General features: G+C 37.3%; 3 protein-coding genes, 1 long non-coding RNA gene and 1 pseudogene across 5 annotated transcripts; 2 read left to right on the forward strand and 3 right to left on the reverse strand.

Annotated features, from left to right (window-relative positions):
- Positions 1-2,914: 2,914 nt before the first annotated feature.
- Positions 2,915-17,892, forward strand: LOC147567181 (NAD(P)-binding Rossmann-fold superfamily protein). The gene is made up of 4 exons (XM_086653799.1): positions 2,915-3,319; positions 4,245-4,438; positions 4,515-4,687; positions 17,488-17,892. The coding sequence occupies exons 1-4, from the start codon at positions 3,022-3,024 to the stop codon at positions 17,555-17,557; spliced, it is 735 nt and encodes a 244-aa protein (XP_086509925.1). The 5' UTR covers positions 2,915-3,021; the 3' UTR covers positions 17,558-17,892.
- A 390-nt stretch (positions 17,893-18,282) lies between these two features.
- On the reverse strand, positions 18,283-22,824 carry LOC147567182 (pentatricopeptide repeat-containing protein At5g66520 pseudogene; annotated as a pseudogene). The gene is made up of 2 exons (XR_015230711.1): positions 20,704-22,824; positions 18,283-18,712 (listed from the first exon to the last, which is right to left on the reverse strand). The product of XR_015230711.1 is annotated as a pentatricopeptide repeat-containing protein At5g66520 pseudogene (transcript).
- A 1,006-nt stretch (positions 22,825-23,830) lies between these two features.
- On the reverse strand, positions 23,831-25,399 carry LOC147567183 (uncharacterized). The gene is made up of 3 exons (XR_015237575.1): positions 25,153-25,399; positions 24,875-24,988; positions 23,831-24,195 (listed from the first exon to the last, which is right to left on the reverse strand). It is a non-coding gene; the product is annotated as an uncharacterized LOC147567183 (long non-coding RNA).
- Positions 25,400-26,205: 806 nt separating this feature from the next.
- On the forward strand, positions 26,206-33,277 carry LOC147567184 (putative glutathione S-transferase parA). The gene is made up of 2 exons (XM_086653801.1): positions 26,206-26,579; positions 31,617-33,277. Exons 1-2 carry the CDS (start codon positions 26,271-26,273, stop codon positions 31,953-31,955), a joined length of 648 nt encoding a protein of 215 aa, XP_086509927.1. The 5' UTR covers positions 26,206-26,270; the 3' UTR covers positions 31,956-33,277.
- DELTA-OAT (ornithine-delta-aminotransferase) lies at positions 32,487-42,684 on the reverse strand. The gene is made up of 10 exons (XM_086653800.1): positions 42,071-42,684; positions 40,440-40,548; positions 40,116-40,346; positions 39,436-39,595; positions 38,275-38,330; positions 37,744-37,896; positions 37,252-37,349; positions 37,015-37,095; positions 33,625-33,858; positions 32,487-32,824 (listed from the first exon to the last, which is right to left on the reverse strand). The coding sequence occupies exons 1-10, from the start codon at positions 42,205-42,207 to the stop codon at positions 32,677-32,679; spliced, it is 1,407 nt and encodes a 468-aa protein (XP_086509926.1). The 5' UTR covers positions 42,208-42,684; the 3' UTR covers positions 32,487-32,676.
- Positions 42,685-72,089: the final 29,405 nt, after the last annotated feature.

The raw sequence follows: 72,089 nt of genomic DNA on the forward strand, positions 1-72,089 counted from the left end.
TGCTAAGTAACATTTTTTATTCCAACCGGAAAGCATTGCCAAGCCTGGATAGTCACTAATTGTGCAGACCACTACTGCACGCAGTCTGAACATTTCCTTTCTCGATGCGTCATACGTATCAACCCCATCTGCCACAACTCTTTTAATACATCGATGAGAGGTCTCATGAAAACATCAATATCATTTCTGGGACTCCTAGGACCAGGTATTAGCAAGGAAAAAAATCATATGAGGTTGCTTCTTAGACAACCATGGTGGTAGATTATAAGGCATTAATATTACCGGTCATGTTCTATGTACTGAACTCATATTTCCGAACGGATTGAAGTCGTCTGTTGTTCATGCTAGTCTAACGTTCCTGGGATCATCAGCGAAACTCGAATATGCTTGATCGAAGTGTTTCCATGCCTCCCCATCTGTGAGATGTCTTAGTACCCCATCTTTTGTGCGGCCTTCTTCATGCCATCTCATGTCTACTGCAACATCAGATGTCATATACAAGCGTTTCAGCATAGGTTTTCACGGAAAGTGGCGTCGAATCCTTGCAGGAGTTCTTTTTTTTTGTGTAATACTGTTTTCCTATATATATATATATCGAGAAGCATTACACTTGGTGCAATTTTTTAGCTCTGAATTTTCTTTCCAAAATAACATACAGTCATTTGGACATGCATCAATCTTCTTATAATCTAAAGCCATATCCGTAATAAATTTCTTTGCTTGACTAAAACTCTCTGGCAATGTATACCCTTCAGGAAATGCCTTTTTTAACAATATAAATATGTTCGTGGATATCTTATTGCTAATTCCTCCAAGACATTTGAGCTGCCATAACCTAAAAAGAAAGGACAACTTTGTGTAGTTTTTACATCCCGGATACAACTCAATTTTAGTTTCTTCTAGCAAGTTATAGAACTGACCAGCATCACTGTCAACATATATATTATTGGTTTCTTCGGCATCACCATCTATATCATTGCCCTCGTTGTGAACCCCAAATGCATCATGCAACATACCTTCCATGTCATCACCTCCCTCCCCATTGTTGTCATCAGTAGTAGTCAACACTTCGTCTTCTATAGTACATGTCTGATCGGAGTTCTCACCATGAAAATACCACACTTTATAATTGCACATTATTCCACGACAAATAAGATGCTCGTAGAGTAAATTTCTGTCGGCATACTCTACATTAGCACAATCTACGCAAGGACATTTCACAACTTTTCAATTATAAACTCTACCATGTGTAAATGCATGTTCAATGAATGCCTTTACACCATCAATATATTCCTTACTCGTCCTCTGTTTTTGCTTCCAACTTTTATCCATTTCAGAAAGTTGTGGTTGGGAACAACCAATGCTTTATCAAACAAAGAAGAAGAAGAAATCCCTATAAAGAAAAGAACTTATTATTCAATAATATATATTAGAAATGTATAAGAGAGTAGGAACATGGTAGGAACAACACATACTAATATTCGATACAATAATAAATCTATAAAACGTGTTTATGAAAACTTGATATCAAACTAGTGTTTCAAAACATTCATTATCCCATCTTGGGGAAGGTTCAAAATTACATGTATATGTATTGTACGTGGAAGTTGCCAGTGGAAAATGTTAGGAAAAATATCCTTACAAAGCTATGTAAATTTGTGAATCATGCAACTCTAAAATTGAAACTTTTTCAAAACCTATTCAAGTCTAAACAACTATTTTGGCCGATATAAAGTGATTGGAGTTAAACCCATTGATTTCTTTGTCTGAAAATTCTGAATTGAGGTTTAAACCTTTACTAATAAGAATAATTTAAGTATGATTAAACCGCAGAAACAAGAGATTATGAGAAAATTTGGTGCACCTCACAAAAAGGCAGCAACACCTTCCCTTTTTCTTAACTCTCCTACAATTTAGTCATGTACTTGCACTATTATTAGTTAACATTAAATTACCTAACATTAAACATCCTAACCAATTCACAAACAATTCGTAGTTTCATACACAATTCATATTTCATGGAAAAAGAATAAGTACAGACCAGTTCATAAGAATTAAGAAGGAGAAACAAATGACAAGAAAAAGAAAAACAAAAGACAAGAAGAATAAGAATAAGAAAAACATGAACAAGAACAACAAACAATTGATAGATTTGACATCGGTCTGACATATTATAACCATATTCTACTCATAAACGAAGATTATTTATGAAAAGATACAACTAGTATCCTTTCTCAATTGTCTATTCAATAACTTTACACATCAAACCCTAATTAAAACTAGTCCTTGACTATTTTTCTTACAAGTAATTAGAAGTCAAGTGAATAATTTATAGAAAAACTCAAATAAGTAACATATTTGATATATTTTGGAATCCAGAATACATTTCGTAGAAAAAACATATAAAAATAAAACTCACAGAAGCATATAAACAACATATAGAAACCTCGAATAATTTATAGAAAACGTCAAATCAAACTAACAGAAGCATATAAAATGAGGGGGTTTCATATCTAAGGTCTGAATAGGAAGAACACAAAAAAAGCTGCATAAAAATCATAGAAAACCTGAACTATAGTTACCTATTTCCATTAAAACCTTCTGCTTCCAATATTGTATCTTTCATGGACAACTGAAACACAAAACTTGTATTCGACAATTTCACACTTTCGGAATAGTTCTCAGTCCTCAATTCTAAACAATGAGTTTTGTTACAATTTTCGGTCGTAACTTTAGAAATGCTAAACTACTAGAAATTTAGAGTCGATCACAGGTCGAAAAGTGATGTGGCCAGACCCATTTGGTCAGGTCGTTTCTCTCTCTTCGTGGACTGAACAATCGGTGCCTGCCGCATCACCTTTCGGCACGTGGTCAACCCCTAAAGTGGGCCCTTTAGCATGTATGGGCCTTAAATGTTTCCTCCCATAAAACTCCACATACGGTTCACAAAACCCATTCCCTCCTCCCAACAAAAAAAACAAACAGTTTCGGCAGCCACCGACGATCACAATAGAAAAGAAAATGTTGCCACCGGCATCGGCCGCAGTAGTAGCAGCGGCGATGAACGTAGCTTCGTCTCAGACAGTACTTATAACAGGAGTAAGCAAAGGACTCGGAAAAGCTTTAGCTTTAGAAATGGCGAAGAGAGGTCACACCATTATTGGATGCTCACGTTCACAAGATAAACTCGATTCTCTTCGTACTCAACTTTCTTCTTCCTCTAAACATCTCTTGATCAAATCTGATATTCGTTTCGATTCTAATGTTGCTGAATTCGCCAAAACTGTTACAGATTCCAAACTTTTACCTGATATTATAGGTATATATCACATCAATTCTTTTGCCCTAATTCTCATGATTTGTTACATATTCCATGCATTATCGATTGTTTTACTTTTTTATGTTTGGGTTATAGCCACTGGCTTGTTTGTTACTATTCTTTGCATCTCACTGTTTAATGGGAAAAGTTAGATTAGAAAAGGTGATTGTGAAATTTATAGAGGAAATGTCAATGTGGATCTTGATGAGATTGTCTTTTTTAGAAAAATTTGGGTTTGTTGTTAATTTTCAATTGCACAGAATGAAACCCTAATAAGTAAAGGAGCTAACTTGTTACGTTCTAACTAAATAGAATTTCCTAAGTAACCAATAAAAAGAAGGGTTTTGAATAAAAATTCAATTAGGAAAAACTAAAACGAAATAAATGGAAACGCCTAAAATGATGTGGCTAATTACATGGCTGCGTACATAAGGTTCGTGTACTCCATGCATGTACGAACCTGTATTTTGTCTTCCTAAGATCGTCTTGTGCCATCTTTCGTCGTATTAGACATACACCTCTCCAATCTTTTAGTATTTTCTTCTGTAACCGTGTGACGTATAAGTTTAATGTTCTGAAGTTATTCATTTGTTGTTATTGGTAAGCACAGATGGTTTATTTATTTGTTGAAAAGAGAACAATGAGCATTAACCTTTAGGAAGCATTTGCATTAGAACTAGTGATGGTTTATTTATTTGTTGTTATTGGTAAGCACAGATGGTTTATTTATTTGTTGAAAAGAGAAGAATGACCATTAACCTTTAGGAAGCATTTGCGTTAGAACTAGTGATGGTTTATTTATTTGTTGTTATTGGTAAGCACAGATTCTGTAGATTGTATTCATCATCTCGCTCACATAATGAAATAAAGTCGATATGTCTACATCAAATGGGTTTCAAGAAAACTGAAACAGTGTATTATTCAGTAAACAACGCAGGCACCATTAATAAAAACAACAAGATTTGGGAAGTGCCAGCTGAAGAATTTGATGCAGTGATAGATATTAATATAAAAGGAGTAGCTAATGTATTACGTCACTTCATGCCTCATATGGTTGGAAGAAAGAAAGGAGTTATTGTCAACATGTCATCTGGATGGGGAAGATCTGGAGCTGCACAGGTATTGTTCGTAATCCAGGTTCACGATAGCTGCTTGAAGATGTATAAATGACTTAAGCATAACAATGTTTTGACAGGTCGCACCCTACTGTGCTTCAAAGTGGGCAATCGAGGGTATGACTAGATCAGTAGCAAAGGAAATTCCTGATGGGATGGCAATTGTTGCACTTAGTCCAGGAGTTGTAAACACTGACATGCTTGCGTCTTGCTTTGGCCAGTCAGCTTCATCATATCAGACACCTGAAGCTTGGTATGTGTCTTTCTTCTTTGCTTCAATCTGCATTTTCACTTACATCTTATGTGCTTGGTTTAAGAATTAGGTCCATAAATATTTGCAAGTAGGCACATGAACCTCTGTCAACATGCTTTGTGTCTTATTACATCATCTGGTTTTGTAGAAATTTTGAACTATTTCGACTTCTTAGGAAGTATTCTTCACACTCCTACAGTCCTTAAATACGGCAGAAAAGATTGAGTCAGGATGGAGTTCAATGTACTTTATACATTAATTTGAGATACAATATATAAGATTTGAGGATGGAGTAATGTATGATAGATAGTGATTTTTTAGATTGCGGACAATTTCTCGACACCTTAGGTCTTGCTTAGTTACAGCATTGTGGTTCCATTAGATTGGATTTCCATGCATGATTTCGTTTGAATCATTCTTATTTGGATGATATGACTTGATAAAAAAACAAAACGGGTTAGAGAAATATAGAGTAGAGGACGACTTCTGATCTGGAGACGTTTGTGCAGAAAAATACTTATTTGTGTGATTACTTGGATTCGTTGTGGGGTGGGATGTTTCTCCAATTGATATTTAGGTTCACCACAAATGGAGTTTGTTAACTACAAATTTTGAGCAAGGTTACCTGGAACTCGGTACGTTCCGGTACGCGGTACGGGTACGGGTACGCAGTACGTTGGGGTATACTTTTTTGGTACGCTATTTCGGTACGCAATTCGCTAGGGTACGCTATTTTGGTACCCTATGTCGGTACGCTCATTAATCTAAATATATATGTATGTATATATATATATATATATATATATATATATATTCAAATTTATAATGAAATTAAACTTCACCAATCTAATTAATTTATAAATATTTTAAAGTAAACTATTTTAAGAAATTAGTAATTAGTAATTTAATTTATGTTTGAAGATAAAATAAAAAATTGACTAAAACGGAAATATATAGCATAAAAAACTCAAACAATTAGTACTAAATCATATATCATTTGCCTTTTGAACTACTTCCCCTTGCAAAGTTTGATATGGAACTTGAACTGCTCTGAGCATTGGATGGTATCTCTTTATCTTCATTATCATCATCAACATGCACATCTTCAAGAGATTCCCAACTCATCTCCTCAAACCTGACAACAGAATCATCTATATGTGTATGTTTAGGATTTACGTCCCACTTCTTATACGGACCATTCTTGTAACTTTCGGAAAATCTATACTGGAGACGAATGTTGGAGTGAATATATACCAATTTATCAGCTCTTTCAAAATTCAACATGTTTCTCTTCACATTATAAATGAATGAATATGTGTTCCAATTTCTTTCTGTTGATGAGCTAGTAATTGGTTGAGCTAATACTTATAAAATAAACGAACAAACAATTCAACTATGAACAATAGTAATATTAAAAATAATAACAATTTTACCTTCTTTGCCATTTCTGCTAGTTCTGGAGATTCTGAGCCATATGTTGACCACCAATCAATAGCGTCCATGGTCACAGCATTAGTTTGGGCAGCTGCCATGGCATACATGCCTTTCCTTGGGTGGAATATTGCATATTGTTCGCAAAACAATCTTGACTCTTTTTCATCTTCTGATATTTTTTCAAATGCTTCCATAACTCCCATCATCAATTCCTTGTCTTGATTTGCACTCTTCCTGGTAGTACCCCTGGTGCAGGTGTGGCAAGATATCGAGGATCATAAAATCGTGGTGTTAAAGCAAATCCAAGACAGTGCATTGAAATATTCATTTTTCTCATCTTTTAAGCACTATCTTTTTCACTCTGGGGATACTTGTCTGTGTGTTTTTCATCTCTCGTAATATCCTTTATTTCACCAAACATATTATCCATCATTTCGTAAATTTCACCCATTTTTTTACGTTCTCCGTCACAAAATTTGATTAGAAAATATACCAGTTTGGTGATGATTATTATATTTTCCATATCATCCCAAAATTCACCACTTTTAATAGTTTCTGTAACTAATGCTCCTAACTTTCTTGTGTGATCATCTCTTCTTTAGTTCTTTTTACTAAATCTTTCCATGTTCTAACAACAACAGTGGTTGCAAGTGCTTCTCTAGAATCAAGAAGTCGCTTTAACAATATATAGTGCGATGCAAGTCTAGTCTTTGCTACCTTAAGTAGCTCTAGTTTCGAATGAGCTCTAAATATAGCTAAAACATGTGTGTGGTTTATAAAGTATTTGACAATATTTTTTCCTCTTCTATAAGTACTTGTAAACCAGTCAAATTCTTTTGCCAAATCTTTGAAAAAAAGGTTTAAAGTATGAATTACACAAGGAGACCAAAAAATACGTTTGTATCAAGGTTACCGGATTCATTGATTCTACCGGCGTACCGCGATCTGGTTCGCGCGTACCCTTTTAGGGTGTGTTCGCGTACCAGTTCGTCAGTTGGGCGAACCTTATTCAAGATTAAAGATGGAAAAAATACAAAAACTAGTTTTTGAAAGGAAAAATAGATAAAAACATGATTCTCTTCATTGATCTTACATATTGTTTAGGGTTTTTAGAATCTTCATCTTTTAGAGTCTTCATCTTTTACAGTTTCATCAGTTCTTCTTTTAGAGTTTCACAGTTTGTTTAGGGTTTTTTTGTTTCAAAGATGAATAGAGAGAGAAAGTGGAGAGAAGAACAAGACGTGAGGCAGATGACAATAAGTTTTTAGCGTTTAGTTTTATAAATATAGGGTTTCCTTTCCCACCGTTGGATTAACTTGTTAGATTAGGATTACCGTCAGATCAAACGGACTATTAAATTAGTTCTTTTAAGACTTTCTCTTCAGACTGTCAGATCATCTGACTATTTTCCTATTGGGACTTGCGTAAATATTGGGAAGTTTACTTGTGAATTAGTTTTTTATTTAATTGGGAATCTTTATTGTATTTGATAAATAATGGGAAAATAACAACCTACTTTATTTTACTGGTTGTTTTCTAAATATCTAATAATATAATATTTATTATAGGTAGTTTTCTATGCAAATAGGATTTCTAAATAAGTCTCACCAATTTTATTGATCTATATATAAAGAGGCACTACAAAATAAATATTTGTGTTGTACAATCAAGTTATTGATATTAGTAAAAGAAATTGAATCCTCAATAGTGCTTCATAAAGATGGCATTCGGAAAAAAAAGAACAAGAGATGATAGTGAAATTGGATCATCACAGATGCATAATGTTGATGAAGATGGTACTGACAATATTCATAATTTAGATGAAGAAGAAATTCCTACGAATGATAATAATAGTTCAGGCTCGAAAGCTAAATTCACTGAACTATCACGTGTGTCAAAAGAAGATTTGATGTCCAAGTCGTTGCTTAACGAAATAGTTTTTGGTGGTGTTAATCAATCAAAAAATCCTGGAGGGTCAAAGACTTGGTCTTGCAAATATTGCAGAGGTAATTTCACTAGTTCATATACACGTATCCATTACCACTTTTTTGGTGCTCCAATTGGAAAGAAAGCTGGAACTGAGCGTTGTGATGCATTGATGAAGAATAGAGATCAATACGAGAAAGTGAGAAAAAAGTATATGAAGCAGAAAAAGTTGGAGTTTCTTCCTCACTAAAAAACTCTACACACAAAACCAAAACAATCATTATCAGGTGGTCTTCTTGAAGAAGCATTTAGAATTATGGATAGGGATATAGTTGATATGAAAGTGATGAAGGGATTGTGTGCAAATGGAATTCCTTTTAATGTCTTGAGAAATCCTCAATATCATGAGACGATAACAGCAATTAATAGAGCACCTAAAGGTTACAAATCTCCATCTTATGAAAAAGCAAGAGCTACTTTGTTAGACGAGTGTAAAAGAAATATTGAGAAAGATATGACACCTGTCAAAGATACATGGTATTCTCATCATCTCATGGAGTTTCTATTGTTTCAGATGGTTGGACTAATATAAAACATCAACCTTTGATCTATATCATTGCAGTAAGTAGTCGAGGTGCAATGTTCTTGTATGCTCAAGATTTCGAAGGGATAGAAAAAACAGGTTTAGCAATTTCAAAATTTTCTACTTAAAGCAATTGAAGACGTAGGATTCATCTAACGTGTTACAAGTAGTGACGGACAATGCAGCGAATTGCAAACTTGCTAGTAAGGAAGTTGAAAAGGTATACAAATCTAGTCTTTCTAAGTAGTACGACTCGGACTCGGCTCGGCCAAGATCCGAGTCCGAGTCGGGGGGCGAGTCAGCCGAGTCACTCGGCCGAGTCAGCCAGAGTCGATCTCATTGCTTCCCATAAGTAGTTACTAATGTATGTACTCCATATAATATGATTAATACGGCAATTCAAAATGTAATCATGTTCAAACTTCAAAACTGAAAATTAACAACTAATCTGCAACTTTCTAAAACTATGTTTTGGTAGTTTAAATATTTTATTCAGAAAATCATTTGGTATATTTTGAATACTTACTACTAATAAATTTTTCTTTTAATGTCTAAAAAATCTTTTGGGATTCTAAAGATTTTAAATACTTACTACTAAATTGCAACTTTCTATAACTATGTTTTGGTATATTTCTAGAAAATCTTTTGCTATTCCAAAGGTTTAAATACTTACTACTAATAAACTTTGTAATTGCAACTTACTACTAATAATCTTTTGAAAGAAACGGAAAATTTTGGTATTTCTAGAATATTTTCAAAAACAGAATTAATATGTGACAAATAAAGGAAAAAAAATTGGCATATACTAGTAACGACCCGAGTCAGGACTCGGCTCGGTGTATGTCCGAGTCCGAGCCGAGTCCCGAGTCACTCGGCTGACTCGGCCGAGTCGTACTGCATAGTAGTCTTTGCAAGCAATGCAAATCTAGTCTTTGCTAACTTAAGTAGCTCTAGTTTCAAATGAGCTCTAAATATAGCGTGTGGTTTATAAAGTATTTGACAATATTTTTTCCTCTTCTATAAATACGTATAAACCAATAAAATTCTTTTGCCAAATCTTTGAAAATAAGGTTTGAAGTATGAACTACACAAGGAGACCAAAAAATATGTTTGTATACCTTTTCAACTTCCTTACCGACAAGTTTGCAATTCCCTAGATTGTCTGTCACTACTTGTAACACGTTAGATGATCCCACCTCTTCAATTGCTTTAAGTAGAAATTTTGAAATTGCTAAACCTGTTTTTTCTATCCCTTCGAAATCTTGAGCATACAAGAACATGGCACCTCGACTATTTACTGCAATGAATTGATTAAAGGCTGATGTTTAATATTAGTCCAACCATCTGAAACAATAGAAACTCCATGAGAATACCATGTATCTTTGACAGGTGTCATATCTTTCTCAATATTTCTTTTACACTCGTCTAACAAAGTAGGTCTTGCTTTTTCATAAGATGGAGCTTTGTAATCTTTAGGTCCTCTGTTAATTGATGTTATCATCTCATGAAATCGAGGATTTCTCAAGACATTAAAAGGAATTCCGTTTGCACACAATCCCTTCATCACTTTCATATCAACTATATCCATAATTCTGAATGCATCTTCAAGAGGACCACCTGATAATGCTTGTTTTGGTTTTGTGAGCGTAGAGTTTTTTAGTGAAACTTCTTCTGCTTCATATACTTGTTTTCTCACTTTCTCGTATTGATCTCTATTCTTCATCAATGCATCACAACGCTTAATTCCAGCTTTCTTTTCCAATTGGAGCACCAAAAAAGTGGTAACGGATACGTGTATATGAACTAGTGAAATTACCTCTGCAATATTTGCAAGACCAAGTCTTTGACCCTCTTGGATTTTTTGATTAATTAACACCACCAAGAACTACTTCGTTAAGCAACGACTTGGACTTCAAATCTTCTTTTGACAGCTTTCGAGCCTGAACTAGTATTATCATTCGTAGGATTCTTCATCATCGGATTCTTCATCTAAATTATGAATATTGTCAGTACCATCTTCATCAACATTATGCACCTATGATGATCCAATTTCACTATCATCTATTGTTCTTTATTTTTCGAATGCCATCTTTTGAAGCACTATTTAAGATTCAATTTCTTTTACTAATATGATTAGGGCTGTTCATCGGTTGGATAACCGAAATTTTGAAGCCATCCATAGACCGAACCGGAAGTAGCGGTTTCTGAAAAACAAAGGCCGAGCCAATCCGTCTGTGGTTCGGTTCGGTTATCCAACCGAACACTGTATGAGCGGTTTGGTTCGGTTGGATAACCGAACCACCAACTGCAATTTTAATACACCTTATTTTTCATTTTCAGACATAAACCTGCTGCAATTTTAATACACCTAATTTTCATTTTCCGACACAAACCTGCTACAATTTCTAATTTCGACATAAACCTGCTGCAACTACAAGTTCAAAACGTAAAGTTTTCAACATTAAATGACAATCATCAAGTCACATAGGTTCTCAACATTAACTCATTAAGTGATAAAGAAAATTATAAACATAAGTTCAAAACGTAGAGTCGTAGATTGCTAAATCCCTCCAGATCCTTTCCTCCCTCCGTTCCTCGTACTAAGAACGCTATCTCCATTCCACATTCATTAAGCTACATATAAACAAACACAAAAGACATTATATTGCAATTCAAATATGACTAAGAACCAAAAAGATTAAAACACAAATACAAAAATAAATAATGTAAATATGACTAAGAACCAAAATGATACAAATTCATAAAATAAATGAGAACTTGAGAAGATTGTGAAGTTGCCTGATTCAAGTTCTTCAATCTCATAGATCATCATCAAATTCAAGATCATCCACATTACCCAAGACACCTGCAACCCAAATAATATCAACGTTTTAGAGAATAATATAGCTAAAACTTAAAAGAAATAAAACTACAAATACAAAAGAATATCAAATATCACATTACCAGACTCAAGTTCTTCAATCTCATCCATGGAAGCACGAAGATCAATCCCTGAACCAACTCGTATCCAATTCTGTGTGCAAATCAATGCTTCTACTGTTCTTGGTGACAAACTATTTCGAAATGGATCGAGGATTCGTCCACCCGTGCTAAATGCTGATTCAGAAGCAACGGTAGAGACTGGAACAGCTAAAACATCTCTTGCAATACATGATAAAACTCTGAATTTTGTAGAATTAATCTTCCACCAAGCTAAGATATCGAACTGAGACTCCGATCGACTCTCACATCCTTCCATCAAATACTTATCAATTTCAGTTTTGTATTCTACACTATCACTTTCCTTAACACGCTTCTCAAATCCAGCTGCAAGTAGTGATTCAATATCAACTTCTTTATCATCATTTCTATTTTCAACTTGATGTACGGTTTCACTAACACCTTCATTGGCACCAAGGTAAAGTAACTTATATTCTTCGTATAATTCTTCTAAAGTTTTCATTACCTTTGATGTTAAAGCACATACCTGCTCATCACTACAGAGCAATTCCAAACGATATCGTAGGCCTGTTTCCTTTTGTCGTGGATCAAGTAATGTAGCAATAAAAAGAATCGGGTTAATCTTACCATAGTCCCAGTATTTGTTATACTTCTCTCTCATATTATTTGCTACTGACCTCAAAAATGGATCCTTATTTTCTGACCACAATCTTATTTGAGTATGAATCATGCATAATTGCCAAATAAACGAATCAGATGTAACTTGTAAAGATCCAGAAAATTTCAAAGTTGCATCATAAAAAACTTTCAAGAATTTAATAAAAGCACGAGCTACTTCCCAATCCTCATCTATAGGAACCCCTTTCTTCTCACCTTCACTACACTCACGGGCAAACGTTTTATCTTGTTGCTCTAATCGCTTAAAAGCTCTCTGAAATGGGTCTGCACTCTCTAACATTAGATAAGTAGAGTTCCATCTAGTAGTAACATCTAGACACAAGTTTTTCTTTGTAGTTATTTTCTCTCTTTCAACACATTTTTTGAACTTGTGCAATCTCGCAGGAGAAGCCCTAACATATCTCACCACATTTCGAATTTTGTCAATTGATGGCCCATACTCCTTGAGCCCAGCAGTAACAACAAGGTTTAATATATGGGCACAACATCTCATGTGCATAAAGAGACCCCCCATTATCGACCCCTTCCAATTGTTTACAGTTTTTGACAAATGTGCCACAGCCAAATCATTAGAGCTAGCATTATCAACGGTAACTGTGAACACTTTGTCAATTCCCCATCTAAGTAGACAAGATTCTACTGCTTTATCAATCATTTCTCCCTTGTGGCTCAAAACTTGACAAAAATTCAAGATTTTCTTATGATATTTCCATTCACTATCAATGAAATGAGCAGTAAGACATATAATTAAGATTTTGCACAGAAGTCCGTGTATCTGTAGTAAGACACACTCTTTGACCAGATGATATTAAGAATGTCTTTAAAACATTCATCTCCTCCAGATACATGGACAAGACATCACGTGCAACTGTGATACGAGATGGGACAATAAACCTACACTCAAGAGTGTGACTATAATCTCTAAAACCTTCACCTTCAACGTGACTAAATGGTAATTCGTCTTTCACAATCATTCTGGCTAATGCTCTACGACAAGCCGCTGCACTAAAAGTAGTGGTACTTAGTTTCCCTCCTTCACCCTTAACTTTTTCGAAAGACAAACTTTTTTGATTTGTCTCTCTACCGGGATACTTCTTACACTTGTATGCTATGTGACTTTTCAAATTAGATGTTCCATTTTTTTCGAGTCACATGCATATTGTGCGCCACAATAATTGCACTTAGCTTTATCTCCTCTTATTTTGGTAAAGTGAGTCCAAGCTTCAGAAGGAGGTCTAACAGGTTTTTTCTTACCAGAAGGGGTAGTTCCTTGACTTTGAGTCAAGGTTGCCGCAGATTGGGTTGTCCCTCCAATTTCATCGTTTTGCTCCATAGGTGTTGGAGGATCAGGAGTGAGATCTGTAGGCTCCGATGATGACGGAGCTGCATGTCCCATCTGAAAATGAAGAAGAAACCAAGTCTTAAAGAGATGAATTATTAAGGAATATAAACAAGTTTAACACCACATTATAAAGATAAAAGATAAGTGAGAAAGATAATTACCGTAACTGATGCAGACGAGGAAGCGGTAGCCATACTAACAATTCGAAGTGATAAATATTCAAAACCACATTAACCCTGAAAGAAATATAAAAGGAAAGCATTAAATAATTATAAAAGACTCTATCTTTGTATATACAATTATACAAATAGAAAATCACAAGTGTGACGTGCTTCAATCACAATTAGGTTTGGTAAGACTTAAATCTCCACCATATATGAGAAAGAATAAAAGAGAAAGGAAATAGATTCAAAACCATCTAAATTGTAGCCTAAGTAAGTGTTTTTTTATGAAAACCAAAGTTCTTATTGGTAAGAAATCTTACATCCACGAAGTGCTAACACTTGGGAGCTTTTACAAATCTGCATTTTGTAGAGTTTGTACTATGAATCAAAAGAAACTCTGCAGATTTGTCAAAGCTCCCAAGTCTTAGTACTATATTAGTAATTAACATAGATGATGTTTTCATTAATCAGAACTATATTAGTAATTAACATAGATTCTATGTACAATATGAAAATAGAATGTGTAACTAAGCACATGAACCATAGATTCTATGTACAATATAAAAGGTAAACAAATTAGTAATCAATTTAAGAACATGAACCCTAGATGGCTAGATTTAGTAATTAATAACCAATTTAAGAACATGAACCCTAGATGGCTAGATTTAATCAATCTGTAGCAGAAGTTCTTAAATTCAATTTAATCAATTTAAGAACATGAACCCTAGATGGCTAGATTTAGTAATCAATAATTCAGAACCTAAAAAGGAAAACAAATTATTTAGTAATCAACTTAAGCAAATTATTTCTTCAAATCATTTATAAAGAAACCATTAAATGAACCCTAGATTGCTAGATTTAGTACTCAATAATCCATAATCAAGAAATTTATAACATAAAGATACATAATCAAATCCTAGAAAGTATAAAGTATAAACTAAATAGAATTAACTCATCAAGAACACCAAAACCTAAACAAAAAAATAAACCAAAATCTAGAGAGAGAGAGAGTTGTCTACTTGTCTTACCTTAGCTTGAGAGTTGAGAGAGTTGAGAGAGTACTACTAAATAGAAATATAGAATTAACTCATCAAGACTTGAGTTTGTTTAATTTCGAATGGAAGAGAGAATGAGAGGAAGAGAGATGATCGAGATTGAGAGGGGCAGAGGGCGTCGGCTGTTCCTGGCTTCCTGTTCGTGTTTGGGAAAAAAAATTGGGATATTTGGTTACTTACTAGGGTTTGTTTGTTTATTATTTTATTATTTGTTTGATGTGAAACGGTTCGGTTCGGTTCGGTTCTAGCGGTTATCCATAACCCTCATCCACACACCGATCCGAACCCCCCGGTTTTGTGAGTTAAACAACCGAGCCAATCCAGAACCCTTTTGGATCGGTATCCGAACCGGCCAAAACCGTTTGGATTGGTTTGGATTGGCCGGTTCGGATACAGAATGTTCACCTCTAAATATGATAACTTGATTGTAGAACACTAATATTTATTTTGTGGTGTCTGTTTATATAGATCACTAAAATTGGTGAGACTTATTTAGAAATCCTATTTGCATAGAAAACTACCTATAATAAAATATGATATTTAGACAACAACCCGTAAAATAAAGTAGGTTCTTATTTTCCCATTATTAATCAAATTCAAAAAACTGATCAATTTTGATATTAAGTCTTAAATTCGGTTGGTCAAATCTAATTTAAACCCAATATTAATCAAGTCTAATTTAGATATTAACTTTTAAATTTGGTTGGGAAGTTACCAAATATTATTGTATTGGTAGGTTTACAATAAAGATCCCAATTAAATAGAAAACGAATTCATTGGGAGACATCCCAATATTTACACAAGTCCCAATAAGAAAATAATCAAATGATATGACGGCCGAAGAGAAAGTCCTAAAAGAATTCTAATTTCATAGTCCTTTTGATCTGACGATGATCCTAATCAAACAAGTTAATCCAGCGGTGGGAAAAGGAAACCCTATATTTATAGAAGTAACCCCTAAAAACTTATTGTCATCTGCCTCACGTCTTGTTCTTCTCCACTTTCTCTCTCTATTCATCTTTGAAACTAAAAACCTTAAACAAACTGTGGAACTCTAAAAGAAAAACTGATGAAACTGTAAAAGATGAAGATTCTAAAAACCCTAAACAATATTTTAGATCGGTGAAGAGAATCATGGTTCGACTCCGAAAGATGAATATTCCAAGAAACAATACATGTTTTTATCTATTTTTCCTTTCGAAAACTAGTTTTTGTGGTATTTTTTCCATCTTGAGTAAGGTTCGCCCCAATTGACGATCTGGTACGCGAATGCACCCTAAAAGGGTACGCGTGAACCAGATTGCGGTACGCCGGTAGAGTCAACGAATTCGGTAACCTTGATTTTGAGTGGGTTTTTTTTCAAAATTTTTTTTTGAGTGGGTTTGGTTTGACTATGGATTTAGAAAAGGATAATGGATGGGGACTAATATTGCTAATGCGATATTTAAGAAGAGATTGCCAGAAGCTTACATATTCTTTATGTGCAGTCGAGATTCAATTGAACAATTGACTTTAGACTGACTGCTTAGGACCTTACTAAACCTGGCCAGTGCTTGGTTCAGCAACATTTTGGTGCATGCTATCGACCCCTTTCTTTATGTCAACCAACTTTACAGTACGTATAATCTTGACCATGTGGACCTCCGATATGTAGTATTTCAACTGTTAAGTTTCACCAGTTCAATCTTTCATCCTATTCCCTCAACTATTTTTTACACGAAAAATTTATTGGTCAAACAGGGTTTACCATTTGATGAGTTTTATATATTTTTGTATTGGAAAGCTCATGGGGCTAATTGATGCTAGGCCTGTAAACGGTAGCTTATCGGATCAGATATAGGCATATCCGTATCCGAATCCGATAAGTTATCCGAATATCCGAATCCGATAATTATCCGACGGATATTAGAAATCAATATCCGAATCCGAATCCGATAATATTAACGAATATCCGAAACTCTAACAAAATTTTAAATTTTTTCTTTAAATTTTTAACCATTAGATCCAAATAATAAATCTCAACCATACATTTTATATATTATTATGAATAAATATGAATTTTTATTAATTTTTTATATTACTTATCGGATACGGATATTTATCGGATCGAATATGAGTGTATCCGAATCCGATATCCGATAAGAAGATATCCGATAAGGAATATCCGAATCCGAAATTTCGGATATTTTTTTTAAATTCGAATACGGATGCGGATCGGATGTCGAATATTCGGATATCCATTGACAGGCTTAATTGATGCATGCTGTAATGGACAGCTCATTACTCACTAGCAAGCATGAGAAGCAGAGAGCATGTGATCTTCTAGTTTTCAGCTGTTGGATCTGTTCTTTTTTCTCCTTTTTCTCCCTATTTGTATAGTCGAACTCAGGAGTTACTCGGACTGTAGGCAGTAGAGTAGGAGTCCTGCCTCAAGCTTCCCCATTTTTCCATATTGTGACGCAGTTTGTGCATAGGACTGAGGCTCTCCTCCAGTGACTCCCATGCCCCTGGGTTAGGCCTTGGGCTAGCAGCTGGGATTGTGTCACACACACATATATACACACACACATATATATAAATCAAAATTCTTGGCATGTTGTTCCATACTTCAACGTCTAATTATTTGTTTGCCTCCTATTATGCCTCAATATCTGCAGGGCCCCAAAAGCAGCTGAGATGATACTCAATCTCACAATGGCTGACAATGGCGCATCTCTCACTGTCTGACAACAGCAGCACTATTAAGATCGAGTAGTGATCAAATAAATGTATAGATCTTCGCCCGGCACCAGTCAACAAAAAGGGTTTAAATCCAACTGTTTTTTACATGTGTAGTCTGAAGCAGAACAAATTTGAGTAATTTGGAACTAGTAGCTGCAGAGGCAGACCTATGTGTAGACCTAAATAGAGATCAGACTGAAACTAAATGCAAGGAATGTTTAAGCTAAAAAATTTTGTCAGACGTTCTCTTAGACTGATTTTCTGTTGTATTTGGTGAAAATTAACCTAAGAAATTTTGAAACGAACTTCTAACACCTAATCAAAAGTTGTGGATTTTACTACAGTCTTATGGATCTGTTAGTGTATATACGCCGTGTTTGGTACTCAAGGTCAGCAAGCATGCTATGGGGCGCGGATGATGCCTGGTAAATGAGCCCCTGTAATTCTGTGTAATTGTTTACACGATAGCTTTTGAAAATCACATCATGCAGAGGTTCACTAAATTTTTGCCCATCGACCAACTTGTCTCAATTTTGTTTAGATAGAAAGAATGACATGCACAACTAGTAATCCCATCTACCCCGATTGTGCTAGTAGTGGAGCAAAAAATAGAATAAAGCCGTTTCCCCAAGCCTTATCAATCAAAACTTATATAATATGGTATTAGTCACACATTATTCGTTGTAAAAGTCTGTGCTATCTTATGGGTTGCAATAACTCACTGAACAAACTTTTTATCAAGATCTACATACATTACATATTAATAAGCATTTATATAACCACAGTAACAAAACCTTCTCCAATAGATTACTAACTTCCAAGATGTAATTTACAACCAATCTCTCAGCTTAGTAAGAAACAACAAAGCCAACAAAAAAATAAGGTGAATATTTTTACCTTTTTGTAATCGAGAACAAGAAATAGAGATCAGACTGAAACTAAATGTAAGGACTAAGAGTCTCTCGTGGGAGGAGATATGTTCATAATTAGGGAGGTTGTTGTGGTATTAAGAATCGAATCGTCTTGCTCCACCTTCATCGAGTTCCTTCACTGATAGCCTTGCCATTGCAATAGCTCAGTCACATCCAATATCGGATGGGAGGGCAAAGGAACAAGAAATGAAGTCGCTCGACCACATAGAAAAAATCTCCAACAGAATACCTGGTCGCATAAACGAAAACAAAAATAAATAGGCATTATCAATATCATTTATGTATTTGTGCAATGGTAAAAGGTAAGAACTCTACAGAGTAGTACAAGGTCGCCCTCAAGACAACGGTACTTCTCTATGGAGCTCCTTCCAACTATTATTCGCAACATACATGGTTATATATCAGAGGAGAATAACAATCTTTAGCATATTTCTTCGAGACTCGTGCTTTAAGTTATACTTATGAACATGAAGGAAGCAAGACAGGTCCATAGAGAAAAAGTTGAACTCAGATATTTCAGAGAGTTGCAGAAGATAAAAGAAACAACAGTTCAAGGTACACCTCATGGGAAAGTTTCGGAGGTAATCTCAAAGTCAATGTCATAAGAAAGCTAATCAGTTCTATGTTTCTATCTTCAGTGCGAGACCACTATTTTCACCAAACTCAGAACTCTTCTGCCAAGCCTAAGATTCTGCAATCCACTCCTTGGTAGCATTATGTGATGGGAAATACAGGCTATGCTCAGTATCTGGTGAATGCTATGACACAGTTAATTAGCCCATATGAATACGAAAATACGTTACGAAATTTTGTATATTTTTAACATAGATATGAATATTCAGACAAGATTTTTCCATGCACACTGGAACGCTCGTTACCTCTGCATAGAGGGAAAACTTACTCTGGTGAAGGCAGTCCTAGCAGCACTTCCAATATACTTTTTCTCTTTCAATATCCCCACCAGAGTATGGAAATGCATGGAAAATAAAATGTGCGACTTTTCTTTTGGAACGATAACGAAGATAGGAAGAGGTTGTACTGGGTGGCTTGGATCATGGTATGCAAAGAAACTAAACAAGGTGGATTAGGGGTGAAGAACCTGAAAGTGACGAACAATGCACTATTATCTAAATGACTTTGGAGATTCACAACAGAGGAAGCACTTTGGAGGAGCATCATAGTGGAAAGTATGAGGATTCAGAAGAAACTTGGGTGAGAAACAGGAAGAAACAAACTTATGGATGCGGCGTGTGGAGAGGCATCCAAAACAGAGTAGATGAGTTCATCATGCTCACCAAATGGAAACTGGGCAATGGACAGAAAATAAGGTTCTGGGATGATGCTACACTATCAGCCTGAAAAACAGTTTCCGGCCATATACGCCATCACCGATACAAAAGAGGCCACAGTTAACCAAGTATTTAATACAGCACAGGACGGCTGGGACTTGTCCGTCGGAAGAAACTTGAATGACTGGGAGATACCCATTCTCACGAACCTAATGGAAATTCTGGAAAGAAACAAACCTTCAGAGAGAGATGATTGGAGAACATGTGAGAATGAAGCATTATCAGTGAAAAACTTGTACGAGAGGTCAATAACCATATCCCCACCAGAGTGAGTATTACAATCCGGGCTGCTTGTCTGCACAAAATCCCCACAATGGACCATCTAAAACATAGGGGATTTCAACTCACAAACAGATGCATAATGTGCATCTGTTTGTGAAAAAGAATCAGCGGACCACCTCTTTCTACATTGCAAAGTTGCATCAGCCATCTGGAACTACTTCCTTAATTCAGCAAGACAAGCTGGTGCCAACCATTACACATTCAGGCAGCACTTGAACAGTGGGACATGACCACGAAGAGGAAAAAAGGAAAGAAATTATGGAACATGATACCAGCAGCCATAATTGGGTGCATATGGAAGTACAGAAATAACAAAAAATTTAGAGAGAGAGCACCGGTGTCATTCTATGTTTGTGTTTAACTGGGAGAACAACGTACTATAACATGAAAATTTATTAGAATATGTATAACCAGTGTGGCCTTCCACACAAGCTTTTTCAATTTATTAATTCAAATTGTTCAAAATTTTTTTCCATGCATGCTAATAATTACACCCATGTGTGCAACTAAATGTTCCAAACCAGTAAATGTATCAAATGGACAACAGACAATGAAAAAATTTTATATGCATATGTGCTGAAAGAATTACCTCTTAACCATCATGAGGAATGTGCATTAGAAAGTCCGAAAACTGATCCGGGTAGAGATCTTAGATTGCCGTTGTGGGTGTCAAAAACAAGACAACCAAGATTTATCTGTGATGAAGCTCTTGGACTACTTACTTTTATGTTCTTGACTTTACCAATAGTCAAGACAAGAACAAGTTCCATCTTTGAAATGATGAAACCTGCTTCCGTCCCTCACTATAATCACCCTCTGAAACACCTTGGATATCATCTTGCAGACTTGGTGGCAATCCCCACAAACCCTTAAATTTTTCACAATTCGAATACAATCACCAACGTCTGTAACTAACAAACCATAAGCAATAGCTAGTCTCTCACTATGCACCTTAATTGCATTCTCCTTGTCCTCCTCTCCAATATCATGCAAAACTGGTGAAACATCTGGCGAGTATCCGGATTCATTCAATCGTGTTTCAATCACATCCAACATCTTATAAATCTCCGAAGAACGCTCATGGTCCCTATCCCCTGCAGTGAACCGATGAACTTTCCCATTTGCTTCAATCAAGCTCCATCCTGCAACTTTATTAGCCCCTCTATCAACCATTAATCTTCTAACTTTAACAACATCTTCCCATTTTCTAGATTTTGCATAAATGTTTGCCAATAAAACATAATTACCATCATGAGTAGGATCTAATTCAATTAGTTTTCTACCAAGAGTTTCACCCAGTTCGACTAACCCGTGAATCTTACACGCACCTAATAAGGTTCCCCATAATACGGGATCAGGCTGAATTGTCATCTTCTCGATCAATTCAAGGGCTTCAGCCACACATCCAGCACGGCCCAAGAGGTCAACCACGCAACCGTAATGCTCCATCTCTGGCTCAATACCATAAACTTCTGTCATTAGATTGAAATATCGTAGCCCTTCATCAACAAACCCTGCACGACTACACGCGTTCAAGACACCGACGAAGGTCACATTAACTGGCTCTAGCCCTTCTTTTCTGAATCTTTCGAATAGTGCAAGAGCTTCCTTTCCTAGACCATGTGTGGCTAACCCACAGATCATAACATTCCATGACCAAACATCTCTTCGAGGTATTTCCTCGAAAACTTGTCTAGCCATCTCAATACAACCACATTTCGCATACATATCAATAAGGGATGTGCCGAGAGGCACACTCATTCGGAAATTTAATGATTTTATAGTGGAATGAACTAATTTACCATGTTCAAGCAAACCCAATTGAGCCGATGCTGAAAGAACAGTAACCAATATCGCTTCATTAGGAACTAGTCCTCTCTCTCTCATCTCTCTAAAACACTCTAAACCCTTCTCTAGTTGTCCTCCCTGAACGTAGCCCATTATCAATGTACTCCAAGAAATCACATCTTTTTCAGGCATTTTACAGAACAACTCTTCCACAACATCTAACCGCTCTTCTCTAGCATAACACGCTAAAATCGCATTCCAAGTAACAATATCTCTTCTTTGAGGACTTTCATCAAACACCTTCTGTGAATTCTCTGTTTTTCGACACGCACTATAAAAATGAATCAAAGAGTTTCTAATATAAACATCTTCAGCAAACCCAAGTTTAATAATATGAGAATGAACTTGGGTTCCTTCATGAAAACCCAAAAATTTACTACAAGCTTGAAGAACAAATGGGTAAGTATAATTGTTAGACTGCTGCAAGTATGAATTATAACGCAGGGATTTATAAAAGATGAGTGAATTTTGAGGAGTTTCAGACTTTGCGATGCATCGAATGGTATTATTAGAAGCAAAAATGTTTGGGTTTTTGATATTTTGAAAGATTGAAAGTGGGTAATCTGATGTTAGTGAAGATGGGGAGAGAGCTAATGAAGCTAGGAGGTGACCCATAATGGAACCATTGGTCGAGAGACCGATGGCAGTGATGAGGGCGTGAGCTTGCTTGATTTGGTGGATAGAGGGACATGGTGGGAGGAGAGATTGGAGGGTAGCCGTTGAAAAGTGGGAGAAAGTTGCAATTTTGAGTTGTAGAGAAGTGACAGAGGAGAGAGAAAGAAAGATGATTTTCACTTTGAATTCACTGTATCATTTACCCTGTCAAGGCAATGTTCTAAGAGTCCTAGCTGACTCTTTAGCCAAACAAAAATGATGCTATGCCCGGCCCCAATCCCGGTTGAAACCCGGCGTGCTGACTTGGCACGCCAACCGGGCATAGCATCTAACGTGGAAAGCCAAGTTGGGAGGATTTTAAGAAGTTAGAGATCTGGTCCTTTAAAGTTTAATTAATTACAATAAAGGACTTCTCACTATCCATATGAAGAAATCAGAAAAGAGATTCCCATGGGAAAGGGGAATAAGCAGGTCTGGTTTGAGGCCTTTGAAACACTAAAGTAGCGTTCTTCTTCATCCAATATTGAAATCCATTGGTATTGGTCTTTTAATGGATCAGATTTCTCTCTCTATATATAAATCGATCTAGGGTTTACTCTATTAAATTGAAATCCAATGGTATTGGTCTTTTAATCGATCAGATTTCTCTCTCTATATATAAATCGATCCAAGGTTTACTCTATTAAATTGAAATCAGGTTTTTACCATTCCCTCTCTTTACAAATCTTGATGATAGATCAGTATTTTGTCCAAACTCCGACAGCTTTGCACCAAGACTCAACTCTTTTCTTCCTATATTCTTCATCTAACTTGGTGAAGACTGAAGAAGATGGAGACAGAGAGAAAGATCGAGTGTTGTTTTTCGTTTTCTAATTTGAGATGAATATGATACAAAGGTATCCTAGTTTTAACATGTTTGTAAGATGTTTGATTTATTTACCCACAGAAATTTCAAGTTTGCCGTTTATTTATTGATTATGAGTTTAAAGATATAGGTTTGGATGTTTCAAACTCGAGAAAAATTGAAAATTGGTTGGTTAATACTTCAAAATTAGATCAATTACACCTAAAATCAAATGACAAATAGTTTCAAAATTAATAATAAGTGATTAATCGGTGTCCCAAACTCCGCTCAACTGAATAAAATCAACATAGTTCCATTATTCTTTTTGCTTCTGCAGAATATGGTGGCTGGACTTGTAATCAAGGAAGTTCCATCAACAAACTCTCTGAACTGAAAAAAGTCAATAAAGTTCCATCAACAAAATCTCTCAACAGAATTGCTTGCAGTTTACTTGAGTTTGTAAGCTCAAAACAAAGTCACTCGTAGTGTACAAACATTACTGAATTGCAAAAAAAAAAAAAGAATAACTCAATCTTTTATAGTATCACATTAAACAAATTCCTTCTCTGATTCAATGTCATTAGCCTTACGAGGATGTTGAGTGATGGGCCATATGTACCCTTGGGTGGTGGGTATCCAACTGTCACCAAATAACAGCTGCCTTGTGTAGGTCTGATCCTTTAGGTTCAAGAGTCTTTGCATGCTCCGAGGCTCTAAGTTTACTCTAGCCTGATCCTTTAGGTCCAAGAGTCCTTTGGGTCTCATCCCGCATTCCTGCGACAACAAAAGCATTTGGACATTATAACATGATCACAAAAGATGATATAACTTTCTTGTCAAATTCGAATGCACAATAACAAAAAGATAATTCATATTCTTTCATAACGACAGACTCCAATACACAGAACTGTTTCACTGAAACACATTTGAAATACTCATGAAATTAACTATTTGTTAAGCAATTGTATCTCAAAACAAGAAAACGTTACATATAAAGCCCATGATTCTTAAGTAGTTAAATGAAAAAAACAATACCAGTCTAACATAAAGTTTTCCAACATCAAAGTTGAACCAAATGCATAATTTTGTTCTCACATCTTCAAGCAAACTACATGACATTATAGTCCCATAAGATGACAACCAAAATAACAAATTTAAACCATTGACTATATCTAAACTAGATTTTCCGCAAGTTGTTATTTTCCTAAATTTATCAAAAGAGGTGCAAAAAACAACTTGATCTAACATAGCATTACAGTCATAATCATAAACATTCACATGAATCAATTTGGCAAGATTAGGGCAAAATCAATAAGAAAAATGAAAGATATTAGAAACTAAGGCAACTTCACCTTTGAGCCAATTTTGAACCTCTGTAGAACTACATCACGATTTTCATTCTCAGCCAACCAAAATTGATGAAAATCCAATTGGAAGTAGATAATGAACTTACCTGATGATGGAATCGAGCAAATCAAACTCGACAATGTGAATCGAGCAAACCCCAACTGAAGGAGCGAGGCGAACGGCTTATTCCCTGATGATGGAATCGAGCAAAACCCTAGTTCTGTCAAGATTCGAGCATAACCCTTTTAGAATCAAGCAAATGAAACTAAGAAAAAGAAGAACGAACTGGTCCTAAAACCTGAGAACTACTACCTAATAAAACCCTAGAATTTTACTAGGTTTTAGTTATGTTAATCGATTTTGAGTAAAGTTGGATGAACTTACCTGATGCCTGGGGTTGGAATCGAGTGAAGAAGAGGTATTTTTCGAGTGGGTTTGAACTAAAACCTAGCTGAAATCGTTTTTAGAGAATGAAAACTATTTTGCCCTAGCTGTTGGAGAAAGAGGGGATGGAGGGAATGAAATCCCGTGTTTTGCTTTTGAGTTGGAGAATGGACTCAACTGAAAAGGCTTCAAACTTGAGGGACCAATTTGTAAAATAAGCAAAACTGCCCTCTTCACTCTAAACACGTCAGGATGCTATGCCTGGTTGGACTGCCAACTCGGCTGGCCGGGATTCGGCCGGGAAAACCGCCGGGCATAGCATCATTTTTTGGATAAGATACTATAGTAATCTTTAACAAAAAAAAATATTGGCAGACATATCAAAAACTTATAAATCTATAAGCATCCAACCTCGTTTGTTTTTTTCTCTCTAACTTCTCATCCTTTACTCATTTCTCTGATTCTACTCTTGCTTATATTCTTTCTTCATGCATCAATTCAAGTTCTGAACACTATTTCAAGAAAAAAAAAGTTTAACTGACATTTATTTAGTGAAACCTAAATTCTAAAATCTCGACCATTGGACTGGACCTATCGGTACTTTCTTGTTAGCACACGGACCAACAAATTGATCTCTCTTGCCAGCACAAGCACAACACAGTATGTGAGTTAGCAATATTATTTCATTTTTTTTAGGTGCTTCTCAACCCTAAACTCTATTTTTGAACTTTGATGATGAAAATCCTAATATTTTTGTGGAATCCGCCCTTGTGATATGTGTCATATTCACATTGGTTTAACTTCCTAAGTTTTATTTGATTTAACTAATTAAATTTTTTTTTTTGTTGAGGAAACTAATTTATTATTTAGGATTCCAACCAAAAAAAAACTATTATTTTGGTTTACGGTATATGTGGCAATAACAGAACCTTTTGCGCCAGTCTGACACACTAAATGCCAAGATGATGCAAGCAATGACACCATCACTTTAGCTTGTGAGTGAAAGTCAATGAAATAAGTAATTTATAAGAAGATTCCTTTATTGACCTAGCCTGAAGTTGATTTCAATAAAAACCCTTTTAGTTTTTTAAGTTAATTCTTCATTCCCCGAATTCAGAATGGAAGATAATGAAGTAGTCCTGTTGGGTCACTGGGCTAGCCCTTTTGTAATGAGGGTTAGAATTGCTTTGGCAATCAAAGGTATCAAATATGAATTTAAGCAAGAAAATTTGATTCCTATGGTTTTGGAGTTGAACCCAGTTCACAAAAAGATCCCTATTTTGATACATAATGGAAAACCCATCTCAGAATCTCTTATAATACTTGAATATATTGAAGATGTTTGCAAAGATAAATCTCCTCTGTTGTCAAGTGATCCTGACCAGAGAGCCAAAGCTAGGTTTTGGGCAGAGTACATCAACAATAAGGTAATAAGATGCAGCACTAGTTTTATATTCTTCTTGTTCTTGAACTTTTGTTCTGTGTTTGTTTTTTTAATCTTCTTGTAGTTAAATTGCTAGTATACTAAGAAAGAACCAAATTTTGTTATTATTTTCGTGAATCCTCATTAGAGTAAGAAATGTATATGATTTTTTTTCCGCAAAATGGTAAGATTCGAATGCCAGTCTCTCCAATGGAAGGACATATGTATTATCACTCTACCAAAGTAGTCTTCGCACGACTTAGAGATTTTACAAGAAGGACATAGTATCATCCTTGTCCTCCAAAAGAATGTTCAAGTTTATAGAGGTGGCAAACTCATACTAAGTTCAAGTTACAGATATAATAGATTTTAAGTGAAACTACTACCCCGTGCCAAGAACATCGATCTTATAAGATACTGGTGAGAATAGTCTCACGTGGGAGAAATGTGATCTACTAACCAAAAATATAATGTCTAGATCTTCTTCCCTCATTATCAATTGGTTTTGAGTTGGATGACCATAAACTTAGCAGAAAACAACCCTTGAGTTATTTAGATGTAGATCGTGCTGGAAATGATTCAATAGTTACTTGTGAGGGGACACAGAGTGTGGTGAGCCACAATTTTAAATGGAGAGTGACCACTTGGTTGATGATGTAGAAACGCAGCGGAATTTAAAGGAGATGAATAAACTAAATAAGAATGATAAAATAAAGATTAAATAACTCTAAATACTCAACTTTATTAAAACTTCAAAGGGGGGTTTTTCTCTCAATCTGAGAATAATGGACAAACTAGATATCCTTTTATAGGATACTGGACTTTCCTAGATAGACTTGAATTAGACTTTCCTAAATAATTAAAATACTGCAACTGCCTAAATAACTAGACTCAAATCTGGACCTTTCCAATTATTGGAAATACTAAAATAACATAATTTCCTAAACCTAAATTCTCTAATAATCATACTAAAATTGGGACTTCCTAAAACTACTCTCCATGGCCGGTTGGCCCATGACCCGGTTTGGTCATGGAAATAGTCTCCACGCCGGGTGCCCCTGCATCAGCATCCCCTTCTTCCAAGAGGTTCGTCCCGAACCTTTTTTGAAGAGAATGTAGTTCCTCTGATCCATCTTCAATTGGTAATAACGTCACGATCTTCTTCTTCCATGGAAATTCATAAACATTCAAACGACCACGGTAAGTGACATCAACATCGGATTGCCATGGTCGTCCCAATATGATGTGGCATAAATCCATATCTGTGACATCACAATTAACTGTAGACAAATAAGAAGAACCAATAGAAAGATTAATAGTACACATGTGATCAACCCGTGTAATAGTACCCGACTGAATCCAAGCGGTTTTATACGGGTTTGACTTAATCATTGTAGTAATACCCAAGAAGTTGACAAGCTTTGTAGAAATTAAATTCTCTACACAACCATTGTCAATCACAATAGTACATACTTTATTCAGTATTGTTCCCCGTGTAACGAACAAATTCTTTCGTTGAGATAAATTCCTCTCGAAAGGTGTAAAAAGTACTCTCCGAGTGAGTAACATAACTCGATCACCGTTGTCTGGAATAGTGTTAATACGTTCCAATTGATCTTCATCTGAATCTGATTTCTTCTCTACAATATTTGCTTTACCGCAAGAGAGGCAAGCATTAGAATAGTGTCCTGTTTCAAAACAACGATAACACTTAACTGGTGGAGGTTTTTTATAAGGATTATCGGCTACAGATTTAGTACCCTCCTCCGATTGGTTTGATTGATCTAATTCATCCGGTAGAGTTCGAACTGCTTGACTTCTCGTACTGTGTCCCCGGAAGATGGAACGTGAATCTGATTCAAAAGACCGAGCTACACTGATACATTCAGAGACCGAATTAAAAGACCTTAGATTAACCAAATCTTTAATATCATTCCGAAGTCCGTCTTTGAATTTTTCTACTTTCATTGACTCTGAATCTGGGAGATTAAGTCTTGTAATTAGTCGTTGAAATTCCGAAGCATATTCCTCAACTGAACATCTTCCTTGACGGCAACGTAAATAATCAACGCACAATTGGTTCTCATAATCCGGAGGGAGGAATCGTGAGAACATTAATGATTTCAATTCTAACCAAGAAGAAATAGGAGGTAGGTGTAATAAACGACGATTTTCGGATTCCTGTTTCCACCAAGTAAGAGCAGTTTTAGATAAGTAACCAGTAACACAACGTACCTGTTCAGGACCTTCCACTTGCATAACATCAAAAAAAAATCTCGAGTCGTGAGACGTAATCCAAGAAATCTTCAATATTTATCGAACCATCATATGATGGTACTTCCATTCGAATACGGTACGATGAACTAGGGTTTGGACATTCGGTTTTGGTTGGTGGAATGTGGTGTTCACGTTCGGTTTGAGTGGGTTGGAAAACTAAGGGTGGTCGTTGGAGTAGGTTGATTGGACGGTTGATAGGTGTGGTAGGTTCTCGGGTTTGGGTATGGGTGAAGTTGGGTTCTCGGTTTCGGGTTAATGGATGGAGTTGTTCTCGGTGACGTGGGTGTGTGGTGTGGTCGGGTTGTTGAGGAAGGGTGATGGGCGTCTCGGGTTCATGTGGACGGCGGTGGTGTATAGGTGGTGTAACCGGATCATGAACTGTGGGGGTGTATCGTGGTTCGGTTTGGAGGTTGTGGTGGGTGTGATGAGGTTGATAGTGTGAGTGGGTTTCGGTTTGGTTAATAGGGTTTGGAGTGTATCGGGTGTACGGGTAAAGAAGACGGGGATCTTGGTAGGTTGTAATGGTTCCTAAAGGGGCGATTGGTTGGGGTTGGTTGGCACTGTTTCGGATGTTGGTTTGGGAGTTGGTGAGGAGATGGTGGTCGGCTGAGAAGTGGGTTTCGTGTGGTGGTCGATGTGGTGTTGTAGTTGGCTCGGGGAAGGAGAACGATGGTGGTGTAGACGTGTGGGTATAGGAGGGGTACGTAGGTGTTTGGAAAGGTGTGTTTTGTGAATAAGATGTGATGAAGGGTGGTGTAATAACCGGAGGGGGGTTGCTAATGGTGTGACCAAAGAGTGGTGTCGTGGGCTCGGGAGGAAAACCGAGAGGTGGAAATCGGGTGGTGTTGGTGGTAGTCGGTAGTTGTGAGGGTTGTTGAGTTGTGATAGTGGTGGGAGGTGGAGTTTGGTTTTTACACATACCTTCGAGTTGTTTGGAGATGATGTTGATGGAGTCGTTGAGTTGATCGAATCGTTGATCGATTTTATCGAATTTTTCTGTTGTTTCCTTTTTGTACTCATTGAAACCTTCTTCCAACTTTTTACCTGCAGATAGTCCTTCCTTAATGTTGTCCCATTCAGATGCAAAGGTTGGTGTTTTCTCCCTAACTGGTGTAGCGGTGATAGTAGTATTAACCATTGTGATAAAAGTGAAGAAGAGGGAAAAAAAATTATGGCTCTGAATACCACTTGATGTAGAAACGCAGCGGAATTTAAAGGAGATGAATAAACTAAATAAGAATGATAAAATAAAGATTAAATAACTCTAAATACTCAACTTTATTAAAACTTCAAAGGGGTTTTTCTCTCAATCTGAGAATAATGGACAAACTAGATATCCTTTTATAGGATACTGGACTTTCCTAGATAGACTTGAATTAGACTTTCCTAAATAATTAAAATACTGCAACTGCCTAAATAACTAGACTCAAATCTGGACCTTTCCAATTATTGGAAATACTAAAATAACATAATTTCCTAAACCTAAATTCTCTAATAATCATACTAAAATTGGGACTTCCTAAAACTACTCTCCATGACCGGTTGGCCCATGACCTGGTTTGGTCATGGAAATAGTCTCCACGCCGGGTGCCCCTGCATCAGTTGAAGAGGCCGATTGTGGGATATGTGGAGTCACTATAAACTCAGTCTATATAAACCCAGCCGCAACGTCTTATAATTTTGGTATAGATCTTTGTAGAGCTTTCTGGACAATATTACGTAAGTTTTGGAGAGTCATTTTGAGTCTTGTGGATCCAAAGTAATAATATGTTATGCTTGTTGGAGCGTATAGAGTTAAAGTATTGTCTTCTATAAAACATATATAAAACATCAACCGCTGGATCGTGCAAGACACAATCTAGGAAATGTAAGGTGTTGTCTTCTATACAACATCAATCGCTGGATCGTGGAAGACACAATCTAGGAAATGTAAGCAAAGATACGGAGATGTAATGTATGGCTTGAAGACATAGAGTCAAATTCTAAGCTCGGTTACCACTCTCATAAGTCAGATTTTCTTATATTCCTTTACTGGCGTTATTTGGGCGTGAAAAACCTAACTTTCAAGAAACTGAGATCCAGACACCAGTGCAAGTCATTGAGATGAGGGCTATTTGATCCTTTCTCAATTATATTTAGTATGAAAATATTGAATTCTGACCAACATTGTGTTGGAATAATCCACATTGGTTGTGGAATGGGTGGGGGTGAGTTTATAAATGTGGGAAAACCCTTACCTCTTGAACGAGCTTTTGGGGTGAGAGAAGCCCTAGACCACCTAACACTGGTATACCTCTTGAGCTAGCTTTGAGGGTGAGAGAAGCCTAAGGTCCAATAACTATTGAAGTTAGGGAGATTGTTGGAATAATCTCACATTAGTTGTGGAAGGAGCAGGTGTGACTTTATATATGTGGTAAAACCATTACCTCTTGAACTAGCTTTTGGGCTGAGAGAAGCGCAAGACCACCCAACACATTGAGCTCGAGCAGAAGGGCCTTCATGCGTATCTGGCACCTACAATTTATCCATTTTTATTTAAAAGAGGATGAAAAATAATTGATTATAACAAGAGGCGGTTTTAGAACTTCCCACCACCCATATGATAAACATTTTGATTTCTATAAATGCTCAGTTGAAAACACCCGACATTCCAACCCGGACTAGTCTCCATGTAGACTCAACACGATTGTTGTTATAGTAGCTAGATTCACCAAATTAATTTCTAGTTTACTTTGATATTGATTTATCTAATTTTTGAATATAGGCCTATGAAGAGACGGGGAAGAAAGTGTGGATGAGTGAAGGAGAAGAGCAAGTGAAGGCTAAAGAAGAGTTCATAGAAGTTTTAAAGGTGTTGCAACAAGAGCTAGGGGAGAAGCCCTACTTTGGTGGTGAGGAGATGGGGTTTGTGGATGTTGCTCTAGTCCCTTTCTATAGTTGGTTTTATGTATTTGAGATGTTTGGGAACTTCAGTGTAGAAGCAGAAACCCCACAAATGGTGGAGTGGGGTAAGAGGTGCATGGAAAATGAGGTTGTAGCCCAAATTCTTCCACAACCTGAAAGGCTCTATGAATTCATTTTACAACTGAAGAGGAGAAGCTAGAACTTCATAGAAAACTTCAAGGTATTAGGAGAGATTGGAAAAAAGATTTACTTTGGTGGTGAGAGACTAGGCTTCCTCGATGTTACTCTGATTCCATCCGCAGCCACTTTTACGCATACGAAATGTTCGGGAAGTTCAACATAGATGTAGAATGCCCTAAGTTTGTGGTTTGGCCGTTTGGGCAAAGAAATTTATGAAGAGAGAGTGTTTCAGTCTCTAACCGAACAAGATCAATGGATTCAAGACATCGGCTTAAGTCAAATGCACTTTTTGGAAATTTACTTTCTACCCTGCTACCTTACGATGTGCCTACATTTTCAGCTCAAAATCAATTGATTACATGCTTGGGTTACAATATTCTCGAGACAGACAGTGCCTCTGAATAATCTATTTCAAGAATATGGTACACCTACACCACGACAAAGTGGATCTCTAATAGCATCGAGGTCTGACTATCATCTGATTACTAACTGAATAGGCCTTGCTCATGTTTATGCCTCTCTTTCTACTTCCATACACTCAGAACAAAAGTTGTCTAGAAACGATTAGAAGCATATTATTAAAGAAAATGTGGAAGTATTTGTGTCCCCTAGATCCGTACATGCGAAAGGAAAAAGGTAAAAGTATAATGGCTCTGAGTTACAGAATTTAGGTTTTATTTGCTATCGAAGATAAAATGACTACTCTGAAGATATTTATCTTAAGATTGTATCTGTGGTAATCAGTAAGTGGTTCGGCCGCAGCGATCACAGACTTGAGAAGCTGGTGAATGGTTTGTTTCTGGCTTCTGCTTTTGTTTCTGCAACTTCGGAAGATCGAGCTCAAGAACATCAGACAATGCCTTGGAAGCTTCCTCAAGTTCATCACAACTACAAAAGGGAAGCAAGAGAAATAGGTTAAAGATTTAATAGCTTAGGGTTATAAAATGATGAACGAAGAAAATTACTAAATAAGTCCTCCCAACTCTCTAATGCCAAATCATACCATCTGCAGCACCAGAATAAAGAAACTCACAAAGAAATGAGATAGGTTGTTCTTATGTTTGTGGTCATCCAACTTGAGACTAATTGGCGACGAATGGAGAAGACCTAGACATTATATTCTTAGTTACTAAAATACCCCTTTCCATGTGGGACTATTCGCACAGAAAGGACATAGATGCAAGAAGCGAAAGCCTTGTTCATGATTTCAAATGTAAACATACTTTATAAGGCTATCACTTGTGAGAGAATATGAACTTTTGATGTGAACAGAGCACAACTAGCCAACGCCCATTTGAGGTGAATTTAGTCGCTTAATTATATTATCTTTACTTACTTTTAGATGTTGATGTCGAAACTTGGACTATGAGTTTACACCAACCATATTGGCATCAAACTATACCATAATTTCAGCTAACAAACTTTTTACCTTAATGAGTTTAGAGTCAAGTTCAATAATTATCCTTCTAAATCTTAATAAGTTCATGACTTGTCAAGAGAGCACCGACAAATTAGGACTCCCTATTTATTACTCATTAGAATTTAACCTCAATTAGTTGCGCGAAGGTATTCCAATCCTCGGCAAATTATCACCATAGAGTGTTTCATCGAAACTTTTTGAGAAAAGAAATGGATGGATCTTCAAATAAGCCGGAAAAATAAAATAATACTAAGAATTTCTGACTTACCTAATGCAGAGTGGAGGAGCTAAACGGATAATAGTATCGTGAGTTGGCTTAGCGAGGATTCCTCTATCCTTCAACTGGAGACAAATATCGTAAGCAGAAGCAGGGGACAACGCCTTGTTATTAAGCTCCACTGCATTGAGCAAACCTCTTCCTCTTACTTCCTTTATTATTTGAGGAAATTTCTTCTGAACTTCCATCAGTTGATGCCTAAATTCCTGTCCCATTTTACAAGCCCTGCGAAAAGTAAAGGAAATTACAATAATCAAATCAAAGTGCATTTAAATTAACTAGTCAAGTCTTGACCTGTAAATAATTTTTAACTTATCTAGAAAGTCTAGAAGTTCGATTATGCACCGAGATTTGGAGGAACACGAGAAACTACAAAGAGCTAAGGAATTTCTTTCTTTAGTGCTTTTGGAAGAAAATGTATGACAACTTAAAAGTACAATTTTGACGGTACCGAATCTGATGGAGACCATCTTCCTATTGGGCCTCACGGCCATGGTGATAGTGGGCCTCACGGTCAAGAAGCTACATTAGCGTAGTTTCTATAATTAAGTATTTAGGGTTTCCATAATTATGAGTCTTAGCAATCAAGGAAAGTATTATTAGTAGTTATCTTATTTCCTTATTTGAGTCTATTTAGGAAAGTACAATCTCTATATAAGAGAAGTCTAGTCTGTCTTTGTTAACCAGATCAGAGAATATTATCAACCAAGTTTATTATTATTCAAGTTATTAATCAAGTTTATTGTTTATCGTTATTTTATCAGTTTTATTTCGTTAGTTTAGTTTATTAACAATGGTGGATTCCATTACTTTTACGCTTCCGCAACACTCTACATCAGCTGGTATTCAGAGCTTGAAAAATCTGGGAACAAAAGATGAAATTTTTTTCATGGATACATCTCTCCTTGAGTGCTGGAAAATCTTTCCACCTTTAGATTGGGATCCCTTTCGAGATTCAAAACAATTTTATGTTGATCGAAAATATCCAGAAAAAATTAATACCGTTTCTAAAATTCCTCTATTCGACGGTCAATATCATATAAATTTTTGGATTAAACATATGGAAGATTGGTTCATAAACCAAGATATCCACGACGAAGATAAGGTTTTTCTCATCGAACAACATATGTCCGAAAGAATCTATGAACAATTCAATGCAATGCAATGGGGACTCATTAATCAAGGGAAAAAATTCGTAGACGATTGGACTACATTGAAAAGCATCTTCAGGTATGTTTTTCTTCCTTTAGATGAATATTTTTCATATGTGGAGACAAAGATTGAATCAAGTAGACAGTTTTCCAATGTTACTTCGGTCACCGTGTTCGATAGTATTGAAGAAGAAGTTCTTGACAAAAAGAACAAAATTTTCTCAATAACTGAGGAAAAAGAAGAACAAAGTGAATTATCCGAAATTCTTTCGACTACCATGGTCGATACTGTTGAAGGAGATTTTCTTGATAAAATAAATCCTAGTTTTTCAATAATGGAGGAAGAAAATTTCGATGAGACAGATCAAGAAGAAGAAATTCAACTGACTAACACAAGCTCGAATAAGTTGTTTGATCCATATATGATTCCGGGAGACGAATTAGTTGTGTCGAATCATAAAATAATTTCTCCTCTATTGATTTCTTCATGGCTTTCAACTTCAAAGAATCATACAAACGAATCTTCATGGCCATCCATTGTTTTTCCAAGAACAAGACAGGTTGTATATGTGACCTCTTTCGTCAAACTAAAAGACGACGGGCGATGTCGCAATTTACTAGACGTATCTATGTTGGTATTGCTTTTTTGAGTATCTTGGCAATATATGTTTCACATTATAATTGGTGATATTGTCAATATTTTTCTTCTTCGGATTTTCGTCAATTTTCGTGAAAAGTGGGAACTAAGGATTGCCTTCAAACTCGTCGCCGAAGTTACCTTCAACATCGCTGATATATATCCTCATTACTTGGACGATCCGCTTTATGACAACACCAACTTGGGGGCAAGTTGTTCCGCAGCGGGGGAGTATGATGGAGACCATCTTCCTATTGGGCCTCACGGCCATGGTGATAGTGGGCCTCACGGTCAAGAAGCTACATTAGCGTAGTTTCTATAATTAAGTATTTAGGGTTTCCATAATTATGAGTCTTAGCAATCAAGGAAAGTATTATTAGTAGTTATCTTATTTCCTTATTTGAGTCTATCTAGGAAAGTACAATCTCTATATAAGAGAAGTCTAGTCTGTCTTTGTTAACCAGATCAGAGAATATTATCAACCAAGTTTATTATTATTCAAGTTATTAATCAAGTTTATTGTTTATCGTTATTTTATCAGTTTTATTTCGTTAGTTTAGTTTATTAACAATGGTGGATTCCATTACTTTTACGCTTCAGCAACAATCTACATCAGAATCATAACCCCGTGAAGTACGTTTGAAAGTTATTTCACTTCAGCTTTCAAGTGAGAACATAGTTTAAGCTGCATGAGGGGGATTAACTCAGTGGAAGCTACAAAAAGTGAGAACTGAATGAAGTAACACAACTTCCATTGGAAAGCGGCATCTGTTACAATGGTCTTAACAACAAATCATGTTTACTCTGCTAAAACCAGATTAGTTATAATCCCAATTAGTGTGTGATTAAAGCTTAAGACCATGCGTTTATAGTTTAAATGGTGTAAGGTACATCAAGTACTAAGTCCCTCATGCACCATAGCAGTGGCATTCTATTAAATAAAGGCAAGTGTAGGTGTTTTAATTGCTTTTGATCAATAATCGTCAAAAACCTTCTAAAAACTTCTGGATTGGCATCTCTTTTAGCCCGAAATCCTATCTAAACCTCTCCCTCCATCCAAGGAATGAAAATTTGGTTGCGATGGAAATTTCGGTAGGCATGTAAATGGAAATACTTCGACCGAATATTCCGAAATTATTTTCTTGACAAACCATTGTTAAGAGAAATTTAGTACAATATCGGTTTCGATGGAAATTTCGGTAGGCATGGAAATGGAAATATTTCAGTTCAAAGGAAAGCATAATTTTCACATGTACATCTTTGTAGAAGTTATGAACATGTCTAAAGGTAAGTAATATGTTTACAGGTCGCCATTTACATATGCTGGTTTCTCCTCTATATAATCTTAAGTTGCATCTTATGTAATCCTAGGTACAAAGGAATGGTTTCAGCTTATAGTATAAACTGTAATTAGGGTTCATTAAGGCTAAGACCAGCTCTAATTTACGTTTTAGAGGCTGAAAATTCAGATACTAATAAGTTATAAATATTTCAGTTGGCACAAGAAATCAAGCAAGAAGCAGCAATGTTCCGAAGGAAACAGCAGCAAAATTCAGATACTAATAAGTTCCTAATGATACATAGATATCATACCTTTCGGTAAGACCTTCATCTCTGATGACATCCAGTGAGGCAATAGCAACTGCACTTGCCAAAGGATTTCCACCAAAGGTGCTGAAAATAATCAAATCAGAAACTATGCATGAGCGGAAGACAAAATTTCTTTAGATAAAGTGGGTTTTATAAGCAGCTTGCTAGAAGCATATTTGAACGAAAAAATCGTCTAAAATTGATTTGAGAGCTTCAAAATAATTGATTTAAGAAGGCAACCTTCCATGTTCTCCTGGCTTTATGCATAGCATTACATCCTTGTCTGCAAGAACAGCACTCACTGGTATGACTCCAGCACCTAGTGCTTTCCCTAGTATCTGAATATTTCACGGAGACGGATTTATTAGACATCCAATATGGCTTCAAATTGTTCAACAACAAAAAAAAAATGGCTTCAAATTCAGCTCTAAACCACCGAAATTTAATAACACTAAACATGGTAAATTGAAAGTAGCCAAGTTGATCGTAGGAATGAACCTGTGCCTATGAGACCTTACCAAACTAAATATAAAACCTAGAATTTAATACAAAATCCAAACAACAGGAAACAGATATCAGCAAGAATTAAGGAAACAAAATGAGCAAAAAAGATAGGCCGTTATGATATGTTCGTTCATGTAAATGCCTATCAAAAGGGAAGCAGTTAATCAAATGAAACTAGTAATGTAAAATAGTTGTTCCAGTAATAAATAAAATGGAACAACTTCTTACCACCACATCTGGCCTGATATTTTCCCATTCACATGCTAGCACTTTTCCCGTCCGTGCTATACCAGTTTGTATTTCATCCGCAATCATTAGAACGTTGTATTTTGAGCATAGGTCGCGAACTTTCTTTAAATAGCCATCAGGTGGAATTATAACCTAGAATAAACAGTAAAAAGCATTATCCTCAATTCGTCATAATTTGTATGAATTGAAAGACATATAACGGTAGGATGGAAACAATACACTCTGTCTGCATAGAACACTTCAAGGGTTCAACCATCATTCATCAGTTCAACCATTTAGAAATTCTTATGGCAATAAATCTCAGTAGATTAATTTCCAACTCTGGACATCATGAATTTGGTGAAAAGATACATTCGACATTTCTGATTTTAAATTACATTTTTGAAATTAATTGATAAGAGAACTTGGGTTTCGACAAAGTATCAGAACCCAACCCGGTGATTCGAAATAATTCTGTTTACAAATGGATTGAAAATAATTCTTGAAGAATGGATAAGTAAGCAAACATACCCCGGCCTCTCCTTGAATAGGTTCAAACAAAAATCCAGCAATGTGATCTCCTTTTTCTGCATCAACAAAAACAAAAAATTAATTAATTTTCCAAGAAAATGAAATACCAATACTACACTTCTAACTACGATAGAGTTGAATGGGGGAGAAAGCCAGGACAACTGACAACACAAACTATGTTAGCAACAGATTGTCATATACTTGCAGGGTAATTGACCCATAAACAGTTTTAATAATTACATAAATGAAAACTAGGGAATGAAAATCGGCTCAAACACATAAATATAACACTCGTTAATTCCATTGGACAACTAAAAAGAAGTATAGAAGGATAGTTTTGAGCTATGAAGAAAAAGTCGGGATTAATCCCCGAGTACACCCCGACTACTCCTCAGTCCCCATCTTGCCGACTCGACTAGGAGCCAAAACCCTAGTCCCGTGGAATTCCGAGTAAATCCCCGACTTGGTCCGACTAGGACCAAGTCGACTAGTCGGGCCAGTCGGGATTATTTAGCTGAGCCTTTTTTTCTTTTGCTCAAATCGACAAAGGTGGTTTAGGATTTGCTCATTCAGCTTTTCACCCTTCCTCTCCCCTCCAAATATCATTATAACCAGATTGAAGTAATTTTGAAGTTTTCTTGCTCTCCAAACAAGATTCCAAGTTTCTCCATCTTCTCAATCTTTTTTTACTATTTCTTTTTAGAACCCATATTCTACTCTTTTTCTCTATAAACTCAAATAAATGTTAGTTGTTAGTGTTTTATACTTCATTAATGTTGTAGAACTTGTTGATAATTATATGTGTGCTTCTTATGGATGAATTTTTAGTGTTTATACTTCATTAAGACCAAATACTTATATTTATACCTATATATAATTATATATTTATATTCTACGACTACTCCCGTGGAAATACGACTAGTAGCGACTATGCCTAGTCCCAAGTCCGCCGACTAGTCTCCCTTGCCGACTTTTCCAACATAGGTTTTGAGGGTATACATGGAACCCACAGGCCACTACTACAGAGTACATCCGTTTGGATGTCAGACATACACATTTCTTTCACATGGATATTTAAGGTCAACGAACAAAGAATCCCAAATATACATAAACTACAAAAGAATAATTAACACCAAGGCGGATTTTATGTCCCACTCATACCTTTAAAGATTTCCTCAAGTGCATGTGCATCGCCAAAGTCGACTTTAAGATGCCCAGGCAACAGAGGCCCAAACCCATGAGTTGCGTCATTATCACAGCTCATTGAAATAACACCCAATGTTCGTCCATGAAAGCAGCCGCAACATGAGACGATGATAGCCTGCACATTTTTTTTGTCAGAAATAGAGCGGTGAATTGGCTTGCAGACGATCTAGGACGCCCATTTGGTGCTTACAACTAATAAAGCACCAAGATTAGGTAACTAAATATTCGGAAACGTAGAAGCACCAAGTAAATTATGTGATAAAGGTTCAACTAAACCTGACTAAACCAGAGATGTAGTTATTAAACCTCAAAAACCAACGTCAGGAATCACCAAACTTTTCAATTAATTAAACTTTAGAGAGTTGTTAGCGGGCACACACATACACATGCACATACATATAGCAGTTTACCGCAACTAAATCATGGATGGTGTAAAAAAGCTTCAGCTAAACCTGCAATGCTACATGAAATAATGTGAAAGAGAAAATAGAAGATAATTTTGTATTATCCGTTCACCAAGATCCAGCAACTCATAGTATAACGGTCCATACATAAAAGCAGCATGGTGAAATTACTACCCACTAGAAATGGATATGATCTTTTAGTATGGTACTAAAATGGCTTATGTTTCTTACCTCATTCTTTGGAATATTTTTCTTCTCGTAACCCCACTTTCTCGCTAGCTTCAGTGCTGTTTCTACACCTTCAGCCCCAGTGTTCATTGGTAGAACCATCTCATAGCCAAACATGCTTGTCAAACGCTCTGCTAGTACTGGAAATTTATCATTATAGAATGCTCTCGAGCTGAGAGTGAGCCTTTCTGCTTGCTCAACTAATGCTTTCATGACCTTTGGATGGCAATGTCCCTGCAGAGCAAAAATCATGAAATAAACATGAAACTGCAGATATATTTTCAACTTTAAATGAGAAAGTAAGTATTAAAAGAAGCCTATTTTAACCTGATTGACAGCAGAATATGCCGAAAGAAAATCAAGATATTTGTTGCCTTCGGGATCCCAAACACATGATCCTTTTGCATGTGAAAATACCACAGGGATCGGGTGGTAACTGCATTACGTCCAGATTGAAAAAAACGAATGAGTTGGAAGATACTAATAAGTATATGGAAGAGGAGGCAATCAACATTGAGTAGAAAATTTATAATAAGGGAAGAAACAAATCTGTCCAATAGAAAATTTCGAACTTTGTTGGTACAGTATCCAAATTTATGTTGCTTCCTATGGATAAGAGGTCACTGGAGGCTCACATAGAAAGTACTCCAACATATATTAGCAGGTGAAATGCAGTAACTTACCACCGAATATAAGAGTTTACCAAACCAAACAAGCTAATTACTTCTGTTCTCTGATAATTCGATAGCCGTGTAAGAAACAGGCAGCAGCATGCACACTTTCCAATTTAAAAAGATGGAAAAAGAAACTATAGGATCTATGTCAAACTAAAGATGATCTTGTATAAATTTCATTCAATAACGTCCACCTTAATGCAAGCACCAACTTCTCAAGTTTAATGACAAATTACGAACTTATCTCCCCCACGGACTCAACCTAGTTGAGTGATAACTTCTAAGTGGTGAATGTGAAAGAGAACTCCTGAATTGGTCAAATAAACAATTACAACCAACATTTTTTTGACAATGGGGTGTCAGGCAACAGATTTCATTAGCCTGACGTGAAAAGCATAAAGGCCCATAGCATCGTTTAGTAGAAATTCAAAGACTTCAATTCAAGATAAGAAATTCTCCGTTTTTAGGAACTGCTTACCATTTAGCGTGGGGGATGTTTCATGAAGTTATAAACATTGAGCTGAGACATATATCTAATCCAAATTTAAGGAAATTGTGGAAAACGGCAATAATGACAAAAAAATTTCATATGCATTTTCCAAAAGTATGGTGTTACCGAGTTTGCCTTTACTGAAGTTCACCAAAATCTGGAACCGAGTTTAGAATATACGATTCAGAACACATAACCAAAGACGAAAATGCGAGGATCTTTCAAACATGTATCAACAATTTAAGTTTGATGTTGCCTTTAAGGATTGTCTAAATGAAGTATTTTTTTCGAGTATCCGACTCATATCAATACAAAAATCAGCCTATTCCCCAAACCCTCAAACTTGCTCAAATTCCAAAAGTGGTGGAACTTAACATATTACCTGAAGGCATAAGTTAGGAGGAACCAATAAACAAACCAAACACATGAAACAGAAGAAACAAACAAATCACAGATACCAAAACATAGAAGAAAAATGATAGAAGGCGCTACAAAAGCATACCTATCCCAGACCTAATCAAGACCCATGGAGAGTGAAAAAAGTTTATTAGAGAGAAAGAGAGTTGGGTTTACAATAGAGACGGGTGACTCGTCTAGGTCTAGAGTAGGTTTTGACTCGTACCCTTTGATATACAAAGAATGTATGATATAACAAAACCAAGTAATAGTACCAAAATATAAAGAATTACAAAAAAAAGAAAAGGAATAAACCCAATAATCAATATATCAAAATAATCAAGTAATCAATACATGATGAAGTTGATATTAATATCTAGAGAGAGAGAGAGACTAACTTGTGAGCACTGTACTGATATTCAAGATTGATGAGATGTTGAGAAGAAGAAGGGCTTCCCTGAGGAAGAGCACTGAAACTCCTTTTTCCCTTACTAATATTTTTCAACAAGTAACTTAAAGATCTCTTAGTTGCCATTAATTATATCTGAGGAAGAAATTATAATGATGGTGATTACTCTGTTTTTCACTTCTCTCTTCCAACCTCAAAAAAAAAAAAACTAAAACTAAAACCAGAACCAGAAGAGAAATTGTGGGTGTTTCGAAATTCTTAAACTTTATGGCTTCTCTGTCAAAAAAATTTACAGGGTTTGATTAGATTTTTGGGAGTCGAGTTTTTGAATTATTAATTGCATATCTTCTGAATATACCCGTGATCTAACTGAACCAAGTAAATTCCAAGGATACAACATCATCAACCAGGCAATTATAGGAGTGAACAAACAAACTACTTTTAGGAATTCGAGACTTGTTTATGTTTATCCTCATAGGTCTTTATGGTTTATACGCAATACCTTCTCCTCGATAAGTGGGCACAAATTTCCTACTAATTCAACAAAGGGGATGCTAGATTTACAAAGGAACATGACAAAAGAAAGTTTACCGGTGATGTGGCAGCAGTGATATTCATTTTCCATCGACCTAGATTGAGTGTCCCATTGGAGATGCTCTTACTCCAAAGTTTTTATCTTGGGTCGTGATTTAACGAGCTCGAGCTAAGGGGGAGTACACCTGGAAATATGTCGAGGGAGTCCCCCATCATCGTTGTTAAGACAAAGGTTATTTCTCAGATAGCCTCCAATTTTGTGACCAGTTTCCTGCTTAGCCCCATACTTTATCAAAAAATTAAACTTTCCTCTCTCTCGAGATCTGCGAATTTTTAGTAAAGTAGGGGGATAGGCAGAAAGCTGGTCACAAAGTTGGGGGCTACTTGAGAAATAACCCTTAAGAAAATCTACCCCACATCCTTTAGTAAGTCCATTATTAGTTAGAGCTAAGTTCCTCCTTGATTTAAGGGATAACTAACACCTAAAACATGGGTCATCTAAATACCCTTAATCACAAAACTGCCCTTGCTCCACACTACATGTACGAAGAATTCATTACTTATCTTCAATAAAATTTTACATACGCTTATTTTTATCTAGACCCGTCAAAGCTACTTGTCTAATCTCATAAGATACATGATACATTTTTACCACCAACGAAATTATGCATATGCTTATTCTCCAACCCAAATTCCGACTACCACCGTCATCAATTTTTCTTATTTTCTTCTTCCTACTCTACTTCCATCACCACCACCTCCATTTATCTGTCTTCTCTCTTTTCAACAGTCTTTCCCTCTCTCTTTTTTGTTGTTCTCTCACTCTTTTTCTCCTATCTCATAGTCTATATTTTTGTATGTGTCTCTCTGCCTCTCTCGTTCGCTATATTATTGGTTCGTCATTCCTACTTGGTTCATCATTCGTACTCATTTTTCTACTTGGTTCATCATTTTTCTATCCTCTTTCTCTTTCTTCTTGTTATTATAATGTATACATGAGTTGGAATGATGAACCAAGTAGAAAAATGAAGAGCGTGCGAGACTGTCAGACTTAAGTTATTGAGCGAAGATAAATTATTCCTTTCGTCTTCTCGATGTCCTTTTGCCACTGTAGTGCTCTAAAATTGATAGTAAATTCATGGATTTATGATGTGAATCCATCATATCTAATGTTGATTACCATTTATTTGGATCTCATGTCATTTGCTTGTTTCTTCTAGCATCTTCTTAAATTGCATGTATCCCAAAAATTAATCTCTCAAGAACTACCTAATTTCGAACAAGATGTTTCAAGGAGAAGATCTTAGAAAAGCATAAAACATCTTCTACAAAATATCTTTCAATATTTGCTTGCTTTTTCCAAATCAGTTGGCACTCAAGAAGTTTGATCTATACTAAATAAGGTTATCCGCCATCACTAAATAGAGGAATCCGACGAAGGGATTCCCTTCGCCGGCAAACTACTGGCGGGTTGAGAAGCGTCTGTGGAGAGAGAAAATGGTTAGAGAGAAAGAGATTAAAAGGTTATAATCTCTCATTTTACTCCAAACTTTTAACTAAAGATACTTAGTGTTGGGTGTAATTTCTAATTTAAGATCATCGTCAATGCAAGACTCAATCTTGTAATCTTAAGTGGTGGCACCTACGATTTTAGAGTTCTTTTTTTTTTTAATAGAAAACCCCTTTCCAATACAAAACTCAATTGAGATCTTAAGATGATGTGGAAGCATTTAATTTTGAGATGTCTCAATTACAAATCCTATTTTTGAGATCTCTTTTGAGAATCATAAGTGCCATAGTCATCAAATTAATTTTCAGACCAATAACCTTTATTTCTCAACCACTTTTTCAATTAAATGTATGTGTGACAGGTGTAACTATTAGAGATTTTTGAGTGTTGCATTGAAGAAGGACTTAAGTTAGAGACAATCAATTCAGCCATATAGGAAAAAGAAACTCAATTGAGACTTGACACATAAGTTAATTGGAGTTTTTTTCTTTTTGAGTTTTGCATTGAAGATGCTCTACGAGGTAGGGTGGCAATTTGGACCGAACCAACGGGTTTCCGCCCAAATTTGTCCTTGATGGAACGGGTTTTATCGACCCGTTTATTAATCGGGTCAGTGAAGGTGTAAAGATAAAAACATGTATTGGGTTAGGGAAGGGTTTGAGATAAGATAGTAAAACTTGTCCCACCAGATTAATTAAGTTTTTTTTTTGAAAATTGATTACGATCAACGATAGTCATTACATTTGGCATTGATACATCAAAGATGTGATAAACTCGATAACTGCCCATACAAACTCTTACAAGAGCGGATCTATAGTCCAACTAAACTATGGCCTAAAGCCCAACTACATTATTTATACCCTAATAATCTCAATGCAAATAACCAAAGATTCCACCTTCTCTGTGCCTCGAACCTGGAACCTCCAGGAATTTTCGGAGTTTATGTCAACACCTTGGAACCACTTGGGCTACCAACTGTTGTCACCAGATTAATTATGTTATACATTATATATAATATGTTTCTAAAACTTTTTATCTTGTATTATCAATTTAACTATTTCATATCTTATATTATGTAATTAGTTGTAGTATTTATAGATAAAATCAAAATCTTCTAATATTTAGTTTACATTATTTTGATTTAAAATAACTTATTTGAAAAAAATAATAATAAATTACGTTTAAATCCGACCCGCCCCACTATGTTTAATGTGTAAACTAAGTGGGGCGGGTCGGTAACAGTTAAGCAACTTTTAATCGGGGCGGGTATGGTAATCAAATACTCACCCGATTAACTATTGGGGCGTGTACGTTTTTATCCGTTTACTAACGAGACAGACTTGGGGAAAGGGGTACCCCGTCCCAAACCTTCCCAGTTAACATCGCTACTTAGAGGGTGTTTGATTTTTTTTCACTTTCACTTAATAAGTGTAGACCGACAATTTTAAGTTATCTGTTTTTTCACTCATTAAGTAAAAATCACTTGTAAGTGGTGGCAAAATAGGTGCAACTAAAAAGACATTTTAATATTTCTCTTAATATGATAATGACTAATATAATCATAGCTAAACTGAAAATCTTAAACAATTGATGCGTACAAAATCATTTTATGATTTTAGCCGGGAGTCTCTCCCTACATCACTCATTATTCACCTAAGTTTTTCTCCTAAAACTTTTTTAGCTCTCCTCCTTCACTAATCATGGAACAACTCAAACTCCATTATGCAATGAAAGTTCTTTTTACTTCTATTCTTAATTGTTTACGGTTAATATTTTAGACACAAAGTATTCATAAACCTTAGCTAAACCTTAGTGAATTAGTAGAAAATGTTAATATTTAACTACTATAAGGCCAAAATAGATACTTACTAATTTTTATAACATTTAGAAATAATATAAAAACAAAAGGCGAACACTTAGAATCGAGGGAAAACAAAAGATATAACACTTACAATTAATATCATTTAGTAAGTGGTAGCACTTATACGATCCGCAAATCATTGAGGACCATCTATCAAATCTGAAAGATATGCAATTAAAGTAAGTTTTTTTCACGGTCATCAAAGCGTGATTTTATCTAAGTGGTGCTTCTTTATCGGATCATCTCAATTGATCATCTTAGTCAGTCAACCGATTCTATGTAAATATATTAGGTTCTCCTTAACCAATCATCGAAGGTTCAACTTCCAAACTCAGATTTTGAAGACTTTGGGGCATAAAGAAAAGTCTTATACCCCGAATATTTTTTGTACACTCAAATGAATCCTCATTTTTTTATTGCAAAAATACCCTACTGACTTGAGGTTCAGAGAGGTTTATGAACTTTTTTTGCAGGTTATGTCCCCAAATCATTATGTTTTAGACATCATCAGTTCGGCGCTAGAATGAAGACAAACTCTAGCAAAAATCTTCAACGTTTGATGCATCGAACCTTATACCCCTAGATTCGTCACATAATCTATCACTTACGATCCAATTATCGTGAGCTCACCGTGTCTGCAGAAGAAGATTTAGCGACAGAAATCACGCGCCTAAAAGATGAAAAGAAAAGTGTGATGCAGATACATGTTTATCATGCAAATCTCTCTCCTAAAATTGTAGGAAGAGATGAGCCAATTGAAAAACTTCAAAGAAATAGAAAAAGGGGGGAATCCCTCCAATCCATTGTCAATTCTATTCACTACTCTAGCAGGTAAATATACTCTGTTTATCGAGAACGATAAGAATATGGAGGCCATAGATAAGCTACGACAAAAGCAAAATAAAGAAGTCGAGAAAAATAAGCAGGGGACAAGAGTGAAAGAGTTCAAAATGATCACGATGGTCGTCGTTGTAGTCAAACAAGAGAGAACGGAAATAATCCCCCTCTCCTTTCCGATACTAGAAATTAATGCAGAAAAGTGTAAGGGGCTGAAATCGAGGGTCAAGCACTCAAAGGAATCAGGTGTGTAACTGGACGTTAGACTATTACTCGTAATTATTTTATAGGCTCTAGCAATATTTTTGGGCTTTAGCCTGTCTAACAAGAAACAAAAAACACGTTACTATAAGATCGATGGGGACACTAGAGTGGTGCCACCCGAAGAGACTCTGATAACCAAGCTAGTAAGTTTGCTTAATAAAGGGGAACAACAAAAAATAAAATCAGAATTCGAACAATAAATGTACTTAAGTAGATTAACGAAAGTTATTTGTAAGGAGTGATCGTCACGACAGAAGGTGATATAATGAAGTGTATGCTATTGTCTAATTCTTTGCTCGTCAGGAGAGACAAAGTGATAAACTACATACACCTTTTGGTTGCCAAACGAGATAAAATAATAGGACGACCATGGGCCAACCAGCATAGGGGGCGTGCCCTTCGGGCCCAAAATGGAAGGCCGCACCATTAGCAGACAACTTGAGGAGTTCATCCGAAGGTTGTCGAGTATGGAGAGGTATGAAACCACCAAGAAATTAGTAAGACTGCGCCTCGAGGAAGGAAAACCAGTATGCCCTCATGTTCGGCAAATGATTGAACTCATTGCGAAATTAGAAGAGCTAGGTTATCCAATTAGCTTAGAAGCGACTAACGATATCATCCTTTGTTCACTTCGTAAAGGGTTCGATCTATTCCAGATGAACTACGACATGAATGGATGGAATAAGCCCTTAGAGGAGCTTGATGCAATGCTTCAGGGAACCGAGCAATTTATAGCAAAGGTAGAACCAAAGAATGAGATTCTTGTGGTTCAAGAGAACAAAAGGCAGAAGACGAAACTTGCGTTCAAAGGGAAAGACAAGAATGCTAAATCTAAGAAGAAAGTTTCCCTTTCTGATGCTAGATGTTTCTACTGTGATGGCAAGATCCATTGGACAAGAAATTGCCTTAAGTTCTTGGAAGACACGAAGAATGGAACAGTAGCTTCCACTTTAGGTATTGGCGGTTAATTTATCAAATACTGAAAATTTTCCCATTCTATGAAATACCTAATGCCCTATCATTATGAATGTAAAGGAACAACATTAAACTAAGTCTTTGGCTAAAGGAGAAGAGATCCAAGATGGAGCAGAAGCCAAGACTCTTAAGGATGCTGAAAGGGATAAAAAATCTTCTTTAGGCACTAATCTAGATTAATTTGTTTTTCTAGTTAGACATCATCACTGTACTATGTATTACAGAGAATCAATAAAAGAGTTTAGTTCTTAAATTGAGATGTCTTAAAGGTGCTAAATTAACAACATATACCGAAAGATTTTAAACTTGGTTATACCTGTAAAAGAAACACATAAGGATGTGATGAACGAGATGTCCTTCGACCAAGGATGCAGTGCGATCATTTGTCGGAAAGGACAATTTATGAGAAGATCATCAAGTCCAGATGATTTTGGGATCGTAATCTTCAAATAGAAACCAACTACGATTGTCGAATCGTGAAAGCGATTCGCGGCTAGCTTCGTCTGGATCCGACGACGGGTTACACAAAGAGTGTCGGCTTGATCGGAAGATATGACTAGAGGGATTGCACATGTATACATGGATAATCCCCATAGAGATATGTCTAAAGGCCTAAAAAAAGTTTGGGCAAAGAGTACGAAAGGCCCGAAAGAAGGGATTTTAGGCCGGGGCACCAAAGGGATGATTTGGGTCCAAGAGAGCAGCCAACCACATGATATGGGGTGCCCATAAGGAGCCGACCAGATCAGGTCAAGGAACCCTAAAGGGGGCGACCACAATAGAGGGAAAAGAGAAAAATAGAAACTAATTTCTATTTTTCACTATTTCCTTAATCTTATTCAAAAGGGCTTTTTAGGAATCTAATTAGGGTTGGACTCTAACTTAGAACTCTATATAAACCCTCTTTGGGACTTGAATAAGGTGCGGAATTTCTCACAAAGCTTTCTTACTCTACCACATCAAGTGGAGAGGAGAAAGTGAGCTGATTCCCATAACTATCAATATAGTCAATGAAGAAGGAGTTATTCATCTAACCACCATTGTTGCTGTTAGAAGTGACTCGAATATGGATTGATATCGAACCCGGTACAACCTACTGAAGCTTGGACCCATTAACGGAGCTGATTACTGAGACAGAGCTGGTATGCGAAGCAGTGCTCTGAGGCAAAGCTGGACTCCGAGACAGAGCTGGAATGCGAAGCTAGGCTTATGTCGGTTATTAGTATTAGTGTATCCGTGTATAATGTCGGTTGTATAGAGAGAGTCGATGAGGCAGTGGGATTAGGGTTTAGTGGTTATATAAACTAAACCCTAAGGAGATATCAGTAGCATAATCTCACGAATCTCTTGTGTAAACTTGTTTGCTTATCATAGTGGAAATCATCGCGTCGTTGTTTGCTTATCATAGTGGATATCAGTAGGTCTCACCAATCGAACCACGTAAATCTCTGTGTTATGTTCTTGATTGTTCTTTACTATTCCTATTACTTGTCTTGGATTACTCGTATTGTTCACATTAACCCCGATTAGGCATAACAAACTGGTATCAGAGCTGAGGTTTTGAGGTTTCTGTGATGGTGAAATACGAGATAGAGAAGTTCGATGGAAGTAATGATTTTAATCTTTGGAAGATTAAGATGCGAGCAATATTAGTTCAACAGGGTCTGCTGAAGACGTTGAATGGGAAGATTGCACTCGCTGAATCACTTTCAGAAGCAGAGAAGGAAGATCTCATGGAGAAAGCTCATGGTCAGATTCTGCTCTGTTTGAGCAAATAGGTCTTGCGGGAAGTAGCGACGGAAACTTCAGCCGATGGGCTATAGAGTAAGCTGGAGACAAGGTATATGACGAAATATCTAACTAATCGCTTGTATCTAAAGAAGATATTATTTAGTTTACAAATGTTAGAAGGGGAATCGTTGAAAGACCATATGGATGAACTCAATCGAGTATTCTTAGATTTGGCAAACATAGATGTCAAATTCGAAGAAGAAGATAAGGCAGTACTATTGCTTACATCCCTGCCACCATCATATGAAAGCTTTGTTTATTTTTTTTATGTCTGGAAAAACAACTACAACCTTTGAGGATGTTAAAGCAACATTGAACTTGAAGGAGTTGAGACGGAGGTCAATGGAAGAAAGCAGCTCAGGTGATGGTTTGGTTGTAAGGGGAAGGTCGCAGCGTGTGGTCGATGGGAAGGGTCATTCTCGGTCTAAATCAAAACATAAGAAGTACAGATGCTTTAACTGTAAGAAGGAGGGACACTTCAAAAGGAATTGTCCTGAGCTTAGGAAGAAGCCAGCAGGGGCAGCAGTCATCGAAAAAGATGATGGTAGTGTCTTGGCAATCATTGAAGAATGTGATGAAGCTATAGTTACGGCGATCAATGCCTGCTTCGCTGAAGATAGGTGGATTTTGGATACTGGTTGTACATTCTATTTATGTCCTCATAAGGAATGGTTTTCTACTTACACAGTCATTAATGGCGGTAAGGTGTTAATGGGAAACGACGCTCCTTGTAAGGTGGTTTGAATTGGTACTATTCAGATCAAGATGCACGATGGTGTTGTGAGGACTATAACAGACATGTTCCAGATTTGGAGAGAAATCTAATCTCTTTGGAAACGCTGGATGATAATGGTTGCAAATATATTGGTGAAGGTGGTGTTCTTCGGGTTTCTAAGGGGAGTCTTACAGTTATGAAGGGGTTGAAAAAGAATGGTCTATATGTGCTACAGGGTAACACAGTTACCGGATCTGTAGCGGTGTCATCATCAGACAAGGAAGTTGAGACTAACAAGCTATGTCATATGCGGTTAGGGCATATGAGTGAAAAGGGGATGACTATACTGAGCAAGCAGGGTTTACTCTGTGGGCAGAAGGTTGGAAAACTGGAATTCTGTGAACATTGTGTCTTCGGGAAGCAATGTCGGGTAAAGTTCAGTACAGCGGTTCATAATACCAAAGGAACTCTGGATTACATCCATTCAAATCTTTGGGGTCCCTCTCGGGTCAGCTCACATAGCGGGGGTAGATACATGTTAACCTTGATAAATGATTTTTCTAGGAAAGTATGGGTCTACATACTGAAATGCAAAGATGAGGCATTCGTCAAGTTCAAGCAGTGGAAGACCTTGATCGAGAAGCAGACTGGAAAATCGATCAAACACTTGAGGACTGACAATGGCATGGAATTTTGCGGAAACAAGTTTAATAGGTTCTGTGTAGACGAAGGAATAGTGAGACACCATAAGGTCAGAAAGACCCCGCAACAGAATGGGGTGGCGGAACGTATGAACATAACTCTATTGGAACGAGCTCGTTGTATGCTTTCGAATGCAGGGCTGCCGGAGGTATTCTGGGCTGAAGCAGTGAACACGGCAGCGTATCTGGTAAATATTTCACGCTGTACATCTATTGAGTGTAAAACTCCTAATGAGGTGTGGTCTGGTTATCCTGCTAAGTATGAGAACTTGAGGATCTTTGGTTGTCCGGCTTATGCACATGTTAAGGAAGGTAAACTTGATCTAAGGGCTAAGAAATGTATATTTCTTGGGTATGAGCCTGGAGTTAAGGGTTATGGGTTGTGGATTTCGGATGAAAAATCGAATAAGTTTCTCATAAGTAGAGATGTTACTTTTGATGAGTTAGCCATGGTAACTCAGAAGGTAATGCCTGTAGATGCTCTGGAGGGTGTTGGTAAACAGGTGGAGTAGGAGAATCATAGGGAGCGGGTGGAGTTTGAGATAGACACTCCGGAAGAGGTTCGGCCTCAGGTAGATGAGCAAGCTGAGGAAGCTGAACCAGAGCTGGTTCAGTACAGTGTTGCGATGAACATGGGAAAGAGAAACATCCGGGCACCGGAAAGGTATGAGATGGCAGATATGGTTGCATTTGCACTTAGTGTGGGAGAAAGCATAGATGGAGGTGAGCCATGCACCTATGAAGAAGGTATGAGGAACGATGATTCACGGCAGTGGTCTCTTGCCATCAGTGAAGAGATTGAGTCTCTTCGGGAAGAACCAGGTCTGGGAATTAACCGAGCTGCCTAAGGGTCAGAAGATTATTGGTAGCAAATGGGTTTTCAAGAAGAAGGAAGGAATCCTAGGGGTGGAAGATGCACGTTACAAAGCACGGTTAGTAGCTAAGGGGTTTTACATAGCGAGAAGGGATAGACTTCAATGAGGTATTTTCTCCTGTTGTTAAATATAGCTCTATTAGAATGATACCTACTATGGTTGCTTTGTATGATATGAAATTGGAGCAGCTTGATGTTAAGACTGCGTTCTTACATGGAGAGCTGGAGGAATAAATCTATATGCGTCAGCCAGAGGGGTTTGAGATTCTCGGGAAAGAAGACCAGGTCTATTTGCTGAAGAAGTCTTTGTATGGACTGAAAGAGTCTCCTAGGCAGTGGTATAAGCGTTTTGACACGTTTATGGTTAAAAACGGCTATGACAGAAGTAGGTATGATAGTTGTGTGTACCACAAGAAACTATCGGATGGTTCTTATGTATATCTACTCCTGTATGTGGATGACATGCTGATAGCTTGCAAGCATATGTCAGAAATCCACAAGTTAAAGGATCAGTTAAAGGGTGAGTTTGAGATGAAAGACTTGGGTGCCTCAAGGAAGATATTGGGTATGGAGATATGGAGAGACAGATCTGCTGAGAAACTGTTCTTGTCTCAGAAAACGTACATCAAGAAGGTGTTGGAACGTTTTGGTATGACTGAGGCAAAACCTGTCAGTAGTCCATTGGCAGCACACTTCAAGCTTTCGGGGGAACTGTCACCAACAACTGATGACGAGACGGAATACATGTCTCGGGTGCCTTATGCAAATGCAGTAGGTAGCATTATGTATGCACAAGGCCTGATATTTCACATGTTGTTCGTGTAGTAAGCAGATACATGGGCAGACCTGGGAAAGATCATTGGCAGGCTGTGAAATGGATACTGCGGTATCTGGGAGGAACTGCGGAGCTTGGTTTGGCTTACGACAGAAGGGCTGACACTTCTGGTTCGGTAGTTGGATTTGTAGATTCGGATTTTTCAGGGGATTTTGATAGGAAGAGGTCGCTGACGGGCTATACGTTCACACTCTGCGGGAGTACATTAGTTGGAGAGCAGTGCTGCAGTCGGTGGTAGCGTTGTCTACAACGGAAGCAGAGTACATGGCAGCAATAGAGGCGGTGAAGGAGGTAATATGGCTGAGTGGCTTAGTTCGGGATTTGGGCCTGAAGCAGGAAGTGACAGAGGTCTACTGCGACAACCAGAGTGCTATTCATTTGACAAAAAATCAAATGTATCACGAGAGAACTAAACACATTGACGTCGGGTATCACTTTATCAAGGACGTGATTGAACAAGGGAAGATCACGATGAAGAAGGTTTCTACGACAGACAATCCAGCGGATATGCTGACCAAGGCAGTTACAACTTTCAAGTTTAAGCATTGCTTGGACTTGATTGGGATTTCGCCCTAGCAGGGCTGGAACGACGATGGCTCAGAGGCGCTGAGCTATGATGGTGGCAGATCTAAGTCAAAAGGAGCATATTCAAGTCAAGGTGGAGAATTGTTAGAAGTGACTCGAATATGGATTGATATCAAACCTGGTACAACCTACCGAAGCTTGGACCCATTAGCGGAGCTGATTACTGAGACAGAGCTGGTATGCGTAGCAGTGCTCTGAGGCAAAGCCAGACTCCGAGACAGAGCTGGAATGCGAAGCTAGGCTTATGTCGGTTATTAGTATTAGCGTATCCGTGTATAATGTCGGTTGTAAAGAGAGAGTCAGTGAGGCAGTGAGATTAGGGTTTAGTGTCTATATAAACTAAACCCTAAGGAGATATCAGTAGCACAATCTCACGAATCTCTTGTGTAAACTTGTTTGCTTATCATAGGGGAAATCATCGCAACGTTGTCGTCGTGGAGTAGGTCTCACCAACCGAACCACGTAAATCTCTGTGTTCTGTTCATGATTGTTCTGTACTATTCCTATTACTTGTCTTGGATTACTCGTATTGTTCACATTAACCCCGATTGGGCATAACAGTTATTCTAGCTAATAAACAAGGTGGGAGACCAAGGTGATTTCTCGGTGTCCCAAGTAGAGGAGCTATAATTAGAGCTCTTGGTTTTCTCAATAGCGATTGAAAAGGTTCGAGTGAAAACTAGCGATAAAGGTATTTATGCAATAATTTTACTTAGTTCATCATTAATGCTTATGCATGAGATCCTGAGAATACTAGTGTTTGACATTAGATGTCAAGTTATCCGCATACAACACTAGTAGAAGAAGTCATAACCCAACAGTGGTATTAGAGTCTCTTGCACATAGCTAATTTTGGCTAAGTTCCGGACCAATCTATGCTATTTTAGATAGATAGATATGTCTAAAAGGTTTTAGACATGAGAATTTGATTAATTTTGAAGGGATTCAAAGATTACTCAAGTTGTTTTCAAATTTTTTTTTTTGAAAAAGTTTCAAAAACACAAATTTTGATCCAAATTTGGTTTGATTAAGAGTTGTTTTTCAAGTTTTAGAAGTTTGAAAAAAAAATTGGCAAGTTTTAGAAGCGTTTTAAAAGTTGGGAATAACAACTAGAAAGTTGCAAAAGAGAAAAAAAAAGGGAGGAGCACGGTTGGAGTTTTTTAGAAACTCCTAAAAACCGGCCAGGATGCTTGGGAAGCTTCCTGGTCAGACCTCCTCCAGCAGACGCGTCTCGGTCTGGGAGACCGAGCCCGTCTCAGAAGCTTCTAAAACTGCTCGACGCGTCCAGCTAGTCCGAGCTGGTCTCGGTCTTGGAGATCGAGACCATGGGAAAGCTTCCTTGACGCATTAGACGCGTCCAGGGCACCCGAGTTCGTCTCGGTCTTAGAGACCGAGACAACAACATCTCGGTCGTGGAGACCGAGAAAACAACAGCTCGGTCTTGGGGACCGAGAAAACAGCAGCTCGGTCTTGGAGACCGAGACACCTGATGGGACTCGGACTCGACCAGACGCGTCTGGGACGCGTCTTGGTGTCCTGGGTGCATCTCGGTTTTACCCGAGATGCACCAAACTTGTCCGGTCCTTGACCAGATGCGAGCGTCCTGGTGCACGACCAGGATGCAACCTGGCCGAGATGGACTCGAACCGGGACATTCCGGCTTTTGGGTCGTGCCATGTCCAGACTTTGTCTAGGGCTTTAATGGGCCTAGGACAAACCAAGTCTTGGGTTTTCCGAGACTTGTCTCAGGTCTTTTCGAGCTAGTTTTGGACATCGATTCGAGTGAGAGTTTTATCCGATTTTCTCCCGATTCCAACCAAATATTTTCGAATATGACCTGGGCCATTCGTGGGTCCAAACGGAATTTATCTTGAAATTGATTTTAGAAATCATGGAAATCAAAACCAAGACGCACCATTAGTCTAATTATTCGAATAAAGACCTAAGGTCCGTTTGTGACATTGAGATGTCGACAAAAGTATCTCCCGAACTATCATGCATATATAAGTGTTAGCCTAAAATTATATGATTGCATGTGATGTGAATGCAGTAACTAGTATGGCCATAGAATTTGTTTTATTCTTTCTTGTTATAAGCACGGATGGGTGCAATTTGTAATAATTTTAATTTCAAGTTTATACGATCTGCAAATCGTTTGAGTCTTGTAATTAGAGTTTAGGGTATATGAGTCCATTGAAGATACTCAAGGAAGGAGTCCTAATTCGAGGGAGAGAAATCAATGGAGGTTCAAAGATGACGATCTTGGCGAACGAAAAGGTGAATGTGCTTGATTTACTTTCTCGCGCGCATTTACTTGTTTACGTTTATGTCGTGGATGGTTAGGCTAAATAGTTCACTATAACGCATGCTAGACAAAACGTTAAAGTCCCTAAAAGCAATTTTGAGTGTACTGCCTATCCATAACAAGACACTCGTTGATCCCTTGTTCGTGATGGTAGGTCTACCTTAGCAGGGTGTCATCTCTACCTCAGGGCAATGCGGGTAGGGATATAGAAGAGGCCTACACGTTTAATGGTTCCACTCAACGAGATCAGCAAACGAGTTTTGGATACTCGAGGCAAAAGGATGGATTTAACATCAAACATGTAATCCATCAACCGAGGGTCATAGTATATGACTACTGAAGTAGTTCACTCACCTAAATCAAGAGGGTTAAAGGCAGGGCCTTAGTCTGTTTAATCCTTGAGAAATAGGATCTCGGAATCATATTATTCAACTAGGAACGGTTTTCTTGTATAATATGGCAAAATATAGTTGTTTTACGGAATATCGAATGTAATACTTAGCAAAATCTTTTTTCTGTTTCATGTAGTTTTACAATGGCAAAAGATAGTCTTTTCGACTTATGTTCAATCCTCGATGAAGACAAATTAAACATGAAAAACTTCCACTATTGGGAGAAAAGATTGAGAAGTGTTCTCAGGTCCACAAACAAGGAAAGCGTACTAGATGCCCCAATTCCAAAGATAACCGCGACCTCAACGGTTGAGGATCAAAAGTGGGCCAAAAGTATCCGGATGAAGTCAGTTTTAGTAACATGTCTTATGTTGGCCACCATGGAACCTAATCTTCAAAAGAGGTTTGGGAAAATAGATGTGCACACAATCATCCAACGACTGAGGGACATGTCCCGGAACTGTTCGTGATTGAGGAAGTATGGAACTTCTAAGGAAATTCGGTGTGGCATTGGAATGTCTGAATTAAAGAAAGAACTTTCGTTGATTCAGAGGAACAAAGGGAGGAGGAAGGAATTCAAGATTCCAACCTAGGTATCTATGTTATTGAAGTTAACTTAGCAAATATAGTTTACTCCCTCATGGGTATTTGATACCGGATGTGGTGCTCATATATATCATCTCTGATGTGCAGGAGCTTATGGGAATCATGTTGGGTTTTGTACGTATCTAATACATACTAATCATCTAACTAGTGTTGTAAGCGGAATCTCAAACATCATATGTTTAACACTAATTAACCAGGATCATATGCATGAACTAATAATGAACTAGAAACTAAAAGAAGAATACCTGGATTCGCTTTCCCACAAACTAGATTCCATTAACTTTATCCCGAAAAAGATGAGAGCTCCAATTGTCGCTCCTCTACTTGAGACATCCGAGTAAATAACTTGATTTCCCTTCTTTGTTGTCCGCTAGAACTCCATTGAAGGTTGAGAAGAAGAACTATTATTCTTTTGACTCCATAGATAGATTGGGAGTTTTTTCTCTTAAACTCTCTCTCTCCATTAGCTGTATATTATGAGAGAGATGAAGTTTTCTCTTGAGAAAAATCCACACCTTTTCTGAACTTAGAACTGGTCTTATATAGGCATTACTTTAGTAGACTCCTACTTAAATAAGGAATCCTAAAAGTACCTTCAGAAAAGATAAGCACAAAAGGAGTTTAATTCCCCTAGGATTCCCTAATTAGGGAAAACCCTAATTAGGGTTTCCCCTTAGTGTGTCCGGTCATAACAGCCCCTTATGGGCTTGTTTTGGCCAGCCCACTTATCTTATATAGCCGGCCAGGGGAGTCCTTTAAAGGGATTCCCTTCCCGACCCATAAAGTGTGCTTTTTCGCCTTTTCGGACTTCTCTTTCGAGCCCGATTCTTTTCTATCTTTTGAGCACTATCAGACTAGATCATATCCATCTATAGGCAAGCTTCCACGAGTCAACTCTCTCCGATCAAGCTACCACTCTTTGGTGTAACCCGTTGTAGGATCCGGTCTATGTTAGCTGCAGATTACCGAAGCAATCTGACGATCGTAAGCGGCTTTTAGCTAAGCATTACGACCCCTAATTGGACCGGACTAGATGATCTTCCGGATAAAGTCATCGTCATCCTAACTGACAGATTGTATGGATTGCCACCTTGGTCGAAGGACACTCCTTCAGAAGGACATCTCCTTCAGACCGAAGGACTATATCCTTCAAATCAAATATTTCACTAAAAGGGAGCTGGTCCTACGGTTAGCGAATAGAGCAACGGTTGCTGCGAAAGTTGTAGGAACTTATAGTCTACCTTTGGAAACTAGTCTAGTTTTAGTACTTCATAATTGTTATTATGTACCTACTATTTGAGGAAACATTATCTCTGTCTCGGTGTTAGACAAAGAGGGATATCACTTTATAATTAAAAAAAGGCGTTGTTCTTTTTATAAAGGTGAAATGTTTTATAACAGTGCTGAGTTATACAATGGTCTTTACTTAACGGGAATATAGAATGAAGTCTTTAACATGGATTTCTAGGATCGTGTGACTTAGAGTCGTAGGACACATGAGAATCATGTTTAATGGGTAGAATGACAAGGACCTCCTTTAAGGGGAAAGGAGAACGGGCCAAAGAACCATTGGAAATCATACATACCGATGTATATGGACCAATGAGTACGACCGCGAGATGTAACTTTAGCTACTTCATCACGTTCATAGATGACTTCACTAGATATAGTTATATATACCAAATGAATTAAGCATAAAACCGAATCGTTTGAAATGTTCAAACATTTTCAAAACGAAGTACAGAATCAATTTGGCAAGAAAATAAAAGTCATCTGATCCGATCGGGGAGGTGAATATTTGAGTCAAGAATTTGATGATCATCTTAGGATATGCGGAATAGTATCGCAACTCACTCCGCCTGGAACACCACAGATGAATGGAGTTTCTGAAAGGAGAAATTGCACCTTGTTAGACATGGTTCGATCTATGATGAGTTTAGCCAGCCTTCCAAACACGTTATAGGGATATGCTCTGGAAACGGCTGCTTTCACACTTAACCGAGCTCCGTCAAAAGCTGTATAAAGGACGTCATATGAGTTATGGTATGGAAAGGTTCCAAAATTGTCTTTTCTCAAAGTCTGGGAATGCGATGTTTATGTAAAGCGTTTACAAGGAGATAAACTCGCACCCAAGTCAGAAAAATGTGTCTTGTGGGTTATCCAAAAGAGATAAGGGGTTACTACTTCTACAACGAATGAGAGAATAAAGTGTTTGTTGCTCGTGATGGTGTCTTCATTGAAAAAGGAATTTATTTCCAAGAAGACAAGTGGGAGAAATGTAAAGATCGAACAAATTCGATCTGAGCAACAAATAAACAAAGATATGGAGATATCGAGAAGTTTAGCGGCTCCTATCTATCCACAACAAGTGGAAGAGGAAACTGAGGTAGAGGAACTCGAGACACCTCCCGCAGAAGTCGGAATTAAATTCGCAGAAGACATCTCAAGTAGTTGAGAACACTCCAACTGTTGCTCAAACCCCTTGTAGGTCTCAAAGGCTCAAGGAATTATCTCAGAGAACATACATCCTACTGCTAGAAGATAATGAGTCGAGCACCTACAAAGTAGCTATGACGAGCCCAGACTCTGAAAAATGCTTAGAGCCATGAGATCGGAAATGGATTTCATGTCAGAAAATAAAGTATGGGACTTGGTCGATTTGCCCGATGGATAGAAACCGATCGGTTGCAAATGGGCTTTCAAGATGAAAACTGACAAGTATGGAAACGTTAGCGTTTTCAAAGCTAGACTTGTTGGAAAAGGTTACAAATAGATTCATGGTATAGACTATGATGAAACCTTTTCCCCTGTCGCTATGCTTAGATCCATTCGAATCATTCTAGGAATTGTAGCTCATTACGATTGTGAGATTTGGCAGATGGATGTCAAAACCGCCTTCCTGAACGGAAATCTGGAAGAAGATGTGTACATGACACAACCTGAAGGTTTTGAAGACTCAAAAAATGCTGGACAAGTTTGCAAGCTTAAGAGATCCATTTATGGACTAAAGCAAGCAAGCAGGAGTTGGAATCTTCAATTCGACGAGGCAATCAAAGAATTTGGTTTCCTTAAGAATGCATAAGAATCTTGTGTTTGCAAGAAGGTTAGTGGGAGCAACCTAGTTTTCTTGGTCCTTTATGTCAACGACATATTAATCATTGGAAACGACATTCAGATGTTAGAATCAGTCAAGGACTGGCTTCAGAAATGTTTCTCAATGAATGATCTAGGGGAGGCTATATATTGGGTATCAAGATCTATAGGGATAGATCAAGGAGGATGATTGGACTCAGTCAAGAAACTTATATAGATAAGATTCTACACCGGTTCAATATGGAAAACTCTAAAAGATGATTCCTTCCCATGTCACACGACATCACACTTAGCAAGAATCAGTGTCCTGTGAAACCTGCTGAGCTAAATTGCATGATGGGCGTTCCTTACGCTTCGGCAGTAGGATCAATAATGTATGCCATGATCTGCACTCGCTCAGACGTCTCATATGCCTTGAGCATGTGTAGTCGTTATCAATCGAATCCAGGCGAAGCACACTGGACCGCTACTAAGAATATTCTGAAGTACCTAAAAAGGACTAAGAATTACTTCTTAGTATATGGCGGGTAAGAGACACTCACGGTTGTAGGCCATGTGGATGCGAGCTTTCAGACGGATAGAGACGATTCTAGATCACAGTCTGGTTACGTCTACTGTCTGAACGGAGGAGCAACAAGCTGGAAGAGTTCCAAAAAAAGTATTGTTACCGACTCTACCACTGAAGCAGAATATATAGCGGCTTTGGAAGCAGCAAAGGAAAGAGTTTGGATTAAGAAGTTCATAACGGAACTTGGTGGCTTCCCTGGCATGGAGGAAGGAATATCTCTTTATTGTGACAACAATGAAGCAATCGCACAAGCCAAGGAACCTAGAGCAAACTAGAAATCCAAACATATCCAAAGGAAATACCACGTGATTAGGGAAATCATAGAAAGAAAAGATGTGGGCATTTGCAAAGTCCATAAGGATGACAATGTGGTCGATCCGTTTACTAAACCGTTACCTCAACCCAAACACAACTCACACATGAGGGGGATTGGTATAAAGCGCATTGGAGAATGACAACAAATGTAATTAAGATTCATAAAGGAGTTTATGTATCTAATTAGTTACATTCGATATATAAAATAAAAAGAGTTTTATTTTGTCACTTAAATCTGGTTTAGTATTTAAGAGACAATCCATTGATAAAGAAATATTCCGAATAGGCTTATCAGATTCGACGATCGTAGTTGGTTTCTAGCTTAAACTCCACGGCCCCTAAACCAACCGGACTTAATGATCTTCTTCATCAATTGTCCTATCCGACAAATTGATCGCACTGCAATCTTGGTCGAAGGACATCTCCTTCAGACTCCCACTTGTACGTAGAACGAGTGCAATGCTCGATTCTCATGTCACTTAGTATCCCATCTGATACGTCACGTCATTCAGACTTTCTTGATCTCGAGTACAACTGTTAAAACAAATGATTAACTTTAAATCCATTTGAGCACGACCATGCATTTTCCAGTTGTTGCTCGTCAAGTGGCCCGAGGACACTGTATCCTAATATAATTAGGAGGACATAATCCATTCTTGCGCTCCCACTCAACTTCATGTCTATCCTGTCCTTCCCAGTATCCGTCTTTATAACCTCCTTTTACGGCGCGGCGTTTAGCGGAACCAAAGTCGGACATTCCTTACATAAGATGAGCTGAGCACTCATGTTTTGAGGAATTTCTCCAATCTTGTCTTTTATGAGAAGTATTTTGACGCTTCATCATCCTTGATGTACTTCTCATATTGAGGGTTATCTAGCGTATAATCTCTTTTACACACCCACGTAGTCGAATCGAATACAGTATTCCTATAGCCCATGAAACTGCGCTATCCCATCGACTCCTATGCTAGTCTTCGTGGGTCATTGTTGTCCATGCAATAACCTGAACTAGAAAATTGATAATGAATTACTCCAAGTTCACTTAGTAAGGTTTCATTCATCAGATCACGTATTTGACAAGCCTACTTGGAGTACTTACTTTATCGATGGAGTGTCTCTTAAAATACTAAACCAAATTTTAAGGACAAAATAAAATTCCTTTTATTTTATTTATCGAATGTAAGTAATTAGGTACATAAACTCTTTTATGAATCCAAATTACATTTGTTGCCATTCTCCAATGCGCTTTATACCAATGCCCCTCATGTGTGAGTCATGTTTAGGATGAGGTAACGGTTTAGTTAACGGATCTGCAACATTGTCATCCGTATGAACCTTGCAAATGACCACATCTTTTCTTTCGGTGATTCCCTAATCACGTGGTACTTCCTTTGGATGTGTTTGGACTTTTGGTGTGCTCTAGGTTCCTTGGCTTGGGCTATTGCTTCATTGTTGTCACAATAGAGAGTTACTCCCTCTTCTATGCCAAGTACGACACCGAGTTCCATTACGAACTTTTGATCCACACTCCTTCCTTTGCAGCTTTCGAGGCCGCTAGGTATTCTACTTCAGTGGTAGAGTCTGCAATTGTGCTCTGCTTGGAACTCTTCCAACTCACTGCTCCTCCATTCAGACAGAAGACGTAATCGGATTGCGATTTGAAGTCATCTCTATCCGTCTGAAAGCTTGCATCCACATGGCCTACAACCTTTAGTGTACCTTCCCCGCCATATACCGGGAAGTGATCCTTAGTCCTTTTCAGGTACTTTAGAATATTCTTGGTGGCGTACCAGTGTGCTTCGCCTGGATTCGATTGGTAATGTCTGCACATGCTCAAAGCATATGAGACGTCTGGGCGAGTGCAGATCATGGCGTACATGATTGATCCTATTGCCGAAGCATAAGTTACCTCATCATGTGTGCTAGCTCATCAGCATTCTTAGGACACTGATCTTGGCTAAGTACCATACCATGTGACATGGGAAGGAATACTGTTTTGGAATTTTTCATTTCGAACCTCTGAAGAACCTTATCTATATGAGTTTCTTGACTGAGTCCGATCATCCCCCTTGATCTATCCTTATAGATCTTGATTCTTAATATGTATTCTGCCTCCCATAGGTCCTTCATGGAAAAGCATTTCTGAAGCCAGTCTTTGACTGATTCCAGCATCGGAACATTGGTTCCTACGATTAATATGTCATCGACATAAAGGACCAAGAAAACTAGGTTGCTCCCACTAACCTTCTTGTAAACACAAAACTCTTCTACATTCTTGAGGAATCCAAATTCTTTGATTGCCTCATCGAATTGAAGATTCCAACTCCTCCTTGCTTGGTTAAGTCCATAAATGGATCTTTTAAGCTTGCAAACCTTTCCCGCATTATTGGAATCTACAAAACCTTCGGGTTGTGTCATGTACACATCCTCTTCCAATTGTCCATTTAGGAAGACGGTTTTGACATCCATTTGCCAAATCTCATAATCATAATGAGTTGCAATTGCTAGAATGATCCGAATGGATTTAAGGATTGCGACAGGGGAAAAGGTTTCATTGTAGTCTATACCATTTATCTATTTATATCCTTTTGCCACGAGTCTAGCTTTGAAAACGCTAACGTTTCCATCCTTGTCAGTTTTCACTTTGAAAACCCATTTGCATCCGATTGGTTTTGCTCCACCGGGCAAATCGATCAAGTCCATACTTGATTTTCTGACATGGAATCCATTTCCGATCTCATGGCCTTTAGCCATTTTTCAGAGTCAGGGCTTTTAATAGCTTGGTCGTAGTTACTCGGCTCATTATCTTCTAACAGTAGGATATCTGTTTTCTGAGATAGGTCCTGGAGCCTTTGAGACCTACGAAGGGCCTGAGCAACTATTGGAATGTTCTCAACTACCTGAGATGTCTCCTGCGAATTTAATTCGACTTGTGCGGGAGGTTCCACAAGTTTCTCTATCTCGACCTTATTATCCTCTTCCATACTTTGTGGATTGATAGGAGCCGCTAAACCTCTTGATATCTCCATATCCGTGTTCATTTGTTGCTCACATCGAATTTCATTGATATCTACATTAATTTTTTCTTGAGGTGTCGGATTTCTATTAAATTTATATATTTAAATGAATTTTTGTTAATTATCTTGTTTGCAAAACAAAATTGCGTTTGCAATCGTTGAAATTTATATATTTAGAGGTCAATTGCGTTTGCAATCGTTGATTTATTAATATAGTAATAAATATAAGTATTTTGTTAATTATCTTGTTTGCAAAAAAAAAATTATTTACGTTTATAATTTCGCACCCCCTAAGTGGAAATCTTAGATCCGTCCTTGGTTGTGGAGGTCCGCGAGGTGACTCAACTTTTATGTGAACGTGTATCTGCATTTTTCATCTTTTTTATTAATTTAACTAAAGAAATACTAAACATTTGTTTTTTTTAATATTAAGATTTACTTCATTCACAAAGTTCGACGCGAGTTAGCAATAAACATTGGGATATTAAATCGATCATAAAATTTAGTAGCATGATTCATGAATGCATTGTATGGCAAGTCATGAGCCATGATATTACATTGTCGATAACAAAACAGAAAATGTATCGGATAATATTCATGAATACTATGACAAATGTCAAGTATAATCGATCGAGCTTCTCAAGGAATTGTGTCGCCCGTTCCATTAATTGTGTTAACTATTTGTTGCAATTGCCTTCGGCGACACAATTTTGAATACCCATTCGATGTGCTAATTCGACTCTAATGTAAAATGTCCAAGCCTCGGCAACTATTGCTGAAACTTCTCCAAGTTGTTTCGAATAACCTTTTACTATATTGCCATTCCAAATTCTGGCTACCGCCTCACATGTTGATCCTAGTGGTAAGATCGACCCATTGACATTGATCTTATATTGTTCCGATTGGGGTGGGACCCATTCATAATGTATTAGCTGGATGCTTGATGGTGGGGACGTGGGATTTGCAGACGGTATGAGGAAAAAAATCTGAGTATTAACGTCTTAATATAGTAGTTGTCTTGAAAGTAGCCGAGTTAAAAAATCATTTCCACATAAGGAAGCTTCATTAAACATTAAGTAGGAATTGGGCTTGGATTGAAAAAAACCCTGAATTAAATCAACGTGTCACAATTTAGTACCCGGTAAAAATAAATCTCTAACGAATATACATTGACCCTGCCAACCTTCTAGTTTGTCTAAGAGAAATGTGTGTAAACCTGGAATCCAAGAGTTTCCAAAGGCGAATTAAATCGCCATTTCCAAAGACTAAAAACGAGAATGTTGAAAAATTACTCGTGTTGCTAACATCGCTTGCCAAGTACAAGAACTACTTCTGACACAATTAGCACTCCAAAAATTAGAATTTCCTAGATATTTGGCTTGAAGAAGTTGTGCCCAGGTTGATTTGGGTTTGGTGAGGAAACTCCATGTCAACTTAGCGATTAACGATAAATTTACTAACTCTAGATTTCGAAATCCTTGTACCCCCTCTAATCTAGGCTGGCAAATGGTCCCCCAATTGATAAAATGTAGTTTATGTTCATCAGGGCCATGTCCCTACTAAAAGTTTCCTTCCAATTTTTGGAGTTTAGATATAACTCCTTTCGGTTGAATTGATGTACTCATAAATAGATAGGAAGTGAGGACAGAATAGTCTGAATTGCGATACCTCTTCCTGCTCGCGACATTAACCTTTGTTTCCGTCCCGCCAATTGATAGGCCCATTAATAGGTCTATTCCCGCAAGTATACGGGGTCAAGTTATAGTATGTTAGTAAATCGGGAAATCGTCCCAAGGAATAGGTAGGTAACTTCGAATATTGACGGCGAGTTTAGCCCAATAATCAAAATGTCAATAACTACTTAGACTAAAACACACACACACACACACCACTCATAAATTTGATAATTGATTTGCAAGAAATAAGAAAATAAATAAAACTAAACTATGTAAGAGAGGTGAGAAGATATCTAAGATTATGAAATCCACCGCACAATTTCACTTTATAAAACAAGCACTTAATTACTTAAATCTCTTTTGTATTTACTCGGGATCCAGTATAATGAACTATTTGGATTCCGGATGATGTTCTAAATAAAACAATTTTATAATTACTAATTCTAATTGTCTACCTTATAGAGATTCGGATTGCTTAACTATTATTCATCATCTAAAAAGCATACTCCATCTAACAACTTAACGAAAGTATGAAATATCTAATTATGAGGCATGAGTAATGGAAAGAAAATCCAATCCATATAGATAAACAATCAATACACATTAAAGCACATCAAAAGATTTAATTAATCAAGAACAAGTATTATAAAGATCCAAAATGGGTTTCATTCACAACCTTAGATTGCTAATTTAACTATACATGGAATCTAGAGTAACATTCATTGACATTGTAAAATAAATGAAAATACTAAGAAATTAATGGAAAGAAATCACCAAGAATGTTCAAAGTCCATATTCCCATGTATCTCCATTTTATCCAAGATTTGCTCCATTTGTGCTCAAGAATTTTACTCCAAAAAATCTAAGTAATAGCTATTTTATTGCCACCCAAATAAGAAAAGGAAAGAGAAAGATGAAATTAGATGTAGAAAGAAGTTGGAAAGAGGAGATGAAAGGGGATAAAGATGATAGAAGAATATGGAAGAAAGGAGGAGAAGACTATTAATGGAAGAAAGAATAGTGGTAGAGAAGAAGAAGTAGTAGAGAAAGATGAAAAAAATAATGGAGAAAATGGATTTAGTAGTAGAGAAGAGAGAAAGAAATAGGTAAGAGGGGATAGGTAAGAGGAGGTTGAGAGGGTTTTCAAGTCTAGAAAGAAATGAGAGAGGTAGAGATTTATTTATAGTTGGGTTGATGGCTAGGGTTTTAGGAGTTAATTGGGAGAAAATGGGAGAAAGAGGGCTAAAATAGGAAGTTAGGGTTGCTTTCTAATCAAGAAATGGGTTCTTATTGGTTGAAAATTAAGGAAGGACAAAAAGAGGGGCAAAGTAGTAATTACCAGGGACCTAAAGTAGAAACCCTAAAGTTAAAGCAATAAAGGAGTCTGGTGCGGCTGGGTTGCAAATACGCTGCTATGGTGCTTGGCGGACACTGATGAACGGAGCGACAACAACTGTGGAGCGCCCGATGATGAAACCCCGGAGGCTAACGGTTCAGATTAGGCCACGTGTGCGAGACTAACTTAATAAGAAGAATCGGGTAACATGGAACAGGAATAAAGAAGGGGACGCACAGCAGCCATACGATCGTGAAAACGCGGAAGGGACCGGCTGAGATTAGAACGTGGGACTGGGACCACTTAACTAAGCTGGGACGTGTTGTACCGAATCATGCCTTAAGGGTCCATTTCGATGCATAGCGGAAATACGGGAATGGGATACACCGGTCTCCAGAGAGCGCCACGTGTTCCTCGGTATACCGCGTGCCAGAATAATTCCCGATAATGTCCCGAAAATTGACCAAATGTGCACCGAATGTTGACCTGACTTTGACTTTGCATATTTCACTCATCCGGACTCCGAATTGACTTCCGTTTTCTCCTATGGGCTCGTCTCGACCTCTACTTTTCACCCATGCACTGACCTTGACCAAATTACCAGAATGTCCTTGACTCCAAATGACCAAAATACCCTTCATGCATCTTTTCCTCGTTTTTAACCGTTTTTCACCCTAACTCTGCAAAAGACACCTAATCAAGAAAACCAACCATTTTATTATAATAAAGACTCGAAAAGAACTAACTCGGCTAAATTAAACGACTTCGATGGGACATTTTCATGACCCATCAAACATCCCCAAACTTAGATTTTGCTAGTCCTCGAGCAAACCAAAATAAAAGAAAAACCTAACTCACTTTCGGAGGCATCCCGGTTGCATTTAGCGTATGCAACAAGCCTTTAAACCCCTAGGTTGCCCTAGTGGACGAGTGTGGTCTCGTGCGGGTTTCCATAGATGACACCCACAAACATCATGGTTTCAAATACACAAGGGTCCAAAATCCAAATCATAGATAAACATGATTCATATAGTGAAGGATTTAAGCATGTCAAAACATAATGAATCAAGTAAACAAGTTCATGTGAAAGCCAAAGATCTCTTCACTAATGGTCTTACCCTAAAATGCAAGTGTAATACCATAATGAGCACATCTATGTTCCGAAGTCACAAAACCTTGATTTCCAAGTTAGTACATTTCGCCTCGACTTCGGCCTCACGGACATACACTCCAAAAATGAAATCACTCAAAAATGGTTCGCTCGTATGTGTGAGTGTGATCACTTAACAAGGACTCAACACATAAAAAGGGGTGAGGACAACATTTTGGAACAAATGATCTTCGAAAAGGAATTAGCCACTAATAGAGTGGGGAAGCTCACTCACCCTTGTCACCCATTCTACCCTATTAAGATGCCTTCTAAAGGTTAGCGGATACAATAGATGATGTGATGGTGGTGGATTCCCGAGAATTTCGACCTCTTCATTATGGTAGAACCTCTTAAGCATCTCAACATTTGTTTCTTGCTTCGAATACTTATTCATGAACAAAAACACCAACACATATATACAATCACATCACTCACACAAAAGAGCTAACACATGCTCAAACATACACAAAAATCACTTTATTTCACTCTTTTTCTTTCTTTTTCTTTTTTTCATATCACTTTTTTTCATTTTTCATTTTTTTTCATTTTTTTTTTCTCATAACACAAATTCAATCAACCAAAATAAAATACTACACACATAACTCTATTCTTGCAATCAACTTTTCATTTCATACTTGCTTTTGACATTCTTCATTCTTCTATCTCATGTCTTCATTCTCGGGATATAAGATGATGGATGGTGATGGAGTATCCGCTTTCCTCTAGTTGGCATTCTCATTGGGTTTCATGGACTACAAGGGCAAGGTTAATTCGCTATCCTAATGTCACTCCTAGTGGCTAAGGAAATTGAGCACACGAGATCAAATGAGCTCTTTTACAAGTTACGAGGTTGAGTAGCTCTTCATTCTACTCGGAGTTAGCGCGGAAGAGTACACTCGAATGGCAATTTAGGCTTTGAGCTCTCACATGGGTTAAGTCTCCACTAATGACTACTTTAGGTCTCTTAGAAATGTTTCTTCTTCACTAAGATGTAACTCACATGGCACAACACAAACACTAAAAGACTCGACTTTCATGCAAAGGCCATTAGCAATTACAAAACTCATCAACTCGACACATATGCATCAAAATTCTTAAAACTATCACTAGAATCACATGCAAATCTACTCAAAATGTTCAAAATTTTCAAATTTTGGCTAATTTGAACCCTTTTATCTTTGAAACCCATGGTCATGCATTGGTTATGGTCATACCCGCATCCCCAAACTTAAAACTAACATTGTCCTCAATGTTCTAAGCATACACTCACCAAAAGATAAAGAGACACATCAATCTAAAGAGAAGAGTGGAGAGATATTACCATAACCCAAGGAGATAAAAGATGATACTACCAAGGCTCATGTATAAAGAGGTTCCAATTAAGTTGATGTCAAGCTCGAGCCATCCCCAAACTTGGAATAAACCACGCCTTAGAAGTAAAACATATAAGAATTGCTCCTAAAATATCAACAAATATCATGAGAATGAATCACAAAAAAGACATGACCACATACAAATCTACCACTAACGTGGGTATACACGATTGCATTGAGCTATGCAATTAGCCTTTGATTCTCTTGATTTTACACAAGAACACGAGTTATGTCTCGTGGAGGGTTTCCAGAGATGATACCCACAAACATCAAGACCCATTAATCGGCCTAACGATCATAAAGCAAAAGACGAAAAATTTGGGGGTCAACCCAAAGAAAGCTATATACAAATGGTAATCGTACACAACTATGTACAAACCATAAAGTGCAAGTAAGACGATTGAAGAAAATAAGCCATCCCCAAACTTAGTGGATGCACGGTCCACTAAGTAAGCATAAACGCTAGGGGTGACGACTAAGAAGTCGTCAAAAGGATCGACATACAAGTGAAGGGCTAAGAGGTCAGTCGAAGGCAAAAAATCATCTGGAAGCTTAGTGGATAGAACATCCACTATGTCCATAGACACTCTAGGAAAGAGGTCTGAAATGTCCCAAAAGGGATCAACGACCGAGTCTGAGATCACGTGAACGATTTAACTGGACTCTAAGGGTGAGGCAATAGGCTCAGGGACCAAGTCAAGGTCCATGGTTTCCTTAGGTAAATGGTCCGACAAACTATCCAACATGTCTCTAGGTACTATGTCATTGATGTCCTCAAAGGCATCTAAAGCCTCATAGTCAGCTATAACATCATGTCTGGCATCTAAGACTGACTCCCTACAAGTGTCGAAAATCGGAAAGTTCAAAATAGTGTCATTCCCAAGCTTGTTCATAGAGTCATCATCCTGAATCTTAAAGTCTAATGTAGTCCTATCATGATGAGATTGCACATGGTGAGGAAACGAGACAACAAGGTTATCAGTTTGTTCAAGCTCTTGGGTCCTCTCAGTTGATTCGTCGACATTTAACTTAGTACTAGGGTTAGACGTATTACCCTCGCGATCGGACCTACTACCCTCTTGAGTTTGGGGTGGTAAAACCCCTTCCTCGTCGGCTAATAACTGTGACATCATTATATCTAATGGATGATTTAGAGACTCTAATTGATGATTTAGAGACTCAAACCTCGGATGTAACTCTTGTTGCATTTGAGTCTGCTTTTGTTGTAACTCTTCCTGCATTTGAGTCTGCATCTGTTGAAATCGATCTTGTGTCTCTTTAAGTTGTAACATCATTTCAGTCAGACGACTTACAAACTCTAATTGAGAACTATCTTCAAGAGTTTCTTCATGATAAGGCTCACAAGTGTAACGAGATGAAGACTCTTGTTGATAGTTCCCACCATACACGCTAGGATGATACCTACCTCTAAAATCATTTGTCTCAGAAAAGTGTGAAATGTAAGGTCTCTCATACATATTTGATGTCGGACCATATCCATCACTAATCTGATCGTCTCTACACATCCATCCGTATTCTCCTAGGGTCATACGAGATCGGTCAAGCTTAAATGGTCTATTCCCCTCTCTAATCGAAACATCCCCACACATCCGTTGGTATTCACTTAAGGTCATATCAGGTCTGTTAGTGCGGGGAATCCTCGAAACAAGCTCATCATCATCAACACCGAATGGCCAACCGTTATAAGAACGGGCCATGATCTCACAGTATTCAAAGATAGTAACACATAATCACAAAATGGGAACTAACAATTATAGAACTAAACAATCACACACAAGTAAAAAGGAAGAGATAGAATGCGATACTATCGACTTTTCGCTTTACTTCACGATTCCTTCCTTTCCTTCGCTCCTATGTCTCTTCTGGCTATTTCCTTGAAATGGTACCTAAAAGAAAATACAATTAAGAAAATAGAAAAACAAATAAAGAAAAAATTTCTAAGTAAGAAATTAACACTAAACTAATGAACAAACAAACAAACGATATCCAAACTACTAAACCTATCCCCGGCAGCGGCGCCAAAAACTTGATAGGCCTAAAATGGGTCTATTCCCGCAAGTGCACGGGATCAAGTTATAGTAAAGTTTGTAAATCGGGAAATCGTTCCAAGGGACAAGTAATTTTATCTAAATCTTAAATCAACACCACCTTTTGATTATTTGATTTTATTTGGAAACTACTTTAAAAAAGAAAGCAATACTAATAGACTAATAAGAATGAAATCAAGGTGAGAAGAAGAATCTAGGGTTTCCGATTTCACCACATAAATGGACTACTTAAAACATGCATTAACCAACAAATCCCTTTTCTCATGTATAACTCAAAATCTAACATAATAAACTATTTAGATTTCGGAATATATTCTTTAATAACTCAATTCAAAACCATATATATTTGGTTGACTATCATATAAATCTAGAATCCTAAACTATCATTCATTATCTAAAAAGCATATCTCATATAATAATCTAATAAAAGCATGAAATATCTAATTATAATGCATGAATGGTGAAAAGATCATAGAATCAATATGAAATGACAACTAATAAACATTGAAGCTCAATAAAAGGATTTACTAATCAATCACACATCTCAAAATAAGCCCAAATATAGGCTTCCTCTACACTTTAGATACAAATTTAGCTACTCATGGAATCTAAAGTAATATTCATTG

Source organism: Eschscholzia californica, unplaced genomic scaffold, assembly GCF_041429995.1.
Source record: "Eschscholzia californica isolate CP2 unplaced genomic scaffold, dmEscCali1.0.p SCAF_1, whole genome shotgun sequence".
In the NCBI taxonomy this organism is placed as follows: domain Eukaryota; kingdom Viridiplantae; phylum Streptophyta; class Magnoliopsida; order Ranunculales; family Papaveraceae; genus Eschscholzia; species Eschscholzia californica.

Bases quoted from the DNA above. Each gene is read 5' to 3' on its own strand.
- LOC147567181 (XM_086653799.1), top strand. From the start codon at position 3,022: ATGTTGCCACCGGCATCGGCCGCAGTAGTAGCAGCGGCGATGAACGTA. The intron at 4,439-4,514 runs GTATTGTTCGTA...ATGTTTTGACAG, and splicing joins GAAGATCTGGAGCTGCACAG to GTCGCACCCTACTGTGCTTC. The intron at 4,688-17,487 runs GTATGTGTCTTT...CAATATCTGCAG, and splicing joins TATCAGACACCTGAAGCTTG to GGCCCCAAAAGCAGCTGAGA.
- LOC147567184 (XM_086653801.1), top strand. From the start codon at position 26,271: ATGGAAGATAATGAAGTAGTCCTGTTGGGTCACTGGGCTAGCCCTTTT. The intron at 26,580-31,616 runs GTAATAAGATGC...TTTTGAATATAG, and splicing joins CAGAGTACATCAACAATAAG to GCCTATGAAGAGACGGGGAA.
- DELTA-OAT (XM_086653800.1), bottom strand. From the start codon at position 42,207: ATGGCAACTAAGAGATCTTTAAGTTACTTGTTGAAAAATATTAGTAAG. The intron at 40,549-42,070 runs GTTAGTCTCTCT...GACGTAATGCAG, and splicing joins TATCAGTACAGTGCTCACAA to TTACCACCCGATCCCTGTGG. The intron at 37,897-38,274 runs GTATGTTTGCTT...TGTTTATTCTAG, and splicing joins CTATTCAAGGAGAGGCCGGG to GTTATAATTCCACCTGATGG.